At 38.3% G+C, this 72,089-nt stretch overlaps 2 protein-coding genes across 3 annotated transcripts; one reads left to right on the top strand and one right to left on the bottom strand.

The window, feature by feature from the left end:
• The first annotated feature begins 26,438 nt into the window (after positions 1 to 26,438).
• LOC140859805 (beta-amylase 3, chloroplastic-like) lies at positions 26,439 to 30,069 on the top strand. The gene is made up of 4 exons (XM_073262367.1): positions 26,439 to 27,117; positions 27,608 to 27,818; positions 28,683 to 28,793; positions 28,881 to 30,069. The coding sequence occupies exons 1-4, from the start codon at positions 26,591 to 26,593 to the stop codon at positions 29,670 to 29,672; spliced, it is 1,641 nt and encodes a 546-aa protein (XP_073118468.1). The 5' UTR covers positions 26,439 to 26,590; the 3' UTR covers positions 29,673 to 30,069.
• Positions 30,070 to 33,660: 3,591 nt separating this feature from the next.
• On the bottom strand, positions 33,661 to 35,081 carry LOC140867330 (uncharacterized). 2 transcript variants are annotated; one of them, XM_073272406.1, is made up of 4 exons: positions 34,964 to 35,081; positions 34,682 to 34,817; positions 34,498 to 34,611; positions 33,661 to 34,037 (listed from the first exon to the last, which is right to left on the bottom strand). In XM_073272406.1, the coding sequence occupies exons 2-3, from the start codon at positions 34,747 to 34,749 to the stop codon at positions 34,503 to 34,505; spliced, it is 177 nt and encodes a 58-aa protein (XP_073128507.1). In that variant the 5' UTR covers positions 34,750 to 34,817; positions 34,964 to 35,081; the 3' UTR covers positions 33,661 to 34,037; positions 34,498 to 34,502. The 2 variants fall into 2 exon arrangements, with proteins under 2 accessions (XP_073128507.1, XP_073128508.1); XM_073272407.1 differs by lacking the exon at positions 33,661 to 34,037 and adding an exon at positions 34,047 to 34,273.
• Positions 35,082 to 72,089: the final 37,008 nt, after the last annotated feature.

Below are 72,089 nucleotides of genomic sequence, written 5' to 3' on the forward strand. Positions count from 1 at the left end.
TTGATAGAGATGGTTTTTCTTGCAATTTTGTGAATGAGATTTGCAATATTTACAAGAATGAATGTTTGATTGAAAATGGACAACTTGAAAATGATCTATATAACTTAAAATTAAAAGACGTTCCAATAAATTATGTTGATAAACCGGTAACAACGAACAAAAGGAAAATCGATAGTCAAAACCCGGCAAACATTTGGCATGCTAGACTAGGTCATATTTCCTCAAGGAGGATGAACAAGCTAGTGGGAGAGGGCATGTTTGATATGTCTGATATTAACTCTCTATCTACTTGTGAATCTTGCCTGAAAGGAAAAATGACTAAATCTCCATTCAAGGGGAAACCTGAGCGTAGTCAAAATCTGTTGGATTTGATCCATACAGATGTTTGTGGTCCATTTAGAATTGGTACTCAATTTGGCCACACCTACTTCATTACCTTTACTGATGATTATTCAAGGTATGGGTATTTATATTTAATGAAATATAAGTCTAAAGCATTTGAAAAGTTCAAAGAATTCAAGGCTGAAGTAGAAAACAAGCTAGGTAAAAGTATTAAAGCACTTCGATCGGATCGAGGTGGAGAATACTTAAGTACCGAGTTTTTGGACTATCTAAAAGAGAATGGGATTCTCTCTCAGTGGACTCCTCCTATGACACCTCAGCTGAATGGTGTATCGGAGCGTCGTAATCGAACTTTGTTGGACATGGTTCGATCCATGATGAGCTTCACTGAGCTTCCACCTTCGTTTTGGGGCTACGCGCTTGAAACGGCGGTGTTGTTGTTGAACAACGTCCACACCAAAGCAGTGGATAAAACACCATACGAGTTATGGAATGGCAAAGCTCCTAAGTATTCGTACTTGAGGATTTGGGGATGTCCTGCTTACGTGAAGCAGACAGTGGGAGATAAGTTGGATAGTCGATCCACCTTATGTTATTTTATAGGGTATCCGAAGAATTCAATCGGATATTATTTCTATCATCCTACTGAAACAAAAGTGTTTGTTTCGAGGAATGCCACCTTCTTGGAGAAGGAGTTCTTATTGGATAAGAAAGGCGAGATGATGGAACTCGAAGAAATTCGAGAAGAACCCAAGATACAAAATAATGATCCTACACCTCAGGAACCATTGATGGACACGCCTATACCTAGAAGATCCGAGAGGACTTCTAGACCTCCTATTCGATATGGTCTTCTTCTTGAAGGGGATCAAGATGAACCCGACGTTGGATGTGATCCAAGAAACTTCAATGAAGCAATTTCTGATGCGGATTCAAATTTATGGCTTGAAGCTATGCAGTCGGAAATAGATTCGATGCATACAAACCAAGTTTGGTCTTTAGTAGATCCTCCCGATGGAATTGTTCCAATAGGGTGTAAATGGATCTACAAGAGAAAGCTTGGGCCTGATGGTAAGGTATTGACCTACAAGGCACGATTGGTGGCGAAAGGTTATACTCAAAGACAAGGAGTTGACTATGATGAAACCTTTTCACCAGTTGCAATGTTCAAGTCCATAAGAATCCTTATTGCCATAGCAGCATGGTATGACTATGAGATATGGCAAATGGATGTAAAGACTGCATTTCTTAATGGAAACATTAAGGAAGAGATCTATATGACGCAGCCTGAGGGATACACATCCATGGGAAGCGAGCATAAGGTATGCAAGCTTCAGAGATCGATATATGGTCTCAAACAAACATCAAGAAGTTGGAACCAGAAATTTGATGAAACAATAAAGGATTTTGGTTTCATCAAGAACCCGGAGGAACCGTGTGTGTACAAGAAAGTAGTTAAGGATGCTGTGACATTCTTAGTACTTTATGTTGATGACATCCTACTCATTGGGAATGACGTAGGGATGTTGCAGTCAACAAAGATATGGTTATCAGGTAGATTCTCGATGAAGGATTTGGGTGAGGCATCCTATATTCTAGGGATACAGATCTATAGAGATAGATCTAAGAGAATGATAGGACTCACTCAATCAACTTACATCGAAACCATATTGAAAAGGTTTTCAATGGATGGGTCCAAGAGAGGACATCTACCTATGTGTCATGGAGTTTCTCTATCCAAGTCCATGTGTCCCAAGACTGATGAAGAGATAGAGAAAATGACACATGTACCATATGCGTCAGCCATTGGTAGTATCATGTATGGGATGATATCTACCAGACCGGATGTAGCATTTGCTCTGAGTGTCACGAGCAGATATCAAGCCAATCTCGGTCAAATGCATTGGAAAGCCGTGAAGGACATTCTTAAGTACTTACGAAGGACTAAGAATATGTTCATGGTATATGGAGGAAGAGAACTGAAACTGGAAGGCTATACCGACTCTAGCTTCCAAAGTGACGTGGATGACTCGAAGTCAACTTCTGGATTTGTGTTCATGCTCAATGGCGGTGCTGTCTCTTGGAAGAGTTCCAAGCAGGACACCACAGCGGATTCCACCACTGAGGCAGAATACATTGCGGCATCAGCTGCTGCTAAAGAGGCCGTTTGGATGAGGAATTTCGTTCAAGAGTTGGGCGTTATTCCTGAAGTTGTTGGTCCAGTCCCGGTGTACTGTGACAACACGGGTGCCATTGCTCAAGCAAAGGAACCAAGGTCTCATCAAAGATCCAAACACGTACTGAGGAAATACCACATCATCCGGGAGATCGTGGAAAGAGGAGACATCACTGTCGAGAGAGTGGCCTCTGCAGACAATATCGCTGATCCACTTACTAAGCCCTTGCCAGGACCATTATTTGACAAACATCGCGAAGCAATGTGACTGCGTAGTATGACTAGTTGGCTTTAAGGCAAGTGGGAGATTGAAAGAGTGGGTGCCCGGTGAGCCAACTTGTGGCTAAGGGCTTTGATGACTCTATGTACAAACAATCTTTTGTTTAATATAATTTACACTTTTATAATGGCTTTTGCTTTATCTTTTATCATATTATTATGTTGTGACATACTATAAGATGTTTAGATGAAGACCTTGAATATACTATAGTATATGTAAGATGTGGTGGCACATGGGGATGGCTATCATGAAACACATCTTATAGTCACTGTATATATTCTAAACAGTTCCTAGTCGATTGAGCCGTCCGTTAATAAGGATAAGGATCACTCGAGATTGAGACTAGCATTTGCAATGCCGAGTACCACGTTTCATTGGTATGGAACATAGAGATGTTCAAAGCATGCAAATGGATATTCATACGATGAATGATCGAACTACCCTATCCGGACTTTCCAAGTGGTTATCACTTATCGAGTGGATGAAGTCCGCGGTTTTTGTTGTACACCATTAGTCCTTACTACTTGAAACATCATTGAGACTCTATATGCTAGTACTGTACTTTGACTCGTTTACCGACTCTATTGGGGTCATCAGGTGTCGGGATTGGGTACAGTTACGACACATATAGGAGTCGATGCTTTGTTGTCAAGGATTCACCACATACTTACTAGTGTGGATATCCTATGCAATCTGAGGAGTTATTAGTGTGACGAATCTCTGGCCAGAGTACATGATGTGTTTTAAGAAATGGTTTCTTAGTAGCACATGCGATGTCACTATTTGACCTTCAAGATGCATTGCATAGTTATCGAATCTCGAACGACTCTCTATTTACCAATGGTTGTTGATTCGATCGGGATATATGGATGAAGGGACCGTACTGTACGCTAACCAAAATCTATTGGTTCTTGCAGGCACTATCAGTGATACCTAGGGAATCATGGGGCGATGTTTCTAGGCGCTCTTACCATGATTCGATGGGCAAGTCGGAAATTGTTGGTCCGAGTCACAAGGAGTTGTGAGCCCACGGCTAGTTGTATCCCTGAACCATTGAGGGTCACACAAGTAATGGATTTTTAATCCCCGTTGAGATAATTAAATTTAAAGAGTTAAATTTAGTGAATAAAGAAGTGGGACTTCTTATATCAGAGTAGAGGAGTAAGATTTCCTAAAATGACATAGGATGGACATTTTTGGAAATAACTGAATTCGGATTCAGAAAATTTATCTTGACTTTAAAAGATGCAGAAATGGTTTTTGTGCACATTGGTGAAATTGGTTTATCAATCTGAGTCATGATGAATTTTATATTAATTTCTGAACATGCGGGCTTTGCTTGTCAGGCTTGAACTTATGACTAATGGGCCCTAAGCTGTTAGCAGCCCACATTATAAATAAGTTATTGCAGTACAGAAATTACACAACAGAGGTCACAAAATTTTCGAAAACCCTAGCTGTTTTTTATACAGTGGCCGCCGCCCCTCCCTCTGTCTGTCGGAAAATTCCAGCCTGTGAATTTTGAATTTGCAGTCTGGTTTAACGGATCAAATTCGTTAATTCTCTTCGTAGAAACTTCTGATAGATTTTCTAGTGCAATCTATCAGAGGGATTAAACTTCTGTTCATGGACCTGATTGAAGAATTGTTTGTCCATAAGTTCCTGGGATATACAACAAGAGCAGAGTAATCTGTTGGTGTCCATAATCTCGTTTCGAGATTCAAGGTAAAAATTGAATTGTTATTTAATTTTTACACGCACAATTTAATCGTAAAGTTTTGATACCCATGATATGAAATCGTTCCATATGAAATTTTAAACTTCCGCTGCACCGGGTATCAATTCTGATTGATCTGATCACCGTTTTCCAACAAGAACAACGAGGTAAATGTCTCTTCCCTTGAACAACATTAATTGAATTGACGTCTCTTGTGCGTCAGATGGCTGTAGGGAATGGACAAACTACAAAGGAATGTGGGATTTGTGCTGTAGTGGGACATGCTACTGATATGTGTCCCACACTTCAAGAAGAGTCGATAGAACAGGTAAATGCTACTGGAGGATTTCCTGGACCACCACAGCGGAACTATGATCCCTATTCCAAAACATACAATCCTGGTTGGAAGGATCATCCCAATCTGAGATATGGGAATCCTCAAGCACATCAATCGGGGCCTCAAGCACCACCACACAATCAAGCTTATAGGCCACCATACCCTCAACAACAGCAGCGACCTCAAATACCAACACCTGGTGAGTTTCTTGAAAATATCGTTAAGGATCTTGCAACTAATACTGTAGCTTTTCAACAGGAAACAAGAGAATTATCCAAAACTTGAACACCCAGATGGGGCAGCTCGCCACCGCCATCAATAAGCTAGAAACACAGCATTCTAATGCTTTACCATCTCAAACAATCCCAAACCCAAGAGAAAACGCAAGTGCAATCACTCTAAGGAATGGGAAGGAGTTGAAGATCAAGGAGAAAGAAGTGGACACTCTAGCCAAAGAGGAGCTACGAGAAGAGCCGAAATCGACTGATGGCGAAGCATCCAAGTAAGAGACTCCAAGAGGTAAGTTTCCTCCACTTTCTGAGTATAAGCCTGTTGCCCCTTTCCCCTTAGCACTTAAGGAATCTAGAAAATATGAAGGGATAAAAGATCTTTATGAGACTTTTCGTAGATGTAAGGTGAATATTTCGTTGTTAGATGCTATTAAGCAGGTGCCTCGATACGCGAAGTTCTTGAAAGAACTGTGCACAACAAAGAAGAAACAGACACTGAAGGGTTATCAAAAAGTGGAACCTGGTGAGAACGTATCTGCTGTAATCCAACAAAAGTTGCCCGCAAAATGCAAGGATCCAGGTATGTTTTCTATCCCATGCACTATAGGGAACGTTAAACTTGAGAAGGCCATGTTAGATCTTGGAGCATCAATTAATGTTATGTCATATTCTATTTATGCATCCTTGAAACTTGGTCCATTAAACAAAACTGGAATTGTTATTCAGTTAGCGGATAGTTCTAATGCATATCCTAGGGGAATAGTAGAAGATGTGTTGGTGCAAGTGAATGAATTGGTATTTCCTGCAGATTTTTATGTGCTAGACATGGAAAACGGTCATCATAATAGTCCTATTCTGTTAGGCAGACCATTCTTGAAAACTTCCATGACCAAAATTGATGTTCACAATGGCACACTCACTATGGAATTTGATGGAGAAGTTGTGAAATTCAATATCTATGATGCCATGAAATTTCCTGATAGTGATGATTGTGTATTTTCTTTTGATATTGTGGAGTACTTGGCACAAGATTTTTGTGAGTATGCAGGAAAAGATGATCTAGAGGTGGCTATTGTTGCACCCACTCAGCAGGATGATGGAATTGTATTCAGCGAAGAAGTGAAGGAGATTGAGGGGATGTTGAATAATTCGCCTGAGATACCCCAGTCAGGTAATGTCTCCTATTTATCTTTACCAATCTCTAATACTAGGCGCCTTCCATCTGTTTTGCAGGCACCAGTGGTCGAACTAAAGACGCTTCCCAACCATCTTAAGTATATTTTCCTTGGAGAAGGAGAAACATTACCAGTCATCATCTCCAATAGTTTGGAAGCCGATCAAGAGGAACAGATGGTCAAAGTATTGCAAGAGCACAAGACTGCTATTGGATGGACCATAACAGACATCAAGGGAATCAACCCTTCTACATGCATGCACCAAATTTTAATGGAGGAAGGAGCGAACCCCTCGCGTCAGCCACAAAGGAAGCTGAACCCACCCATGATGGAGGTGGTTAAAGATGAAATTCTGAAATTACTTGAAGTTGGGGTCATCTACCCAATCTCTGACAGTCAGTGGGTCAGTCCAGTCCAAGTGGTACATAAGAAAACCGGAATTACTGTGGTAAAGAATAAGGATGACGAGATGGTTCCCACCCGTATTCAAAATGGGTGGAGGGTTTGTATTGATTATAGAAAGCTTAATGCAGGAACCCGAAAGGATCACTTTCCTTTACCATTTATTGATGAAATGATTGAACGTTTAGCATGTCATCCTTATTATTGTTTTTTTTATGGGTATTCTGGTTATTTTCAGATTGCTATTGCGCCAGAGGATCAGGAAAAGACGACATTCACTTGCCTGTTTGGCACCTTTGCTTATCGACGGATGCCCTTTGGACTTTGCAATGCACCAGCCACTTTTCAGCGGTGTATGGTTAGTATTTTTTCTGACTTCATTGAGCATATCTTAAAAGTTTTTATGGATGATTTTACTGTCTATGGTGATTCATTCAAAAACTGTCTGTCTAACCTTGTGCTTGTCCTTAAGAGGTGTGTCGACACCAACTTAGTCTTAAATTCTGAAAAATGTCACTTTATGGTTGGGCAAGGTGTTGTATTGGGACATGTCATTTCATCTAAGGGAATATATGTAGATAAAGCTAAAATTGACATTATTCAGTCTCTCCCTCATCCCACATGTGTGCGGGAAGTGCGTTCTTTTCTTGGCCATGCAGGTTTCTAGTGGAGGTACATTCATGATTTTGCCAAGATCGCATCCCCCATGTGAAAATTGTTACAAAAAGATGTCCCGTTTGAGTTTGATGAACCATGCAAAACATCTTTCGATAAACTCAAAGACTCCTTGATATCTGCACCAATAATCCATCCATCGGATTGGAGCAAGCCATTCGAGATTATGTGTGATGCTAGTGACTATGCAGTTGGCGCTGTTTTAGGACAAAAACTTGGGAAAGCATCGCATGCTATATACTACGCTTCACGTATCCTGAACGATGCCCAACGAAACTACTCCACCACTGAAAAAGAGCTTTTAGCAGTTTTTTTTTGCATTAGAAAAATTTTGCTCTTATTTACTTGGTACTAAAGTTATTGTCTATTCTGATCATGTAGCTCTTCGTTTTCTGATGGCGAAGAAGGAGGCAAAACCAAGGCTGATAAGATGGATACTACTTTTAAGCGAATTTGATGTGGAAATAAAGGACAAAAGAGGGACCGAGAATTGAGTTGCTGACCACTTGAGTCGCCTAGTTCATGTTGATGAGGAGCTGAATTTGCGAGAAGAATTTCCGGACGAGCAACTATTTTCAGCAAGCGCCGAATTACCCTGGTATGCGAATATTGTCAATTATTTAGTGACTAAAGGGTTTCCTTCTGAATTTTCCAAGGTGCAAAGGGACAAAGTGCGGAGCGATGCAAAGGATTATGTGTGGGATGATCCATACTTGTGGAAACACTGCGCTGATCAAGTTATACGCCGATGTGTACCCGCAAGCGAGGTAATCCCCATCCTCACGTTTTTTCATTCATATGCATGTGGTGGTCATTTTGGAGCGAAAAGGACATCAATAAAAGTGTTAGATTGTGGATTTTTCTGGCCATTTTTATTTCGAGATGCTTATGGGTTCTGTAAGTCGTGCGCTCAATGCCAAAAGACAGGTAATATCTCCCAACGTAAGGAGATGCCCCAGCAACCTATTCTAGTTCGTGAAATCTTTGATGTTTGGGGCATCGACTTCATGGGACCTTTTCCTAGTTCATATGGGTATATATATATATTGCTTGCTGTGGATTATGTCTCAAAATGAGTGGAAGCAAAGGCCACCCGTACTGACGATTCTAAAGTTGTTGCAGAATTCATCAAACACAACCTTTTCTCTAGATTTGGGATTCCATGAGCTATCATCAGCGATAGAGGCACACACTTCTGCAACCGAACGGTGGCTAGTTTGCTTAAAAAATACCATGTGATGCATAGGATCTCTACTACATACCATCCACAATCTAACGGTCAAGCTGAGGTATCGAACAGAGAAATTAAATCCATCCTAAAAAAGACAGTGAATCCAACAAGAAAGGATTGGAGCTTGCGTTTGGATGATGCTTTGTGGGTGTATTGAACCGCATTCAAGACGCCGATTGGAATGTCTCCATATTGGCTAATTTTTGGAAAACCGTGCCATATGCCAGTGGAATTGGAGCATAGAGCCTATTGGGCTATCAAAAACTTTAACATGCAGATGGATGAGAGCGGCGCGCACCGAAAGCTGCAGTTGCAAGAGTTGGAAGAGATCCGAAATAATGCTTATGCCAGCTCAAAGATCTACAAAGACAAAACAAAGGCATTCCACAACAAGATGATCTCTAGACGGGCCTTTGAAGTCGGTCAGAAAGTTTTTCTCTATCATTCACGACTTCGGTTGTTTCCAGGTAAGTTACGTTCACGTTGGAATGGACCATTTGTTGTAACTAATGTATTTCCTCATGGTGCAGTCGAAATTCAAAGCTTGGACACATCCAAAACATTTAAGGTGAATGGCCACCGGTTTAAACACTACTATGAAGGAGTCCAAGCGAACGTAGGACTGGACGAGCATGATATCACTCTCGATGCTCCGCCAATTGTCGACTAAATCGCGGCATGGAGTCGAGCTATAGACTGACTGCAACTTTAGCGCTGGCTGGGAGGCAACCCAGTGTTTCTTTCCCTTTTTGTTTTATTTGATTTTTGTTTTGTTTTGTTTTGGTTTATTTTTGCTTTAATTAGTTTTTCGATAATTTTTTGGAAAATGTTACAAATAAAAAGATGTTTTTATGGCGCGCTCGATCCTGCGTACTCATGCGATTGAGCGCCCATTTTTTCCGAATTCTCTGCCCCTGATTTTTTTAGGGCGCGCTCGATCGCCTGTACCCACATGATCGAGCGTGCACCCTTGTGCAGATTTTTTAATTTTCTTCCCTCTCTTTTTCTCCTCATTCTTCCTTACACCTTACCCGATTTCCCTAGAACCCTAAATCCCTAATTTTTGAATTTTGCCAATCTTCACAAATTTCTCTTGATTCATTGCAGGCATCAGTCCAAGGAGCGTAATCATCATCTTACCCCTCCTCTCCACTTCTCCAGCACCTGATTTTGCTCAGAAACACCGGCATTCTTAGTGCACACCAAGTGTTGGATATATTGCCACCGGTCAAGTTTCTTGCTATTCTTACACCATTATGGGCGCCCGAAACGCACTCGCGAGCTCGGCGAATCCTCTCGCCAATGAACAAGGGATGAACCCGGTTCACTCAACCTTTTCGGACGTTTCGTAAGCCAAGCCGCTCGAGAGAGATACGATCATGCAAAAACCCGTCGCTCACCTATTACTGAGAGGGGTTTGCTCTAATGGGGTACAACAGCGATGTGGCTAACCAAGTCATGAACCGAGGGTGGGGGCCATTTTCTCGACAACCATCTACGGCTATTTTCCCTTTTGTGAGGGAATTCTACGCCAATGCTGCGGAGCGCACGGATAGTAAGGCCTTCGTTCGAGGCATTTTAGTTTCATATGCGCCCAAAGATCTGAATAGCCTTTTGGAGACGCCCGACGTCGATGATAGTTTGTACCAAAGCCTAACCTCCGGCCCGGATTTGCACGAGATCATTCAACAAATATGCATGGCAGGGGCTGCCTGGCAGGATCCTGTCAAGGTTCAGTGCTTCAAAGAGAAATATCTACATATGGATCCGGCCACTTGGTACATTTTTGTAGCTCGCCGTCTGATGCCTATTTCTCACACGAGCGAAGTCCATCTTGAGAGAGCCGTGCTACTTTATGCTCTTGATCTCAATCTACCGGTGAATGCGGGGCGAGTAATTCACGCACAGCTGAGGCATTCCATCACTACCAGGACATCGGCTCTTTTCTTTTCGGTGATTATCACGCAACTGTGCTTGCGCGCCGGTGTACCACATCGACCCGATGAGGAATGGTTGCAACCCATGCGCCCAATTGATCACGCCACTGTTGATGCCAAACGTACTTATCGGATGCGCCAGTTCATGGTGGACGATCGATTTGTGCCAGCCCCCGATCCAGTACGCCCTCTGCCGCTCCCCTGCCGAACTACTATTGTCACTGTTCGGGAGTTGGCCGATTTTGCCCAGCACCAAAACATGTTTAATGCAGCGGTGGCCTCGAATTTTCAGGCCTTGGACTTTATTTGCCGAGGCATTTCAGAGCGACTAGGAATCGATCCCACCACGCTGCCACCAGCTGCTCCATTTCCACCATTGCACGAATTTCCAGGTGAAGATCCTGTCCTTCCTCCCGAGCATAAAGAGGAAGACGTCGCCGACCATTGAAGCAGGGGAGTTTCATTTTACATTTTCGCATAGCATTTTGTTTATTTTGTTAGGTTGTGTTTTGTGTTAGCATGCATTGGGGAAAATGCGTAGTTTAAGTGTGTGTGTGTGTGTGGGGGGGGGGGGGGGGGTTTGCATTGCATGCATATTGTTTTATTTGTTTGTATTGCATTCCCATGTTGTGTTACTGCATCGTATTTTGTTCTTGCCGTTTGTGTTGTTTGTGTCTTGTAATGCATGAGTTGGGGATGAGATTTTAAGCCTATGATGAGATGGTTAAAAATGATGAATTTTTTTGAAAAAAAAAAATTTCACTCTTGATCAGATTTGAGAAACCGTAGGTTGTTTGTTGAATATTCTTAAGCATGCATGTTTAACCGGTGAAGTGTAGCAATGTATTAGATATCGTGGATGTCTGTTGGACCATTGCACGATAATAGATGTTTGTGGAACATGATAGTCCTCAAGTTTCGATGATCTTGTTGATTTAGCATTTACTCTCTTGGGTATGTTTAGAAAAATAAAAATAAAAACATCAGTTTTTATAGAATATTTATGAAGCAATCAACTCCATCCGGGTTGCGAGCGAGATGTTTGAAATCCTATTCGTCTTGTTTGTGGCTAAGTTTGCGGATAAAATGGGGTTTAGCCTAGAAAAAAAAAGTTAGTAAGACATCAGTTCCATCCGGGCTATAGACGAGGGGATTGAAATTCTAATCCTATCTTAGTTATAGCTAAGTATGCGGGTAATTATTGGGACTGTAAAAGATAAAAAATTTTGGTGCATAATGAGCTTAAGAGATTTTGTGTTTTGTTAATGGATTGTTGGGAGGAGAGTTCTTGATTATGAGGCTTACACTGAATTGTTATAGGTCGACGAAAAGTCTTGAAGCTTTGTTCTTTTGAAGTTACATGTAACTGGGGTAACATGACACACACACAAGTTTGTATTCGACTGAAGGTGTATCATTGATGATTGAGAGTCGCTATGAACTTGTTTTTGATGAAGTGGTTTTCTCTGAGGCTATATTGTGCATACTCATCTTTACTTTTGTGTTTGTTTGTTGCTTCATTTTGTTTTTGCATAACTTGCTCGAGGGAGAGCAAGGATTAAGTGTGGGAGTATTTGATAGTCGTGTTTTGTTTGCATATTTTGATGTTATTTTGTTAGTAATTTGCATGCATTTATTTGCTTTTGTTCTTGTTTTATCTTAGTTTTGTAATTTGCATGCATTTAGCTTCATAACATATTTCCGGGTTTAATGTGTAGGAGGTGTCGAAGTTGAAGAAAAGGAAGGCCGAATATTATTGGGCGCTCGAGCGGATGAACTCGAGCGATCGAGCGCCGCGTCTGGTGAGGAAAAACAGAGAATCACATATTTTCGAGCGCTCGAGCGGGAGAACTAGAGCGATCGAGCGGCCAAGAAGTTTGAAAAATAGAGAATTGCATATTATTGAGCGATCGAGCGGCCGTACTCCTGCGCTTGAGCGCGCGAGGCTGTTCGGGAAGATTTTTATAATTTTAGAAACTTTTTTATTTTGGACTCCAGGCTTTATTAAGTTGTTAATTCCATTTTTGAGGGATTATTATCAGATTTTGGAGACCCTCAAAGGCGGCTAGGTTTTATTCTTTCAATTTTCTCTCTAGTTTTCTTCTCTTCTTTGAATTTTTATGGATTTGGTGATGAATCGTTGTAGCTAAACCTTTTTACTTGGTTGAGGGAGACGAAACCTTGATATAATTTATTCATGAGATTCGAATTGCAGTGTTTAATTCTTGTTAAGTATCAATATTTGATCTGGTTTATTTCATGCTTGAATGCGAGATTTTAGGATTGGCCATCTTAGAATTTTGTTTTGCAAACTATAGCTAAATTAGAATTCAAATCCATAATTGTTTGAATTAACTAATTTGCGAAGCAACTACATTTGATATTTTCTGCTGTTGAATTTATTGAATCGTAGGGTCAAGTATTGACTAGGCTAAATACAACCGCTGGTGTTTGTGTTGTCTAGGTTTGTCAGTTTTACTAGTTTGAATGCTATCGTAAATTTAAATCTAGATCGCTTGAATCCGGGTTAATTTATTGGTAAGGGCTAATCTAGAATGCTGTTTTCTGATCAATTAAACTTAAGGTGAAACAGGAATTTGGTTTCCAATGATGAATATTTGATAGGATTAATTATTTTTAAGGAATCGATGATTGAATGAATGAATATCAAGGGTGTAGTTGACCGATACCAAGTCTCGTCTCTTATTGATTTTTCCAGTTTAATTTTCGTTATTGCATGCTAGTGGTTTTAGTAATTTTTAATTGCTTAAATTTTCAGTAGTTAATCTAGAACTAAAAAACCCCCTTCAGTTTGGTTAGAGCACATTAAATTTACCTTTCCTCGTGGGAACGATCCCTATTCACACTACTAAATTTTTAGTGATTATCTGATTGAGTTGGGTAATTTGGGCGTGACACGATTAAGCGTTTCCACCATACTTGTGGATGAATATGATCTGGTATTATTCACAGATGTCAGCGACGATTGGTGGGCAGAAGTTTTTACTAAGCTCATTCCATATGGGGAATTACCATGCAGATACTGTAGCGGTCTTTTTACAGAATCTATCAGATGACATATCAACGAAAAGGAATTTTATGCAGTTAAAAAGGCTTTTAAAAAATGACCATTATTTTTAATTGCTAAAAAATTCACCTTAAAAGTTGATAACACCAGGTAAAATCTTTCTTAAATAATAAAATTGAATCTAAACCTGAGAAAGCTAGATTATTAAGATGACAAGCATTATGTCAAAATTATATTTTTGATATTTTTATTATTAAATCTCATGAAAATATTCTTGCAGATTTTTTAACAGGATATAGAAAGCAGTGACGTAGATTCCATCATGAAAATGCAGAGGCACCTCAGGGAACACCTTGGGTTGCTTTAAACTGAGTTCAACCAGCTAGTCATAAATGTTGATATGACCGACAGGTTAGAACAAGCTGATCAGAGCAAAGTCTCCAATCGAATCACATGATGTATGCAAGCTCAAACTCAATTATGGGCTACTATTCAAGGGCCGATTCTTCGTGCCATAGAGAAACCAGTGGTTTCTCAGATATAATAAATGATAAAACCATTGGTTTTACAAGAACAAAAATTCAAACACTGGTTGTAGAACAAGCTATTGGAGATTCTAACACCCAAGAAACAAGTGCTAATCCATCGTCAGCTTTTGATGAATTGGAAGAAGCAACAATTTATGAGAATAATTCATCAAGTCAACCCTCCGCGTCTGGGGTAAAAGAGGAAGAGATCAATCTTAGGTCTAACATGGACAACGGCAAATCTAATATTGATACTAATCAAGCTGTCATTTCTCCATTTCAAGTTTATCAACAAATATGGGAGAAATTAAGTACAATGCGAGAAATTAACCTGAATACTTGCAGGGTTGATGTTGCAGAAAAATATCCAAGGGTTTGACTAAAAAAACAATGTCAATCCTAAGAATGTAAAGCTATGGTATGATTTCGGGGTTTTGGCCTCAGTTTTTACGACTTTACCAAGCTTTTCAGAGATATCCAGTTACCAAAGTGGATTCACAAAGCAGTCCAAGAAACATGGGAAAATAGTGATCATTTGTCCAAAGGAGATGTGCTGGAATTATATTTCTTTAATGCAGCTCCAGAACCGACAGGGCAAGGATCACACGAGTCCTTTTATTTCATCAAGCTTATGAGACCTGATATGAATAATCAAAGATTTATCAAGGATCCTATATCTAAAGAAATACCACTGGTGTTTACGTTTGGAGAAGATGAAATCTCCACCCGAAGGGCATGGGGTATTTGGGTCTGTCTCACCGAGATGGACAAAGTTAAGTTTTCGTTCAAGTTTTATCAGAATTCTGTGAATGGATCGTTCCTGTTAAACACAATGACAGCAAAAACTACGGCTTTTACGGAAGAACTCTTCGAAAAGAAGAGAAACCTTTTGTGAAACAACCAGCTGTCGGGGAGTAAAGAAACTTGCCAAAAATTTTGTACATGGCTCATACAGAAAGATGGTCAGAGGTTATCTGCTCATAATGTCCAAACCAAAAGGAACCAGAGTTTGGAAAAACTTTCAGACCCCGAATGGATCGAAAGGATTTTTTAGAAACAAGCATAGGTGGACAGGGACTGCCAAAGATGTATTTTCCCAGGGACAACTGCAAAAGCAAAAGATGCCCCGACAAAAATAAAGCAGGCATGTGAGGAGAATAAAACCAAAATATAAAAAGAAAACATGTGACTCCTCCACTAGAAAAAATATGTCATAAATAATGGAATCAAAAGACAAGAAAGATAGCTGTAAGATTTCCTAAAGTTTCTCGGTGAAACAAGTGGAATCATAACTATAAATACAGACGTTCAAGAAAGCTGAAGACATCGATCATTCCCTTCAGTTTTCTTACCAATAAATTATTTTAATATTTCTCTTTCTAAGTATTGTAATAAGTTTTCTTTGTTATGTATTTCAAGAACAAGGCTACTATGAGTAGCTAAACAAGTTGTATCCTCCTCTTCAAAGGAGTTTATTTATTTAATAATATTATATCTAAATAAATTTTTCTAAAGACTCTTGTTCTTATATGCTCATATTTTATAAATAAGCTTATATATCATACACTTTAAGGTAGAAAATGAATTAAGGTTGTGCTGTGTGTCGTTGAAGGAGCTTTTGCAGAAACCATCTGTTGCGACTGCGTGGTTGGAGTGTGAGGAGAACTTCGTAAAACTTGACATGTATGACCCGACGACATTATGGTCAAAAATTTATTTAAGTTTATTTCATTATTCGGAAGCATGATAGGCCAATCGATTATTTGAAACATGGTATATAGGCTGGAAACCTTGTTCGACTGCATGTCTTAAAGCTTCATGCTTTGAAGAACAAGCTGAATAGGTATAACAATAACACGTACAGAGAATTGGTTAAAAAATGATGTCTTTGAACAACTTTTAAATAATTAGGGAGCTTACACAAAGTTTTTATTGGGTAGGGAGTAAAACCTATTGGAATATATTATATATCTAAAAAATATATTCTATATTATTGTCTGTATATTTTGTAATTATATTTTTCCTTTTATCTTTTAGGGTTTCTAGTTGTATATAAACATTCTTGTATTCATTCTTGGGAATATATCAAAGAAATATTATTCCATCAGTTTCTACATGGTATCAGAAGTCTCAGTCCTATGCCACTAAAATTTTCCTAACCCTACTACACGCAGCCGTCGCCGTCCCTCTTTGCCGTGCCTTCACGGGATTGCAAAGATGCGTCACAGGAGGGCTTGCCATAAGTGAGGGTGATGGTGTTCCAAGCTTCTAAAGATGCGCATCTGGACCCTCTGCTTCACCAGCCACTTACTCGCTTGCTTCACCTTCTCCATCTGACTGGATTCTCGACTCCGGCGCCACTCATCATGTGGCCTCTGATATTGCAATTTTTTCCTTTCATGACCCTTACGTGGGTTCTGATGGTGTCATTGTTGGTGATGTCACTAGTCTTCCTATCACCCACACATGTTGTCTCTCACCAACCTTTAACTCTGCTTCTCTTCACTTTACTCATGCCTTGTGTGTGCCCTCCGTTACGAAGAATCTTTTATTTGTTTCACAACTGTGTAAATCTAATGACTTCTTGGTTGTGTTCTCCTCCTCTGCTTTTTAGGTGAAAGATCATCGCACCGGGGCAATTCTCCATCAGGGTTCGCTTAAGGATGGTGTTTACTCCTGGTCTGAGCCTCCATCGTCATCCCCATTGGCCTTTACTTCCTCTGTCGTGTCCCTCCCTGTCTGGCATCATCATCTAGGTCATCCGTTTGATCGAGTCCTGCGTCAATTAATGTTGTCTAAGTCGTTGTCGTCCTTTAATACTCCGATGAGTCATTTTAATTGTAACTCTTGCAAGTGCAATAAAAGTCATAAATTACCTTTTCATTATTCTTCTTTAACATCCCAATTTCCTCTTGAACTTATATTTTCTGATGTCTGGACATCTCCTGTTATCTCTTGTGATGACTATAAATATTATGTTATTTTGTTGACCACTATACCAAATATATCTGGCTTTATCTTTTAAAACGTAAGTCGGATGTTCTCTCTGTTTTGGTGTTTCAAGTGTGACGCCCGGGGATGAGGAGGCGGGGAGTGATCGCCGGTGCCAAGAGGTTTCACGGACAATGAGCGGCTCCTGAAAGGCTTTTAGGCGGAGGGAGACATGAATGAACCGATTCTGTCGGAATGAGAGGAATTCTGAGACTGTGTAGGTATGGGACTGCATAGTTGAGGAGAGCTTAAAAATTTCATATGTGCTACTCATATCAAGAAGGTGCATCTTCTTTTCGGAAGCTCATCACATAAGAACTCCAAATTTAAGCGTGCTTGACTTGGGAAAATTATAGGATGGGTGACCTCCTGGGAAGTTTCTCAGGATGCGTGTGAGTGAGGACAAAAGCACGCTGAAAAGACCCGTCTTGATACAGTGGGTCTTTACAAATGGTATCAAAGCCGACCTCTCTTAGTACGGTATGGTTCGGGGACGAACCAAGTGGAAGCTGGTGGGCATGTGATGCCCGGGGCTGAGGAGGCGGGGAGTGATCGCCGGTGCCAAGAGGTTGCACGGACAATGAGTGGCTCCTGAAAGACTTCTAGGCGGAGGGAGACATGAATGAACCGATTCTGCCGGAATGAGAGGGATTCTGAGACTGTGTAGGTATGGGACTGCATAGTTGAGGAGAGCTTAAAAGATTTCATATGTGCTACTCATATCAAGAAGGTGCATCTTTTTTTCGGAAGCTCATCACATAGAACTCTAAAGTTAAGCGTGCTTAACTTGGGGAAATTATAGGATGAGTGACCCCCTGGAAAGTTTCTCAGGATGCGTGTGAGTGAGGACAAAAGCACGCTGAAAAGACCCGTCTTGATACAGTGGGTCGTTACATCAAGTCATTTGTTGAAAAACTTTTTGGTCGTCCTATCCTCACCCTCTACAATGATAATGATAGTGAATTCCTCGCTCTCAAAGAATTTCTCAGTCTGCATGGAATTTCTCACCTGACTACTCCTCCCCATACTCCCGAACACAATGGCTACTCTGAACGTCGTCATCGTCATGTTGCTGAGACTGGTCTAGCGCTTCTCCATCATGTGTCTGTCCCCACTAATTTTCGGCCTTTTGCCTTTGCCACCGCGGTTTACCTCATCAATCGAATGCCCAAATGCAACCTGTCTTACAAGTACTCTTTCGAGCGCCTGCTCGGTGTCCCACCCAATATCTCTAAACTTCGTATATTTGGTTGTCTTTGCTACCTCTGGCTTTGCCCATATTCTCCCCACAAACTTACCTCGCGCTCATCCCCTTGTGTCTTTCTTGGTTACTCTCTCACCCAAAGTGCTTATCTGTCTTATGAGCTCTCATCTGGAAAAATCTTCGTCTCGCGTCATGTTGTCTTTGTCGAGTCTGCATTTTCCTTTGCCAGTGGTGGTTCTGATGCTGGCTCATCTCTGAGTGTGCCGTCTGATGTGCCGATGGAGGATTCCTTGGTTGCTGATCCTTCACTAGCCTATCCCCCTCATCCATGCCCTACGCCCCCCATATGCACTCCTGCTACACCAATCCCGACCTCTCCCCGTATCATGCCCGAACCACCATGTCTACCTACCCAAACGGCCGAGCCCCCTATCCATACATCTACCATACATCCTATGGTTACCCGCTCCAAAAAAAAAAATCTTCAAACCAAACCCACACTTTGCCCTCGTTGTCATTCCTGACTCCACTGCCTCTGAACCCACCATACTTCCGCTCTCAAGGACCCGCGCTGGCGCGCCGCCATGTATGAGGAGTTTGATTCTCTTCTTCGTAATCACACATGAGATCTTGTTCCCTCTTACGTCTCTCAATATATGGTTGGTTGTAAATGGGTGTTTCAGATCAAACGAAATCCGGATGGATCTGTTGATTGCTACAAGGCTCGTCTTGTTGCAAGGGGTTTCATTAGCGTCCTGGTCTTGATTACTCGGACACCTTTAATCCTGTAGCTAAACCCACTACTGTTCGCATTCTCTTGTCTCTAGCTGTTTCCAATGGGTGGTCTCTTCGTCAAATGGATGTTAATAATGCTTTTCTGCAGGGTGATCTGGCCGATTGTGTTTATATGGCGCAACCGCCTAGTTTTGTTGATAGTTCGCTCCCCTCCTATGTATGTAAACTGAACAAGGCAATCTATGGTCTCAAACAGGCACCGCGCGCTTGGTACATGGTGCTTCGTCAGTTTTTCCTCAGTGTTGGCTTTACTTGCTCTCTTGCTGACACATATCTATTTGTTTTTCGCTCTGCCGGCATTACTATGTATCTTCTTGTATATGTTGATGATCTCATTCTCACAGAAAATAATTCTGGTGCTCTCCAGGCCTTCATTGATCGCCTATGCAGTCGTTTTTCTATCAAGGATCTGGGTTTCTTATCTTATTTTTTAGGTGTGGAGGTTGCTACCTATGCAGGGGGCCTTTGTCTATCGCGGAAAAAATATCTTCTTGATGTTCTCAGTAGGATGAACATGGCAAACTCCAAACCAGTTTCAACTCTGCTTGCCACGTCGGTGTCTCTGCACCTGCTGGATGGCTCTCCACCTGCTGATGCTACACTGTATCGTCAAACGGTGGGAAGTCTGAAGTATCTCTCTTTTACTCGTCCTGACATTGCCTTTGTTGTCAACAAGTTATCTCACTTCATGCACTCGTCTTCTTCCCTTCATTGGGATGCCGTCAAGCGTCTCTTGCTCTATTTAAATGGTACACGCTCCTATGGTCTTCTTCTTCGAAAAAGTTCTTCTCTGATTTTTCATGCTTACTGTGATGCGGATTGGGATGATGATCTTGATGATCGCACTTCTACTGGCGCATATATTGTGTTCTTGGGCTCGACCCCTATTCCTGGAGATCCAAAAAGTAAGGTATTGTAACTCGCTCATCTACTAAAGCTGAATATCGTGTCATTGCATCTACTGCTGCGGAAATCCAATGGGTTCGATCGCTTGTTCAAGAACTCGGGGTTGCTGTTGGGTCTTCCCCAGTCTCTATCTACTGTGATAACCTTGGAGCTACGTATCTCTGTGCTAATCCAGTTTTTCACTCTCGTATGAAACATATTGCATTGGATTACCACATTATTCGTGAGCTGGTTCAGAGTAAACAAATTCGATGTTCTAATGTCCCTTCCTCTGATCAGCTGGATGATACTCTGACGAAGCCGCTTCCCAGTGCTCGACTGCGTCTACTCTGTTACAAGATTGGAGTCTCTATGAGCTCACCATCTTGAGGGGACTTATTGAAATATATTATATATCTTGGAATATATTTTATATTATCGTCTGTATATTTTGAAATTATATTTTTTCTTTTATCTCTTAGGTTTTCTAGTTGTATATAAACATTCTTGTATTCATTCAAAAAAATATATTAAAAAAATATTATTTCATCAGTTTCTACAAAGCTTAACTTGAAGATGGGCTTGGATGGGAATCTATAATTTACCCTTATTCTAACACTATATACAAGTTATATTTATACACGTCCGAAGTTAGTAAAGTATCCAATTTATTATTAAATAAATATATTCTCAAATTTTATGATTTATCGGATTAAAAAAATGACCATAAGCAAACAATGCATTCTTAAAATAACACATATGCATTACGTGTACTTCCATATCCAATATGTATACAGTACACGTATATGTATACATTCATTCTTGTTGTACAACTCACATGGTGACATGGATAAAGCCAAATTAGATGGAAGATAGTTGTTTATGTTTTTTCTGTTCCATAAAACTCGACAAATGGACGGTGTGAGAGAAGGTTTGGCCAATATTTCAAGATCCGACCCTTTAAGAAGAAAAAAAACAATCGTATACGGATCCAAATCCTATCATCCAATTTCAAAACTTCAGGGGTCTAATCTATGTTTGACTTTCAAACTCATTCAATATGAAAAGTTATAAGAATAATAAGTTGGAAATTTAATACATTAATCAAAATTATATCCCAACATACCACTTTAATGATAATGTAGCAACAAAAGACACAATGTTGTGAATAAATATTAAACGCTATGAAATTTATTTTTAAAGATAATTAAAGTTATTATTAATATATAGGGGGAGAGTCGGCCCGGGCTATGCTACACCGGGTGTGCTTCACCCGGTGCAGCATCTGCTATTTATTTGGCCCGGGACCCACACAATTTGTGTGTGGGACCCAACCCCTGTATATGGGATCCGGGCCATGAACGACCAAGATCCACCTGGTGAATTTCACCCGGTGGAGCATACAAAAAATCGGAGAGAGCCCATTAAAGCGTGTTACATGCCCCATAAACATCCCATGAGTTTAATGTAATTTTGTTAAGAAAAAAATGAGAAATGCTTCCAATAAGCTCTCCCAAACACTACCATAATCTCTTACGTCTAACTGTTGTCCAGAGTTGAGTCTTGAGATTTGACAGCGGACGTAAAAAAACTACCTACTGACGCTTTACGAATAATAATTTCGAATAATGCTTACATCAAAATGAGAGTTTCCTTGTCTATCTATGAATTACATTTTTTTTTTTTTTGACAGAAAAACTTGTAACTTTATTTAATACTAATAAGATCTGAAATTACAAGTTTTACCAATCAACTAGAAAAACTCTCAAACACCCAACAAAAAAGTGTAGGGGATGAAAAAACAAATTTAGCTAAAAAGTGAACTACTTCATTAGCGGATATCTTAAATGCAGTGCTCTAAATCAGGATTTTCAAATAAAATTCCAAATCGAATAGCATTCTTTGATTAGTCGTTCAATTCGTATGATATTTGTAATCACACCAATATATAAACTCCCAACAATAATCATAAAAATAACCATAGTTGTTCGATACATTCTAAAAGTTGCTAGAGTATATTAAAATCTGAAAATACATTTATGGGGCATAGGCCATAGGGCCCATATTATCGATAAACATGCTATAATAACAAGAAAAAGATTCCAAAAGGAAAATATTTTTATTCTCGCCAACTACAAGAAAATATTAAAAGAGTGAGTGCTCTGTTAGCCAATTTGTGGCTAAGGGCCTTTATGACTCTATTTGTAAACAATCTTTGTTTAATATAATTTACACTCTTCATTGGCTTTTGCTTTATCTTTTATCATATTATTATGTTGTGACGTACTATACGATGTTTAGATAAAGACCTTGAATATACTAGAGTGCATGTAAGATATGATAGTAGATTTGAATGACTATCATGAAACAAATCTTATAATCACTGTATATTCTAAACAGTTCCTAGTCAATTGAGTCGTCCGCAAATAAGGATAAGGATCGCTCGATATTGAGACTAGCATTTGCGATGCCAAATACCACGTTTCATTGGTATGGAACATAGAGATGTTCGAAGCATGCAAATGGATATTTATTTGATGGATGATCGAACTACCCTATTCGGACTTTCCAAGTGGTTTTCACTAATTGAGTGGATAAGTCCGCGATTTTGGTTGTACACCATTAGTCCTTACTACTTCAAACATCATGAAGACTATATATGCTAGTACTGTACTTTGACTCATTTACCGACTCTATGAGGGTCAACAGGTGTCGAGATTGGGTACAGTTACGACACATATAGGAGTCTATACTTTGTTGTCAAGGATTCATCACACGCTTGCGAGTGTGGATATCTTATGCGATCTGAGGAGATATTAGTGTGACAAATCTTTGGCCAGAGTACATGATGTGCTTTAGGTTACTTGGTTTCCTAGTTGCACATGAGATGTCACTATTTGATCTTCAAAATGTATTGCATAGCTATCGAATCTCGAACGACTCTCAATATACTAATGGTTGTTGATTCGATCGGGATATATGGATGAAGGGACCGTACTGTACGCTAACCAAAACCTACTGGTTCTTGCAGGCACTATCAGTGATACCTAGGGAATCATGGGGCGATGTTGCTAGGCGCTCTTACCATGATTCGATGGGTAAGTCGAAAATTGTTGTTTCGAGTCACAAAGAGTTGTGGGCCCACGGCTAGCTGTATCCCTGAACCATTGAGGGTTACACAAGTAATAGATTTCTAATCCCCGTTGAGATAATTAAATTTAATGAGTTAAATTTAGCAAATGAGAAGTAGGACTTCTTATTAAAGAGTAGAGGGAGTGAGATTTCCTAAAATGACATAGGGATGCCATTTTTGAAAATAACTGAATTCGGATTCAGAAAATTTATCTTGACTTTAAAATATGCAGAAAAGGTTTCTGTACACATTGGTAAAATTGGTTTATCAATTTGAGTCACGATGAATTTTATATTAATTTCTGAACATGCGGGCTTTGCTTTTCAGGCTTGAACTTATGTATAATGGGTCCTAAGCTGTTAGCAGCCCATATTATAAATAAGTTATTGCAGTACATAAATTAAAGAATTAAGCTCATAATTTTTGAAAAACCTAGAGTGTTCTCTCTAGGGTTGGTCGTCCACCTCCCCTCTCCTGTTCGAAAATATCAGTCTGCAATTTTCGAAATTGCAGTCTGATTTAACAGATCAAATCTGTTCATTCTCTTCGTAGAAACTTTTGATAAACTTTCTAGTGCAGTCTGTCAGAGGGATTAAGAATTCTGTTCGTGGACCTGATTCAGGAGTTGATCGAGCGAGTCATCAGTTCCTGGGATATACAAGAAGAGCATAGTAATCTGTTGGAGTCCATAACCTCAAGTTGAGACTTGAGAGGTAAAATTTAATTCTGTTTTATTTTACTTGTTTGTTTTAATCGTTAGGATTTGATACCCATGATCTGAAATCGTTCCAGATCAGAAAATAAAAATTTTAAACTTCCGCTGCTACGGGTATCACATCTGACTGATCCGAGAACGTGTTCCAACAGATATGCATTACATTTTACAAAGCAGTTTCCAAAAAATACATCTTCTTCTCATTTTCTTTTGAATAAATTTGAAATGAAGATAATGTATTCGAAACATATGAATTTATAAATTATCCAAATAAAGATTGCCCTAAGGGAAGTTGTAATTGAAAACAAAACTTACATAAGTTTAACTTTTTGAATTGTATTTATTAATAAATATTGAAAAGTGATGTTTATTTTATTTTTGAATAGAAATAAAAAACGAAGGAAAAAAACTAAAAATTTTAGTCTATAAAAAAAGCAAATCGAAAACGAAGACAAAAAACAAAAAATTTAAGCTTATGAAAAAGCATTTTTTTTTTAAAAAAAAAAAAATTGTAACCAAACAATTAGGAATGTCAATTCAGATGAATCGGTGGGTTCAAGTCGGGTTGGAGAAAATATTTTTTAAAAATTTCTCGACCCGAACTTGACCCAACCCAAAAATGACCAACCCGTAGCCGAACACGGCTAACCCGAACCAACCCGATTTTTTTTTTATTTTTTAACAAAATAATTAAATAAAACTTCAAAACAAACAATAATAATAATTATAATAATATTTAATTTAATCACATAATAACAAAATCTAATCTTATATATGATTTAAATTTGAAAGTTTAGTGGTAGAAAGTTTAAAATATACTTACTACAAAAAATAAAAAAAATTAAAAAAATAAAAATTGTATAAAATAAACATTAACAGACAAAAATCTATTATATCAATATACAATAAATTTTTTCTAAACATACAATGCATAAAAATGTAGCAAATCTTTCTTAATTTTATATAAAAATAAAAAAAAATTCAGATCATCTCGAGTCAACCTTGGTTGACCCGAACCTAACCCGAACTCGATTAATTTTTTGTATTAACTTTCGGGTCAACGCGATTCGACCCAAACCCAAAGCTCATAATCAATTTTTAAAAGTTTTTTCAAACATTTCATTAAAAAAAAAGTGCATAATCATTTTTTATTTATATAGACTTCTTCAACCAAACACAATCTTATTTATGATCCATAGAGAAGGATTGGATTTGACAAATAATTCGACATCTTGTGTAGACTAAAAAACCACGACAAGTACCATTGGAATTGCTTAAAACGATTATAATGCGTTGAAACTTAAAACGATTATAATGGTTTACTTTGGTTTGCAATTTTAAAACCCATAGTATTGAACCAATCTGTTTGGCTCACCCCTAGTTAAGTTAAGTTAAGTTAAGCATGTGGAGATTTCGGTGTCAAAAAAATGGGTGATCCAATCCAACAACCTTTTACATTCCCATTGTGTATTATTTATACATAAATCCAAGTAAAATCAACTGAAAGCACAAATAACTAGCCATCACAGGACAAACTTTTTTCCCACCAAATACCACACATAAGTTGTGAAATTCAGCTCAAACTTACATCACAAATAACTTCGATGATTAAAATTTTCAACCTCAAAAAAACAAAGTTCCAATTTGATCCAAGAATTTCAACCTCAACCTCAAAGCAGGACCATAAAACTCGCAAGCCAGCTCGACTAACATAGCAATTCTAGTTCGAGCCATGCCGTCTAACATTCGATCTGGAGTCATCGAACCCGTGCATAATCACATGTGCACATGTAATAAAAAAAAAACAGCAAGAAAATGAAAGCATGGACTATTTTAGAGCCACATATCCCAGTTTTAGGCAGATGCTTTATTCCTTCTTATCCCTTAAACCCAAATACAAAGCAAATTCAAATTCAATAAAAACAAGAATTTTCTCACCCACAAGAATTCGGTGTCCTCTTCATCAACAAAGACCAGCGAGAAACAATCAAAAGCTGTGGGGCTTGGCTGAGTCATAACGAAAGAAAGCCACACAAGGAAGATCAAATGGGCAGGCTGACACTCCAATTAATTATATTCACTCCTTTCGGTGGATTAGATTAGATGGATTATATCGAAATTTGAGAGGAAAAAAATAGAACCAACTTTTTATAGTAAGATTATGTTTTGTAAACCAAGAACACAGGATGTAAACTTTGACGCAGTAAATACACAAAATGCTTCCTGTAAATAGTACCGCAGTAATCCAACCTCAAATGGGAGGAAAAAAAATCATGCGTCGTATGAAATCTATAACACAACAATCACTAACTATGATCGAAACAAAAAGGTGCGCGATGAAATAAACGGAACGAACACGGGTGAACTGGTTCAAGAATTTTCATACATGACTGATCAATGACTCTTACTGGTAAATTGAGTTTAGGAGGGACACGCGGTGAAACGATATACACGATGCCAATTTCCAAGGATACACCTACGTTGTTGAGGGCCAAATACGTTTCTGAATTTTCAAAACCGTGTCTATTTTCAAATGCACTTAGGCACACGCTCTTTCTAATGAAAGATTCTTCCCCCTGGTAAGATTTAAAAAAAAAAAAAAAAAAAAAAAAGCATAAAGAGCGTTCAAAAAAGACTTTGAAAAGGTACAGCGACTTGTTTTGATTTCTTGCACTTTTTCTTTCGAAATTAGAGCCCACCACAGTTGTCTTAGCCAAGAACCTAGAGAAGAGATTATCTTCATAAATAAACAGCAGCTGCCTTAGCTTCATCCATTATTATTCCTAGATTTCTTAATTTCCAAAGAAACCATGGCTTTAACACTTCGTTCCTCAACTTCTTTTATCAATCTAAATGATAACAGGAACTCTAAAACCCCTAATGATTTCTCTAGCGTGGTTGGCTTTCCCCAAATCAAGGCATCTTTCCAGCTGCGGGTGAAGAATTCGACAAAAGAAGCGCCCATGGAAAGGACTTACTCCTATTCAGAAGGCAGAAAAGGTGAGCAAAGAGAGAAACTGCATGGAATGGCAGGTCCACACAGCCATAACGGTCCGAGGGTACCTGTTTTCGTGATGCTGCCGCTCGATACAGTGTCTGTTGGAGGGAATTTGAACAAACCACGGGCCATGTTCGCGAGTTTGATGGCTCTCAAGAGCGCCGGAGTCGACGGCGTAATGGTTGACGCCTGGTGGGGATTGGTGGAGAAAGATGGACCTATGAAGTACAATTGGGAAGGCTATGCAGAGCTTATAAATATGGTCGGAAAGCTCGGCTTGAAGCTTCAAGTTGTCATGTCTTTCCATCAGTGCGGAGGAAATGTTGGAGACTCTTGCAGGTAAATTATAACCACCTCTCCTATTTAACTTTCCAAACTGGATATATTTAGATAGGATAATCAAATCCATTCTTGTTCATAGTTTTACCTTTTATTAGTTCTCGTCCGAAGCAAGTTTTTTCAACGCTAAATTCTAATGATATCCAGCTGTTTTTCGGGTTCAAATAGAGCTAGAGTTCCCTCACCACATAATTCAATCACAATATATTAGAGTTCATCTATGTCTCAATTAGAACTTTATATTAATTTCTCATGAAGTTCAAATATAATTTCTTGTGCTTCTGGCATACACATGTATTTTGTTAGTTAAATGGTAGTTGTTGCGGCCGCTGCTGTTCTTACGGTCATATAATTTGCTGCCAGATGTAGATGTAGATTTAGATATAGATATAACTTTCACAATGAGAAACTCAAACTTCTCGCAGCCATTTTGTCCAGAAGAATCAAGGCGAGATCGACACAAATAACCAACCATTCTTCTATTTTGCAGCATTCCTCTACCCCCATGGGTGCTCGAAGAGATTAGCAAGAATCCTAATCTTGTCTATACTGATAGATCAGGTCGGCGCAACCCTGAGTATATATCCTTAGGTTGCGACTCTCTACCGGTTCTTAGAGGGAGGACACCAATTCAGGTCTATTCTGATTATATGCGAAGTTTTAGAGAAAGATTCAAGGACTACCTCGGAGACGTTATTGCGGTACGACTTCTATTTTCTAACATATCATGCATGATGATACAGATTCGAATTCATAAGCTTTCTTTAACAGCAATCTATTTGTTTCAAGGCAAGCAGTGAACTAACACCATCACCATCTTTAAATAAAGTATCTTCCAGATTTAGCACTGATTGTATGCAAAATGAGAACCAACAAAAATAAAGACTCAAACAAAAGAATAGGACTGGGGGAATAAATGAGTAACTTTAATTCCAAGTTTCTTAACATATTTCAACACGATGCATATCCAACCATATTCAACCAGAAAATATTTAAAAGTTAGTGGCAATTCTGCTCAGTCGATGATGATAAAATGTGGAAATTTATGCATCATACTAGCAGTGAAAGTAATCAAGATCAAGCAGATCATCATCGATGATCCTTTCATCGTACTGGGAAATAATAGAGCACAAGACATTAAAGATCACACCACCAAATAATATATTAATCGACCAATTAATTTACTCTTTGAACAGATATAATGTTTGAGCAATCTAACCGATTAATGCAACATAATAGTATTAAAAAAAACAAACTTTTCAATTCCCTCTATTAATCCTATTCTAGCTTGACCCGAATAACCGAGTGATATTAAAAGGTAGTATTATCTATAAGAGGAGACAAGCAGACAAGGTGGAAACAGTTAAACATGAATGATGGAAAGAATTATGCTAATGGCATAATCCTGGAAACATAACTCCAATGTTGGACCACTCTAGTTTCACGCGCATGATAAATATCTCGAGTTTAAGACCCACAATATAGTACTTATTTCATTTTCAGACCGACATATGAGCAAAAAATATCTCACACGTCGAAATTCGAATTTTTTTATCATAATGCAGGAGATACAAGTGGGAATGGGACCGTGTGGAGAGCTAAGATATCCATCTTATCCAGAAAGCAACGGCACCTGGAGATTCCCAGGAATTGGGGAATTCCAATGCTATGACACGGTAACTCACAGAATTAAGTTCAAATAAAAAGAATTAGATTCTTCTTGCTTATGCATCTGCTTATTTGATTTTCTTTCTGTGAAACAGTACATGAAGGCTTCATTAGCAGCAACAGCAAAGGCAATTGGGAAAGACGACTGGGGACAAGGAGGGCCTCATGATGCCGGCCAATATAGCCAGTTCCCAGAAGACACCGGATTTTTTCGAAGTGATGGTACATGGAAAAGTGAATATGGGCAATTTTTCTTAGAATGGTACTCTGGGAAGCTACTTGAGCATGGGGAGAAAATCCTTACAGCAGCAGACAGTATATTTAAAGGAACTGGAGCCAAACTTTCGGGAAAAGTAGCTGGAATCCATTGGCATTACAAAACAAGATCACATGCAGCGGAACTAACAGCAGGATACTATAACACCAGGAATAGAGATGGTTACCTACCGATAGCAAGAATGATGGGTAAGCATGGGGTCGTGCTTAACTTTACATGTATGGAAATGAGAGATGGAGAACAGCCAGGGGAAGCGAGCTGCTCACCAGAAGGTCTAGTTAGACAAGTCAAGGCAGCAACTAAAACAGCTAGAATAGAACTTGCCGGAGAAAATGCACTAGAAAGGTATGATATGGGAGCTTATTTGCAAGTTGTGGCAACAAGTATGCCTGACTCAGGGCATGGACTGAGTGCATTTACATATTTAAGAATGGACAAACACTTATTTGAGGCAGAGAACTGGAGAAATTTCGTCGAATTTGTAAAAAGCCTGTCAGAAGGTGTCCGGAAAACGCGACTTCCAGAGAGTGATACAATTGGAACAGATCTGTATGTTGGATTTATCAAACAGAATACTGAGAGAAAGATAAAGGAAGGTGTCCTAGTGTGAAGAGTACATGTGCAGGTGTATAAACTAGTGCTCCATTCTATCACGTAAAAAGGATATGATGGAGCCACAAAGAAGTATAGAACACAAGACACATAACACCAAAGTCTACTCATGTTCTTTGCTCTAGCCAAAGCCAAAGATACCGGAAATAAATGAAAGGTTATATCTCCAGGGAAGAAAGAAATAGTGTATATGAGGATTAAGGATATTCCCCACTCCGGTAGGAGCTTAGAACCAGAAATTTAGCAACACATATATGATGCAAGGATCAAATACTTATATTCTTTTCCTGTAAAAATTTTCTTTAATATCTTTCGCGCCTATTTGTTGACATACAACATATCATAGTTTCAATTTTTATTTTTGTAATAAATGATACTGAAATATATTTTTGATATATTTGTGATCCTCATGCAACGACTGTATAATCTCTTTGCATTCGGATGTCATATAAAAGGCCAACACACATACTTCAGCTCTGATCTTGCATCGTTAGTTTCGGAAAGAGCCAGCGGCGGTGGCAACATAAATAAGTAAAAATGTAATCATGAGACTGTAACGGGAAAGTACAAGTCATACCACATAATGGATATACTAACAAGGCTCAACTCAAGCACAAAATTGCCAATATAAAATTTCTTCTGCTATTCACAATGCATATATCCATTTATCATACCCTCAGAGGCAATATAAAGAACCTAGGAACTAAAAACATATTTCATAATGGCACTTTCTGTCACCCAAGTATATGATTCAGTATCAAAATAACTGCTTTAGTGCTAAAATGGCAATAGCCAGGTACCCAAAGATATGTTCAAGAAGAGAGGATAAATCAATTGCAAAGAAGTATTGAAGAGTCGAGAATTTGTCAAAGACTCTTAATATCATTAGAAGACATTAATTCAAGGTTAAATGCGATGCACCAATTCCGTAGATCTTTGACAATATTATCAATGAGGATCTAATGAATAATGTTTCGTATACTGTTGCATTAGTTAAAAACAAATGACAACAACTTTGGCATTATTGGTTCCTAAAGCCATGAAATATGCTTCAATAACTTAATTCTCAGTCCCCCTAGGACACTTCAATGAAAGAGAAGGAAAAAAAAAGGGGTGTGGGGATGTTGTGGACAGTCAGGTCACATGCTGCATATAAAGGTCTTTGCAGTTCATTTTCACAGCACATCAAAAGGAAAGATACTAACGCTATTCATAAGGCTGCAATATGAAGTGATCCAATTAGCATTCAAAATTTTCGATCATGTAGAAGTTCAAAAGCTATGAACTGCAATATAACGGTTCTTCACATAACAGAGAGAAATAGTAAGAGAGGGAGAGCTGCAATGAGAAATAATGCAAGTATCAATGACGAATGGTGCTCCGAGGAAAAGAAACTTGAGTTTTTCTTCTGTTGTACTGGAGTTTCTTTTGTGTTGTTAAATTATATTAACTTACGCATGGGTACAAGATCCTGTTGTACAGTCTATAGAGAGTTGTTCAATCTCGAAACGACACAAAAACGTAAATGATTATAACAGAGAATGCAGACACATTTTTTTCCAACGAAATTTTACTACTGCACAAATTTAGTATAGCACAACGGCACGAAATTCATAGGAGACAGAAATGTGTAGATGAAATGCCGATAGGCATCACAACATAATCTCTGATCCAATCGACCAATCCTGAGTAATTTCAGTCGCTGAATTGGAATGAACTCCCTCACAATAAGCTAAGTTGAATCCCTTAAATATCTTTGTATAGTTGTTTCATGAAAAAACTCAACACTTGAGAATCTCGTACAAATGAATCTCATATATTTGTGCACCATAGAAAATCCAATTATTCCTCTCTCCACATCGTGAAAATGCTTGTTAGCAACAATGGCTGCTATAGTTTCCTACATGGCTACACTACTTCTCACTTCCAAACATATAATCTATCTTCCTCTATTGTGATGTTTCTTTTTCTATCAAGCCTAGGGAGGATTAAATTCCTCAAAATCTTGTCATAAAACAACCGTTATCTAAGACGATCAATTAGGTTTTTTCACCAATTTACAATCTTTTGTCATGTGGGTACTTAGAATTTAAGGAGCGTTTGTTGATCTGAAATGTAAACTATAAAATACTTCTTACGTACATAACTGGAACACTACATAACACTAAATTAAACAGTCAAAAACTACATATGTCCTATTGTATTCCAGAGCCATGGACACCCAACAAGGGCTCTACACAATAGGTTCCTCGAGGAACAACTTTGACCACAACACGGATCAGAGAGAATATAAATTGATATATCGGAAATAGTGTATTAAAAAAATGTCTCATGATTATAGTGACTCAAAACTACAAGAACCACAATAATTGAGTGAGACACCCAGTCAAGGATCAAAACCTTTGCAAGAAGAAGTCACTCTCTCTGCTTTCCCTAGCACAAAACTAGCAGAAAAAAAATCTGCATGATGTCTTTCCTATAACTCTAGCCTTATATATTTGTCCTCTCACCCTTAATAAAGCTACGGATTAAAAAGAATAGTCCTTATTTTCTAGGCCTAAATCCTAATATCCTTGGGCCCGTGACAAATGCTTATTTTTGTGACACTGTCATGTCAACAGAATCATGCTCAAAAGGCACAAAACTGAAAGATTCACACACAAAAGATCAAATTATGAGGTGAAAAATGGAATTCATTCTCTAACTGGAGCCCCAGATTATTTTCCAAACATCAATGAGCATTTTGAATTTGCAAGACCGTTGAGTTTTTAACAATCGAATATACAATCAATCTGTACCTGACACAGAAACGAAGTCCAGAAGGGTCAAGAACAATTACTGTGGTCATATAATGGTAAACTGAGTTTATTCTCATCAAAAAGTTCTTTTCAGCGCTCGAACAAATCCTCATCAAGTACCCACATTTGCAAAATAGTTTATCTAATCAAGCAAGAAAGTCATCTATTAGAGCGAGAGATACAAAATCAACAGATTAACTAGACAAGTAGTCACTCCTCTAGTCCACTTCTAAGCCATTAGCTATACTTACACTCACAAACGTCTAAAACATGACTTTATCCACTATTCAATCCTGTACAATATTTTAAATTTATCCAATTCCCCATCTTTTACAAGACCAATATGCATATTGTTACAGTATATTTTTTTTTCAAAACACAGATATTCCTTTAAATGGAAGAAAGGATTCGCCGTGCTATATTTCCTTCTTTCCAATTGATATTCAACTTACAATAATTTACATAAACCTAATATTTTTAAAATACAAATCATCTCTAGTACAACAATTTATAAAAACATTAAAAAAAAAACATAACTTGTAAATACCTCCTCCACCATAGAAAGTAAAAAATAAAAATAAAATGCTTGCAGTTGGACAATGATTAGTCCAAACATGGGGTTTTAACCCTTTCATTTCAATCCTTTTATGACTTATGAGATTGACTTTTAGCTGATCTGGCATACACTAGCGGAAGTATTGCAGATATAATAATGGCAATCGGCAATCCCACAAGGGATTCAATGATTACGAATATGGGAGTTGAGAATTTGAGTCTAAACAAACTTACAATTTTCTTGGCCATTTTCCAAGCACATAATTGTGCAAAACCATCCTCAAAAAATAATTGTGAAAAACCCACAGTTGTAGGCAAGGTTTCTAGATCCAGATTCTAGAGCCAATTCATAATTTAGCTATCGTGTTATGTCTGTGGCTAAGATTTTTTTTTATCAAGAAGGAAAACCCAATGATGTTAATGCGAAAAGCAGTAGTAGGATCGAAAACGGTAAGGAAACTGTCAAAAAGAATGGTAAATAGATTGTTTCAAAACTTTGCGAAATTCGACCGCTTAAGAATTAAAAGTACAATTTAAAAGGGAGTTGCAATAACTCATTGTTCCTGATCAATCCTGTTAAAGACAAGTGCAAAAATATAATGCAAAATTATAGAAACACTAAAGAAACAATAGTTAATAGCACTTAACGGTGTTGCACATCAGTTTCCATCGTTAAATAGCCAAACATCAGTTCAAACTTCAAAGCACTGAATAGTCTCTCACACCAATTTATTTAAAATACTAAATACCTCACAAGAGCAGTTTAATGCCACTACATAACCTTTATAACAATATATTATGAAGTGAAAGATATTCTAGTCTACACGGTTCTAAAGAGTGCCAAGTTCTTAATGGCTTGGTTGGATAAATGTTGCTCGAGTCATCTTCAAAATTTTCAATGCTCTGACTTCTATAGTCTGTAAATCAAACTTTCTGATTTACGATCTGCATAAATGATCTCAACACTGGGACAGACATGGAATCTGATGTAGCTTTGACCTCTCGGAATACTGCAACATTTCCCAAAATGGAACTATCATTCCAACAGTCAACTTAGCATTCAATGCACAATAAATACAGTATAAATTTTGTCTGATATTTTTTTGAGGTTACTGTTGGACAACCAAGATCAAGCTTGAAAACTTATGTGGTACAAAAGTTTGTCTTCAAAATTTTCTTAATTTCGGCCTTCCAAGTTCTTCAACATGACCAACCAAAAAGTCCTCCAGTAGCTAGATGTAGATTTCTACAATAGATGCATCCAAAATTGGATAAAATTTGTTAACTTGCTGATCATGGCACTCACATATCTCTAGGAGACTCTATACTCGAACACTTGCAGAAGTAACTCTCATTGATTTGATGAAAAACAGAGTATTCGATAGCAATCATATCCGCAGTCAATATAAAAATTAAACAAAAAAAAGCAAAATTGGATTAAAAAAAAAGAATTGTAAAAGTGATGGGTACATGATTTATGAGTGCTGCGAGGGAGGTTGGGGATCAGAATTGGAGCGGCGAAGGGATTCAATCAAGTCACCAAGCTCCCTGCGGGCGGACTCTCTGCCGAACATAAATCCATACCTGAAATAGACAGATTAGTATTAGAATGAATCAACATGAAACATTTGAGAGAAAGAGAGAGAAAGAGAACCAGGTAGCCACAGCAGAGAAGACACCGGCAATGCCCACTGTCTGTAGCAAAGTGAAGCTCTTCTGCATTTTATGACTTCGCTACTCAAAATTAAAGGGAACGGCCGGTGTTTCAACCAAAAAGAAGCGAAGCCCTCCTTCGAGAGAAAAATAAATATATAAAGGAATTGTTTTGGAGGTTAATTACAGATTTCGGAAATTTAAGCTTTTAAAACAGATCATACATACATGTTGCAACAGAACTTAAAAGATAATACCAGTTTTAAAACCGAAAGCCACTTACCGTAGATTGCTAAGCAAAAATTTTGGTTCTACTTGCAAAATTCTGCCCTTGCTCAACTGACTGTCCACTGAATGCTCAACTGGTTGATCTCACTCAACTCTAATTTTGTGTGTTTGCAAAATTTTGACGGTTAAGGTCCCCATTTAGTATAATTATTTGCAATGATTTCGACTTAATGCCTCAGTTACAAATCTGAAATAGCCTGCTAATTTAACTCAACTGAATTTGGTCCTCAAAATTTCAAAATTTTGAACTCAACTAAAATTTGGGTTCTTACAACATTAATAATCTTTGACATCCATACTAAAAGTTGCTTCTGCATATTTTACTTTGCTATAATGTAACAAAAACCTTATCCAGAGGCTGTGGGTTTCAACTGATTTTTTTTCTTGACTGATCTCTTGATAACGGCCTTGAAAGTCTTCAGTCGAGCTCACTTCAGTTTTCTTTACTGGTTCGGTTCAGTCTTGTTTATTCAATTCAGTTGAGCTTATGGCCCATTGATTCAGTTTCGCTCTCCTCACTTAAATCAGTTAGGCTTCAATTGTCCAGTCGTGGTTTCATCCAGTTCAGCTTATGAACTATTTAGGGCTTCTCCAATCAAACACTATGTTGGAGTTTTACGCCAACCTAACGTTATTTTCAACGTTAGGTTGGTGCAATGCGTGGTGCAGCACTGTAGCTATGTTAACCTTATTTTATGTGTAATGTATTTTAATAGTAATTTTAATTCTTTAAATTATGTAACTCTAATTTAATTAATTAATATTTAATAGAAAAATACAACTTTGAAAAAAAAATTAAGATTACAAACACTAATTTTTTTGAAAATTAAAGAAAATGATACAAAAGGAAATAAACAAACATAACAAAACACTAAATGATTGAAAATCATAATACAATACAACATAAAATAAAATAAAATAAAATAAGCTGACAAATACTTAAAATCAAATATAACGATACAACATAAACATAAACAAGATAATAAAAAACAAATTATTAAAAATCACACCGCAATACAACAAAATAAACAAGGATGACAAGCACCGAAACTTTAAAAAGGTGATAAGCTGGATCCGGATCGTCAATGTCTCCAAAATATTTGCCATAATCGAGACTATCACGTGCATGTTCCTTTCTTCACTCTCATTCAAAATTCTTGATTGTTCGGCTCGAAAGCTTGTACGCAAAGATGGATCTTGAATAGAGTTGAGATATATTTCTAAAATTTTGTTTTCTTCTTGAAACCTAGTCAGATCCAACAGTTATCGATTTTGTTCTATTTTTGTTTGGTTTAGTTCCAATTTTCATTCAGTTGCTACATACGTTTCATATGTGATTCATTATGTTCACAATAAGCATTTCCATGTTGGATAATTTCAAGAATTTTTTCTTGTCCTAATTTCATTGATTCAATTGTATGTGACATATATTCATTTTTTTTCTTTTTCAATTTTTGATTTTTTCACTCCAAGTGGTCGTTGTGACGAAGTGCCACCAATATTTTCATCAATTAATTTAATCTCAAATTGTGATAATCCAGGGGACGCTGATTTTGGAGAATCTGTTGTTTGTGTGCCTGATTGTGGAGAATCGAAAAATTCAATACCTCTTTGAATTGGTGTCCGTGGGTTTGATAAAGCAGCAAATTTCTCCATATCTTTCATAATATGTCATATATGATCAAACTTAAAACATTTTTTGAAATTAGCATCATATTTCATTAACTCTTTTGCATGAATTATCTGTATATAATTAAAGTAAAGTTAAATGAAATAAAATAATTATAGTAATATATACGCGTAGAAACTCCATAAAACAAAACTCACAATATCCATTTCTGGAGCACCGCTTGGATGAAGTAGTTCAACTTCTTGGATGCATGCTTTTAATTTACTAATTGCCGCCAAAATTAATCCCATACGAGATTGCACAGATATATTGTTACGAACTTCTGTCATGTCTTGAATTTCGAGGACGAAATTTCATTTAAGGGTGAAAAGAATTGTAGCACCTAAAATCTAATCTACTAAATCGCATGCATTAAATTTAATAAATATTAGGATTATTATTTTTAAGTTTAATTGATTAAATTCTTTATGTGAATTATGTGTTAATAAAATATTTTTATTATTTATTCAAATAATTTTATTGTACTAACTATTTAATTAATGTTTTTAATTGTTTAAGTTTATTTGTCAAAATGATTTTTATTTTGCAACTTAATTGTTTTAATATTTTAAAAGTTTAAGTTTGCATATTTAAATGATTTTAATTGTTTAGTTTATTTTTTCAAATGATTTTAACTGTTTAACTTATTTGTTTAAATATTTTCGAGTGCCCAACTTATTTATTTTAAATAACCTAAGTTTAGCGGCTATTTATTTTAAATGCCTAAATTATTTATTTAAATCATTTTTAATTGTCCAAATTATTTTAAAGGCTTTATTTTAGCTTGTGTATTTATTTAAATTTCTTTTAAACGTTCGTCTAGTTTGTTTAAAATTATTTTAGTCGCTCTGCTTGCTATTTAAATATTTTACTCGTTGCCGTTACATCAAAATATTTAAAATGTTTAATTCTTGAATTTTTTTTTGAAATTAAGTATTTGCAGAATTTGGGTCTAACACTTATAAATACTACATATTATATTTTTATGTATTATGTTCCTTATCCACTTAAAACGTGTTGACCCGGCCCAAAGAAAACTCTCCCACCAAAGATCTCGGCCCATTTCATTTCTTATTCCTTTCTTCAAGAGCATCAGACGAGGGTCCTTTTTCCTTCTTCCCTCCCATCTCATTCTCACGATCGGCACTTCCATTTCTCCCATTCCAGCCTTCGGCCGCCGCAGCAGGGCTTTGTCCCGGTGAAGTTTCCCCTCCAAGCGAGCTAAGCAAGCTTCATTCCCCTTCCTTCGCTCGGTTTCCAGCTGTTCGAGCTTTCTTCCCTCCCCCATTTCTGATTTTGAGCGTGAGGCAAGAATATAGGTTTTCCTTGGCCACCAAGTAGATTATTACATTGTGTGCTTGTTTTTCTGCGTGATTACGAATTTTGTTTGATTTTATGGGTTGTTAGCATATTGTGTGCGTTTCTCAGATAGCCGTCGAGTTCCCTGTTTCCCTTGCTTTAGCCGTTCGAATCACTGATTCCCTTGATGTGTTTTCCTTGCTTGCATTTTGGATTTTTGGAATTATAGGAGGCTGTTCGATTTTTCCTTGTTGATGGCAGTTCGAGTTTCTGCCTTCAATTATTTATTTATTTTTTTTCTTTTGCTGCTCGAGTTCTGTTCAGATTTCTCTTGGTGTTATATACGTGCTTATGATCGATATGTGATGCTTATGGTGTTTCATGGTTATCGAGTTGGGGGTCTCAGTTATTGTTCGTATCTGCCCCTGTTTTGAGATTCTTTTTTTATTGTGTTTGGGTATTGTTGATTCGAGTTTGTTGCTTCTTGTTTGGATGGTGAATTAGGGGCTACCATGGGTGAGAACGTAGCTCACATGGTAGTGCTTAGGATGGGTGAAAATGGCTAGAAATTTGGGAGTGAATGGTTGGTGATTTGGTTGCTGAGTGATCGGTTTTGAGGGGCAGGGCAGGGGCTGTTCTTTGGAGGCACACTAGGCTTGGGGGAAAGCTGTTCTAATGGTTTAAAAAGATGATTATGATTCAGTACAGTTAATTCAGTTACAATTCAAGGATCTAAGTTCACAGTTTTAGTTCAGCCATGATCATGATCGAAATCACAGAGTCACAATTCAAGGATCTAAGTTCACATTTTTAGTTCAAATCATTTATGATTATGATTCAGTACAGTTAATTCAGTTACATTGCTCATGTTCGACTTAGCCATGCATATGTTATATTGGTTTAGTACATGCCACCTGCAGGGCACTACCCTACGAGTGATGTGTAATCCCATTATTTGTCAAAATTAGTGGGTCTCACGTGGGGCCCACTGATTTTAACCAATCATGAGCCGCCATTTAACCCGCAGGGCACTACCCTGCGGGTAACATCTACTCAACCGTTATATTTAAGTTGTCCCTTTTGGGAAGTCTATTTTGTTTAAAGAAAGGGCACAAAGTATCATTCAGTTTAGTTTATTCAGTTCAGTTTAGTTTATTCTGTTTCAGTTATGCATGAGGTTCAGATTAAGTTTAAGAAAGTTCCAAATTTAAAAGTGCGAGTTATGTGTGAGTGCATTGCATGCAGTAAGTCTCATTCGCTTTTATCATTCAACTTGTCTGAGTAAGTTCCAAAGTATTATAAGTATAGTATTTTAAGTATTTCCGCAAGTATTTTAAACCCTTGTTACTTCATCATATTCTTGCTGAGTCTTTAGGCTCACTACATCTACTTGGTGCAGGTTAGTTCATTTTTGAGATCGAGGGGCAGGACTATCGAGTGGACTGCGATGCGGGCACGTCACACCCCTCCGACCTATGCTTGTCTTCCGCAGAGATTGATATAAGTTAAATGTTTAGAAGTAGTTATTGTTATTTTTGAGTAAATGTAATTGTATAAACTTGTAGATTTTAAATCATGGCATGTAAATCCGTTAACCCTTTTTCACTGCTGTCTGGGGTTGGTTCTATTAGGTAAGCTTGTGTTGTTCGTGTTATGATTTTATGTCTGGTGTTTATTTCTTTTTAGTTTGCTATCTGTGACAGGTGGGTTTGAACATAAACAGATAGGTCATGCCGAAATTATTTTAAAAATCCGTATTTTATTTAATTATTAATTTAAAGTAGAGGTTAGAGTTGTTTCAGGCTTTTTCCTGCACTCGAGCCTCCCGGGCTTGCTCCGCGTCTGTAGGTTGGCCCGACTAGGGGATAACGTGCATGGTAGTGAGTATTTCGTCTCGCGGGGTTCTTATACCAGCCACCCTGCCTATAGATAAAGTACATATCAGTCATCGCGTGTGCAGTGAGCATGTGCTTCGACGCGGGTAAAAGAGAGGAATCGTCACTGAAATCCACACCAAAGTCTGCCAAAATCCGAGAAAATGTAATGGCAAACAAAGCGTGTTGTTTTGCATTCGAGGCACAGGCTAAGTGGACGACATTGCGCATGTACGCAATCAAGATGGTCGCCAATGGAATTGCAGGAATATCGCCTAACCTAGTCAACATCTTATCAAGAAAATACATATCCAAATTACGCACCTCATTGTTCCCAGACTTCCAAGGAATGATGTTGGCACTGACAAAGTAGCAAATGAGGCGATCAACCAAGAGGAGATAGTTTGGGAGGATGCTAAACCGAGATCCAGTGGGAACCCTATGGTAAGTCAGGCGCATGGTAGCACGGTGGAAACTATAATCGGGATTAGAGGTGATAACGTCGTATTGGTTATAAACCACAGAAGGCCATCATTAGGTACATGTAGAAGTTGGACCAAAAAATCGCTAGTTACCTCTATTCGGACGCCCTTCACAAAGGTACGAATCATCTGCATCCCAGTTATCTCCTTGTCCTCAAATTTTGCATAAAACTGCCACATTAACTTAGGATAGTAATCACCCTTGATGTCTAAGATAAAACTCCACCCAAACTTATCAAAGTCCACTCGAATTGGCACTTGGGCATAAATCGTTGGGTGGATAGACTTTTCGACGATCATGTTAAGATAATCAACACGTCCAACAACACAAACTGTGAGATGAGGAAGCGTCGCCCCTCGCACGTCGGGTCGTCTCGACGGCATGATAAGATAATCAACACGTCCAACAACACAAACTGCAAAGCCTCCAACACAAACCACACAAATAACTTAATAGAACCAACCGAGCAATCACCACAACAACACAACAACCAAATACGAATCAACTCCTTCACAACTTCACCAATAATCAACTCCAAGCAATAAACTCAACACAATCCCAAAAATTGCACTAACAAATTTTCAATGGTAACCACAAAATCGATAAAGCTTATAAATAAAATATATATCCATCAATATCGATGAGTGAAGCCACGCTTACCAAAGTAGAACCAAAAATAAACTCGGAGCAAGAACATGAAGCGGAGGAGTAGGGACGGCGCAGTGTTTTGGCGGTGGCACGGAGATGTAAAGGCAGCGGAGAGGTAGAACGACGATGACACAGAGGGGGGAACGACGGCGGCACAGAGGTGAGTGACGGAGGCTGGGGATTCGAATGCACGGGGTCCGGTTGAAACGAATAATATATATATATATATGTTGTAAATAATCGAAGGAGCACTAAGAACTATATATAGAGTGAAACAACAACAGAGGATCTATATTAGCAGAAAATCTCATGTGTTATGCTGCCTTACTTTTGTTTTATTAGTATCGTTCTTTGTCATTTTATTGGTTGTTTATGAATTTTTTTCAAAATGTTGTAAATATTATTTTTGAATGTTGTAAAATTGTTTAATTTTATTTTTGAATTTGTTTTATTTTAAATGATTTATAATACTGAAAAATTGAGTGTTAAATTTTAATTTTTTTATTTTTTATCTGAAAAAAGACAACGGTTAATACTTGTGAAACTCGGTTCTCAAAACTCGACTCGAAGACTAAATAAAGAAATCCGAAATAAAATAATAAAATTAATTCAACACATTTGACGACGCAAGATCGTACATTTGGCGACGCAAAATCAAGGGGCGCGCATATGCGCCCCTCCCTAGCGCATATGCGCTAGGGATTCTTCAAAGTAACTCCAAAACTCTGCCATTTTGCGCTTCTGCGGGGAAGAATAGGCGCATCTGCGTCCTCTCATTTCTCAAATCTCTGTAAAATCACGCATATGCTAAAAAATCAAACGCATCTGCTCAAATAAAATTTCCAGTCGGATCTCAAATCTCGAAAATAATCGACAACTCCAAAAATTCCGAAAATCTCAAAATCTCAAAATAGTCGATAACATACAATCAAAAGGAGTTTACAAATATTAAAAACGAGATTTTAATACATCGTTTTAACCAAAACATAAAATCAAGTTTTACAAATCACACTCGATAAAACTCCAACATAAAATCCTGAAATCAACTTCTACAACAAGATCAAACTAGCCAAGCTTTCCCTGACTCGATCCTGCCCCACCTGTTGCCAAATACACATACAAAACAAGACAACATCCGGATATTTCGGTGAGAATAATATTTCCAGTAAAAGTAACATAACATGCAATATCAGATAATATATCAATTTCATGATATATAAAACAACATATTCAAAAATGAATAGAATGAAATGCATGTCTTTCAAATCGTGATTATCTAAATCGGATAATCAATTCGTTTCGTAATTTCTTCGTTTCGTCGGTTGGGATCCCAAGGTCAAGATATCACAACAACTCACCTACTCTCCCATTCTAAGTGAAAGATTGTATATTTCGATTCTCTAGACTTTGGAGCAACTATAAGGAGCATTCTAGCTCTTGGAAAAACTCAAAATCCAAGACCACTCGATTATAGTTCCCAAATCTTCTAATTCGATATGCAATCATATCATTTAATTCGGTATGAATGCATATGTAAATCTAAAGGCATTTAAGACACATAGTTCAAGTAATCATATAACATGCAAGTATGTGATTTCAGGGAACTCGAAAATCAACTCAGATTCGAGTATTCATCCCTATTCGATTCGATGTCAACTTATACCTTTTCTCGATTCGTTTGATGCTCCAAATATGGAAATCAACATCAAATATTCAATCAAATTCTATTTCAATCTCAAAACAAATATTCAAGGTAAAACTCATTACCAACTAGATCAAATCGCTTCGAATTCTGATAACTCCGATTTCAAAAGTCTTCAATCAAATCTGTACGGAGATAATTCATTCTCAATATCAATCAAATAAACTCAATCGAATACGGCTCAATCAAACCAAACCAATCGATATTCCAAAACTTGAAGCGACGACATAACAACTAGAAATCGGCTAACCGAAAAACAACAACAATTCCATAATCTTCAAACTCAACTCATATCAATACCAATTCCATCTAATCAATTCAATATTGTGAGACCTCGGTTCTAAAAAACTAATCTCGGCTTAAACAACAATCAAGCATACAAGATCCAAGACCAAAGTAAGAAAGAAAAAAAAAATTTTAAAAGGGGGGTGCGCTCGGGCGGGCAAAAACTGCCGCTCGAGCGCGCCCTAAACTCCAGCGCTGCTGGATTTCTCGAACTGGGGTGCGCTCGGGCTGCTAAAAATTGCAGCTCGGGCGCCCCCCCTCTGCAGCAGAAACAGAACAGAGCAGAAAAAGCTTGGCATCTCAAGCTATAAGTTATTCCATACATCAAACTCAAATTCATGCATTAAAAACATAACTTCTCCAGTCATTACATGAAATGCTAACGTTGATCAACTACGAACCAGTCTATAACATGCAACATAAGACTCGCATAATCGATACAACATAAACAACGAAGTTCGAGATCTAAACATGTTCCAAAACAACTAGGTAGACATGCTGACACGACTTCTAAACCGAGTCTCACTACTAGCTCTCCCTCTTGTTGCTAACCAGGCCTTCGCTGACTTGGTCCTGCCCCACCTGTTGCCAAGTACACATACAAAACAAAGCAACAACCGGATAACCGGTGAGAATAATAATCCCAGTAAAAAAACAACATATCAAGTAATAAAACAATAAACATGCTTTCAAGACAACAACGAAATCAATAACGATGTAATGAAATGCATGTCTTTAAACCGGATATCAAATCTGATAACGAGGGATTGCTGCTGTGCTTTTGGGATCCCGAGGGTGAGATTACGTAACGACTCACCGACTCACCCAATCGAGGTGGTGCCACGTATCCCACTCCTCTAGACTTTGAGCAACTATAATGAGTATGCTAGCACTAGGTAAAACGACTACGACCTAGGCCACTCAATCATAGTTCCCAAACGTCTAAACAAAAAGGGCGGTTCTGCCCGCTGAAAACAAGATTGGCTCAAGATGAATGCATAACAGAAACATAAAATATAGCCATATAACAAACGCTCAATCAAAACAACAAAACACAAGTTCCTCATGCTAGAACAAGTGTAGATGCAAGTATGTGATTTTAAGGGAAACTCGAGAACCAACTGTTCCGAGTATGCTATCCCGCTATCGTTTTCTGCTTTTACCTTTCAATGCAGTAGTTCCAACTCTGGATAAGCTATAACAAAAGGTTTAATCAACAACTGAACAATCCAACAACAAAGGCAACGGTTCAAGGTAATCTCTTTACCGTTCTTCGTCCAACTCTTAACGAACAATGCTGCTAACACGGGCTTGACAAACTCCAAACAAATGGTATAATGGAGCTCTCGCTGCAGTGATCGATAATCTGCCTTCAGAAATAAATTCCAACGGCCGGATCGAGCTCGGAATGAAATCACAAAGCTTGGAAAATCATTGGGTCGGTTTCAATGGAGATGGCGTGCAAGAAGGAAGAAGGAAAAGACTATTCTCAATCCAATCAAGTTGTAGATAATATATAAAAATCAATATTTGCATTATAGTCCCTGAAAAATCCAATTTTTTCAAAAAGGACCCTGATCAAAATCAAGTCGGCTCGTGAACTCTGTAATCTCCGATTAACTCAAATAAACTCATTTAATATAAAAACGGGGCGTTACAATTCTCCCCCACTAAGAAGAGATTTCGTCCTCGAAATCAACAAGAACCACAACTCATAAGATAGAATAAAGAACAAAAGACAGTAAGAAGAACTCACGTCATCCGAATAACTCCAGAAATCGCTGCCTCATGTCAGATTCTGTCTCCCAAGTCGCTTCCTCGACGCCGTGACGGCTCCACTGCACTTTCACTAACGGGATCGACTTGGTTCTGAGTTGTTTCTCCTTTCGATCAAGGATCTGAATCGGTCGCTCAAAGTAGCTCAGAGTCTCGTCTAACTCGGCTTCGTCAGGCTGAAGAACATGAGAAGGATCTGGATGATACTTTCGCAGCATAGAGACGTGAAAAACGTCGTGAATACCAGATAAAGACGGAGGAAGTGCAAGTCTGTAGGAAAGATCGCCTATCTTCTCGAGAATCTCGTACGGCCCGATGAATCTCGGAGATAACTTCCCTCTCTTACCGAATCTGACAGTGCCTCTAAAAGGTGAAATCTTCAGAAAGACTCGGTCTCCCTGATCAAAACTCAGAGGTCTACGCCTGACATTCGCATACTTCGCCTGTCTATCTTGAGCTGACTTCATTCTGGTCTGAATGATCTTAACCTGCTCTGCCATATCTCTAAGCATCTCCGGTCCCAAACCTGGTGACTCGGACAAGTCATCCCAAAACAACGGAGATCGACACTTCTTACCATACAAAGCCTCAAAAGGCGCCATACCGATACTCGCTTGGAAGCTGTTGTTGTAAGAAAACTCGACAAGAGGCAAAGAATCCTGCCAGTCAGTGCCAAAGTCTAGCACTACCGCTCGCAGCATATCCTCTAACGTCTGGATAGTCCGCTCTGACTGTCCATCGGTTTGAGGATGATAAGCTGTACTCAGATGCAATCGAGTACCAAGTGCCCCCTGAACACTGTGCCAAAAGTGAGAAGTGAATCTAGGATCTCTGTCTGAAACGATCGACTTCGGCACACCATGCAATCTCACAACATTGCTAACATACAACTCAGCCATCTGATCATGACGATACGTCATCCTGTACGGAATAAAACACGCAGACTTCGTCAATCGGTCGATCACTACCCAAATGGCATCGCATCCTCGAACGGATCGTGGTAGCTTCGTGACGAAATCCATGGAAATGTGATCCCACTTCCATTCAGGAACAGATAAACTGTGCAACAGACCTCCTGGTCGCTTCCGTTCTACTTTTACTTGCTGACAGTTCAAACACCGAGATACAAACCTCGCAACATCGCTCTTCATTCTCTTCCACCAAAACTGAATCTTCAGATCGTTGTACATCTTACGACCTCCAGGATGAATGCTGAACCGACTGCAATGAGCCTCTCGGAGAATACGCTGTCTCAACTCCGGAACATCAGGCACAATAAGACGGTTATTCACAAACAAGACTTCATCTCTAACCTGGAATTCAGACTGATGCCCAGATCTGAATTTCTCTACTGAAACCTGAATGCTCGGCTCAGACTTCTGTGCTTCTCTGATTGCAACAAACAACTCCGGTTCGGCTTGAATAGCAAACACTCTGATAGTCTCCCTATCTGTTTCAAACTCTAAACCAAAAGTGCAACAATCATCGATCAACTGAGAAACACCAATAGTAGAAAGAGATAAAGAACAAAGCTTTCGGCTCAAGGCATCTGCAACTGCATTCGACTTTCCCGAATAATACTTGATTTCACAGTCGAAATCCTTCAACAGATCTAACCATCTTCTCTGTCTCATATTCAGCTCTGCCTGAGAAAACAAGTACTTGAGACTCTTATGATCAGAAAAGATCTCGAAGGACTCACCATAAAGATAGTGACGCCAGATCTTCAAAGCAAAGACGATCGCAGCTAGTTCAAGATCATGAACCGGATAACGAGTCTCGTGCGGTTTCAGCTGCCTCGATGCATACGCCACCACATGCTTATGCTGCATAAGAACACAACCCAAGCCTCGGTTAGAAGCATAACAATAGACTGTGAAACCTCCAGTACCCTTCGGAATAGAAAGAATTGGAGCACTGGTCAGTCTCCTCTTCAGATCAACAAAGCTAGCATCACAATCTGGAGTCCAAACAAAAGGCGCATTCTTCTGAGTCAGCTGGGTAATTGTCTTGGCAATAGACGAGAAACCCTCGATGAAACGACGGTAATAACCAGCTAAACCCATGAAGCTTCGGATCTCCGGCACTGAAGTAGGTCTAGGCCAATTCATAACCGCTTCAATCTTGCTGGGATCGACAGAAATCCCATCTTCAGAAATAATATGATCGAGAAAGACAACTCGATCTAACCAGAATTCACACTTAGACAGCTTGGCAAACAACTGCTCAACTCGCAAAATCTGCAGTACGGTCCTCAAGTGCTCTGCATGGTCAGTACGGTTCTTCGAGTAGATAAGAATATCATCGATAAAGATAATGACAAACTCATCTAAATAACGCTGAAAGATACGGTTCATCAATCTCATAAAAACTGCTGGAGCGTTAGTCAAACCAAATGGCATGACTATAAACTCAAAGTGACCATACCTCGTTCTGAATGCGGTCTTAGGAACATCTTTCTCTCGCACTCTCAACTGGTGATAACCTAACCTTAAATAAATCTTAGAATAGATAGAAGAACCCTGCATCTGATCAAAAAGGTCATCTATTCGGGGTAAAGGATACCTGTTCTTAACTGTAGCCTGATTCAATTGGCGGTAGTCGATACAGAGCCGCATAGAACCATCCTTCTTCCGAACAAAAAGCACAGGAGCACCCCAAGGCGATATACTAGGTCTGATGTATCCCTTGGCAATCAAATCCTCAAGCTGCTCCTTCAACTCTCTCAATTCAACAAGTGCCATACGATAAGGAGCTTTTGAAATAGGTTGAGTACATGGCACTAAGTCAATGCTGAATTCAACCTCTCGAATGGGTGGCAATCCTGGAACATCTTCCGGAAACACATCCGCAAATTCTCTAACCACCGGTAAATCCACCAAAGCTGGGCTAGATTTCAGTACATCAACTGCATACACCAAAAATCCTTCTATACCTTTATGTAGCAAACGAGTCATAGATAACACTGAAATCAAAGGAATTTTAGATCGAGAACCCTTACCAAAGAATTTCCACTCGTCGGCCATTTTAGGTCTGAACCTGACAACCTCCAGAAAACAATCAACTGTTGCCCTGTACTTGGTCAAAGCATCTATACCGACAATACAATCAAAATCTGACAACCCAAGCACAATACAGTCGAATTCTAACAAATTCCCCTCAAAACAAAGTTCACAGTTCCTGACTAGTCTGACAGAAACAATTCCTCCACCCAAAGGTGAAGTAACAGCTACTACTGTAGGCAACAATTCAGTTGGCAAAGCATGCAATAACACAAATTTCTCAGAGATAAAGGAATGGGAAGCACCCGTATCTATCAAGACATGAGCAGAATAACCAAAAATTGAACAGTTACCTGCTATAACATCGTCAGGTGCTGCCTGAGCCTGATCCTTTGTCAAAGCAAAGACTCGTGCTTGCTGTCTCAGAGGCTGGTTCGCACTAAAATTACCTCCCTGTCTGTTCTGCTGCTGAGGCTGGAAAGAGTGCACTGCAGACGACTGCCTCTCCGGCTGAACTGCAGGTCTAGACGAACTCCCACTCTGAGCTCTATCTCTATTACGCTGAGGGCACACCTTAGAGAAGTGTCCCGGTTGCTGACAGGTGTTACAATTACCAAAGACTCCCACACACTGATCCGGTGAGTGTCTTCCTCCACACTTGCTGTAGTACAAGGATGATGACCCAAAACTCGGTCCTGAACCGAATTTCTTCGAACCACTGGAACTGGACGAACTGTTTCCTTGCCTCTTAAACTGCTTACCTCTTGCCTTGTACTGATCCTTTCTGTTTCCCCCAATGTTTCCACCTTCGTACCTTTGCTGCTGGTTCTGATGCTGCGGTGGATGATTCTGATACTGAGATGGTGGGTTCTGATACTGCCTCTGTTGCTGAGGTGCTACCTGGTTACCTCTTTGCCTCCACAAGTCTGCTTCTGCTCCCTTTGCGTGATTCATGGCATCCGCAAAGTTGTTAGGCCTGTTGGTATTTACCAACATGAAGACGTCGGGGTTCAAACCATTGATGAACTGATCTGCCTTAGCTTCTTCATCCCCGGTAATTAGCGGCGCAAAACGCAACAGACTATCAAACTTAGCCACGTACTCTTCAATGTTCAGATTCCCTTGCTTCAGATTTGCAAACTCTGCTCCCTTATCCTTACGATACGAGATAAGGAAAAATCGCTTATAAAACTCAGATTTAAAAAGAGTCCAAGTAACCTCTGTACCTCTACTTTCAAATGCTTTCTTTGTCATGATCCACCAGCTCTTAGCACCACCACGCAGCTGATGAATTACTAACCTGATTCGGCGGTCATCTGTGTAGTCAATGGAATCAAACAACTGATCCATATCATCCAACCAACTCTCACAGTCAACTGGATTTTTTGAACCCATCAACAACGGCGGATTGAACGACTGAAACCTCTTCAGCAAGGTTTCCATAGGAGTTGCTAAAGCATCCAACTGATCAACTTCAGTGCTAGCTTGCTCAGTTGCAGGGATAACTGGTGGTGTGTTTCTGTTTATCACTCGACGAGGACCCATCTGATAATCAAAGGTTAGGACACGAGATATCTCAATCACTACAATCAATGCCCTTACAACCGCTTGGAATACCGGATACCAGTCGATAACAGAAATAGTTATATCTCAAGTAGATCATGCTTTATAAATTAAATCATAAAACCATGTAATTCAATAACTCTCAATAATAAAGCATGCTCGCATGGAATTAAATACACAGTTAAAATAATTCAAATACATGCGAGGAGCCAATACACGCAGACTCGATCTACCCGCTCACTCTAGTTCGACCAAGAATCTTAATGCTCTGATACCACTTAATGTGAGACCTCGGTTCTAAACAACTAATCTCGGCTTAAACAACAATCAAACATACAAGATCCAAGACCAAAGTAAGAAAGAAAATTTTTTTTTTAAAAAGGGGGTGCGCTCGGGCGGGCAAAAACTGCCGCTCGAGCGCGCCCTAAACTCCAGCGCTGCTGGATTACTCGAACTGGGGTGCGCTCGGGCTGCTAAAAACTGCAGCTCGGGCGCCCCCCCCCCCCCCCCCCTGCAGCAGAAACAGAACAGAGCAGAAAAAGCTTGGCATCTCAAGCTATAAGTTATTCCATACATCAAACTCAAATTCATGCATTAAAAACATAACTTCTCCAGTCATTACATGAAATGCTAACGTTGATCAACTACGAACCAGTCTATAACATGCAACATAAGACTCACATAATTGATACAACATAAACAACGAAGTTCGAGATCTAAACATGTTCCAAAACAACTAGGTAGACATGCTGACATGACTTCTAAACCGAGTCTCACTACTAGCTCTCCCTCTTGTTGCTAACCAGGCCTTCGCTGACTTGGTCCTGCCCCACCTGTTGTCAAGTACACATACAAAACAAAGCAACAACCGGATAATCGGTGAGAATAATAATCCCAGTAAAAAAACAACATATCAAGTAATACAACAATAAACATGCTTTCAAGACAACAACGAAATCAATAACGATGTAATGAAATGCATGTCTTTAAACCGGGATATCAAATCTGATAACGAGGGATTGCTGCTGTGCTTTTGGGATCCCTAGGGTGAGATTACGTAACGACTCACCGACTCACCCAATCGAGGTGGTGCCACGTATCCCACTCCTCTAGACTTTGAGCAACTATAATGAGTATGCTAGCACTAGGTGAAATGACTACGACCTAGGCCACTCAATCATAGTTCCCAAACGTCTAAACAAAAAGGGCGGTTCTGCTCGCTGAAAACAAGATTGGCTCAAGATGAATGCATAACAGAAACATAAAACATAGCCATATAACAAACGCTCAATCAAAACAACAAAACACAAGTTCCTCATGCTAGAACGAGTGTAGATGCAAGTATGTGATTTTAAGGGAAACTCGAGAACCAACTGTTCCGAGTATGCTATCCCGCTATCGTTGTCTGCTTTTACCTTTCAATGCAGTAGTTCCAACTCTGGATAAGCTACAACAAAAGGTTTAATCAACAACTGAACAATCCAACAACAAAGGCAACAGTTCAAGGTAATCTCTTTACCGTTCTTCGTCCAACTCTTGACGAACAATGCTGCTAACACGGGCTTGACAAACTCCAAACAAATGGTATAATGGAGCTCTCGCTGCAGTGATCGATAATCTGCCTTCAGAAATAAATTCCAACGGCCGGATCGAGCTCGGAATGAAATCACAAAGCTTGGAAACTCATTGGGTCGGCTTCAATGGAGATGGCGTGCAAGAAGGAAGAAGGAGAAGACTATTCTCAATCCACTCAAGTTGTAGATAATATATAAAAATCAATATTTGCATTATAGTCCCTGAAAAATCCAATTTTTGCAAAAAGGACCCTGATCAAAATCAAGTCGCCTCGTGAACTCTGTAATCTCCGATTAACTCAAATAAACTCATTTAAGATAAAAACGGGGCATTACACATATCAACCATATTCCAACAGCCCCTATTTTGAAATTTAATCAGAAATTCATAACAAATCCGTAAGTCGTTATTTTTCCGATACGACTTCGAATAAACGATACATGCTATCTAAAGCACGTTATATCCAAAGATAATCAAAATCCATCAACATCCAAAAAATGAAATATAACCGATCGAAGAAATAATTACGGTAAAACGAAGCCCTCGTCGTCGTGATCATGAATATATATTCAAATCAAATTTTTATCGGCCGGATCGTGCAGATCGAAGGAAATTAGAAGCTCAATGATGCGGCCATGGAGGATTTCTCGTTGAAGAAGAAGAGAGATGATTGAATAAGCCACCTACAAGCCCACTCATCATACAATAAATAAGACTAAGTCAAAAGTCATCAAATTTGCACTTTAGTCCCGGAATTCCTCCAAAAATTTCAAATCAATCCCTGATCAAATATCAATTTAGCCCTCGGACTTCATAATCTCAAAATATCAATAATAATCTCAATAAGATAATTTTCGGGGCATTACAATTCTCCCCCTCTAAGAATTGATTTCGTCCTCAAAATCGAATACAAATCGATCACATAGGATAGAAAATAGAATCAAAGACAGAATAGAACTCACATCATAGAAATAAATTTGGAAATCGCTGTCTCATATCGGATTATGTTTCCCAAGTGGCTTCTTCAACTCCGTGTCGGTTCCACTGCACTTTCACTAACTGAATCGATTTGTTTCTGAGATGTTTCTCTTTACGGTCTAAAATCTGAATCGGTCGTTTGAAATAACTCAAGGTCTCATCAAGTTCTGCCTCGTCTGGCTGAAGAACATGAGAAGGATCTGTGTGATACTTTCGCAACATCGAAACATGAAAAACATCATGAATTCTATAAAGAGATGGAGGAAGTGCAAGTCGGTAGGCAAGATCACCTATCTTTTCAAGAATTTCATACGGCCCGATAAATCTCGGAGACAACTTCCATCTCTTTTCAAATCTGACTGTGTCTCTGAAAGGAGAAATATTCAGAAATACTCGGTCTTCCTTTTCAAAACTCAAAGGTCTACGTCGGATATTTGCGTACTTAGCCTGTCTGTCTTGGGCTGTCTTCATTCTCAATCGAATAATCTTTACCTGTTCAGCCATGTCTCGAATCATATCTGGTCCCAACTCAGGCGACTCAGAAATTTCATCCCAGTACAAAGGAGATATGAATTTCTTTCTGTACAACGCTTCAAAAGGTGCCATACCAATACTCGTCTGATAGCTATTGTTATATGAAAACTCAACAAGAGGTAACGAATCTTGCCAACTAGTGCCAAAATCCAGCACCACGGCTTGGAGCATATCCTTTAAAGTTTGAATCGTTCGCTCTGACTACCCATCGGTCTGAGGATGATATGCTATACTCAGATGTAATCTAGTACCAAGTGCCTCTTGCAGACTATGCCAAAAGTGTGAAGTAAATCGAGGATCTCTGTCTGAAACAATCGACTTCGGCACACCATGCAATCTAACAACATCTCTGACATAAATATCGGCCATCTGATCATGTCTGTATGTCATTCTGTACGGGATAAAACAAGCAGACTTTGTCAATCGATCAATCACTACTCAGATAGTATCACAACCTCGAATTGATTGTGGTAACTTCGTAACAAAATCCATCGAAATATGATCTCATTTCCATTCAGGAATAGATAAACTGTGTAACAGACCTCCCGGTCTTTTCATTTCTGCTTTCACATGTTGACAGTTCATACATTGGGATACAAACCTCGTAACATTATTCTTCATTCTCTTCCACCAGAACTGATTTCTCAAATCGTTATACATTTTTTGGCCCCCTGGATGAACACTGAATCAACTGCAATGTACCTCTCGCAAAATACGTTGTCTCAACTCAGAAACATCTGGCACAACAATACGATTATTCACAAACAATGTATCATAACTGACCTGAAACTCAGACTGGTGTCCCGTTCTGACTTTTTCTATCGAACTCTGAATACTCAGATCAGATTTTTGTGCTTCTTTAATCGATATAAATTATTCTGGCTCGGCTTGAATAGCAAAAACTCGGGTAGGTCTTCTATCTGTTTCAAACTCCAAACCAGAAGTACAAAAATCATTAATCAAACGAGAAACACTTATAGTCGATAAAGATAAAGAACAAATATTTCGGCTCAAAGCATCAGCTGCTGCATTCGATTTCCCCGGGTAATATTTGATTTCACAATCAAAATCTTTCAACAAATCTAACCATATTCTCTGTCTCATATTCAATTCCAACTGCGAAAACAAATACTTAAAACTTTTGTGATCAGAAAATATTTCGAATGTCTCACCGCAAAGATAGTGACGCCAGATTTTCAAAGAAAAAACAATTGCTGCAAGCTCGAGATCATGAATCGGATAACGAGTCTCGTGCGGTTTTAACTGCCTCGATGCATAAGCTATAACATGCTTCCTCTGCATTAGAACACATCCCAAACCTCTGTTAGAAGCATCACAATAAATTGTAAAATCACCAGTACCTGAAGGAATCGACAACACTGGATCACTGGTCAATCTTTTCTTCAACTCGATAAAACTAGCTTCAAAAGTATCAGTCCAGATAAAAGGTGCATTTTTCTGAGTTAGGTGAGTAATCGGCTTCGCAATGGATGAAAATCCCTCGATAAATCTGCGATAATAACCAGCTAAACCCATAAAACTTCAAATTTCAGGCACAGACTTCGGTCTAGGCCAATTCATAACTGCTTCTATCTTACTAGGGTCAACAGAAATACCATCTCTTGATATAATGTGACCGAGAAAAATCACTCGATCTAACCAGAACTCACACTTTGACAATTTAGCAAACAACTGTTCAGTCCGCAAAATCTGCAAAACTGTTCTCAAATGCTCTGCGTGATCAGTACGACTCTTCGAATAAATAAGAATATCATCGATAAATATAATCACAAACTCATCCAGATATTTATGAAAAATTCGGTTCATCAAACCCATAGATACTGCCGGAGCATTCGTCAATCCAAACGGCATAACAATAAATTCAAAATGACCATACCTCGTTCTGAACGCAGTCTTAGGAACATCTTCCTCTCGAACTCTCAACTGATGATACCCCGACCTCAAATCAATCTTCGAATAAATAGACGAACCCTGCAATTGATCAAAAGGTCATCTATTCGAGGCAATGGGTATTTATTCTTACCGTAGATTAATTCAGTTGACGGTAATCGATACAGAGTCGCATAGATCCATCTTTCTTTCGCACGAAAACAACTGGAGCACCCCAAGGTGAAACACTAGGTCTAATGTATCCCTTGGCAATCAAATCCTCAAGTTGTTCTTTCAATTATTTCAATTCAACTAGTGTCATTCTATACGGAGCTTTCGAAATTGGTTGAGTACCTGTCATCAATTCAATGCTAAATTCGACTTCACGAATAGGAGGCAATCCAGGAATCTCATCTGGAAAGACATCAGCAAATTCTCTAACCACTGGTATATCAACCAATTCTGGGCTAGATTTCAGTACATCAACGACATAAATCAAGAATCCCTCTGCTCCGTTCTGTAACAAACGAGTCATCGACAAAACAGATATCAAAGGAATCTTGGATCGAGAACACTTACCGAAAACTTTCCACTCGTCTGCCATTTCTGGTCGGAATCTGACTACTTTCTGAAAACAGTCGACAGTATCCATGTACTTGTTTAAAGCATCTATACCAATGATACAGTCAAAATCTGATAATTCCAGTACAATAGAGTCCATTTCAATCATATCCCCTTCAAATCGAATTTCACAATTTCGAACCAAATTCACAGAAACTATTCCTCCACCCAAAGGTGAAGTAACAACAACGACAGTAGACAAAGGCTCAAAAGGCAAAGCATGCATCGTAACAAATTTCTCAGATATGAAAGTATGTGATGCACCCATATCTATCAATACAATATCAGAATAACCAAAAATCGAACAGTTACCTGCTATGACATCATCATGTGCTGCCTGAGCCTGATCCTCAGTAAGTGCAAAGGCTCGTGCTTGTTGTCTCGGAGGTTGATTTGTGTTTTGATTACCTCCATGTCTATTCTGTTGCGGTGGCTGAAAAGAGTGAACTGCATAAGCTTGCCTCTCAGGCTGAGCTGACTGTCTAAAAGAACTTCCACTCTGTGATCGCTCAGGACCACGCTAAAGACAAACTCTAGCAAAGTGTCCTGGTTGCTGGCAGATATTACAGACTCCAAAAACTCCACGACACTGATCACTAGGGTGTCAACCTCCACATTTGTTACAATTCATACCTGAAGAGCCAAAACTCTGTCATGTACTAAAATGTCTCGAGCCATAAGAATTAGAACCACTGTTTCCAGACCTCTTGAACTGTTTCCCTTTCGATCGAAAATTATCTCTTCTATTGTTGTTACTGTTTCCTCCCTCATACCTATGTGACTGATTTTGAAATTGAGATGTTTGATTATGAAATTGTCTTGATTGTTGTGGTACAAACTGATTTCCTCTCTGTCTCATCAGACCTGCTTCGGCTCCCTTAGCTTGATTCATTGCATCTGCAAAATTATCAGGCCTACCAGTATTCGCCAAAAAAAAAATATCGGAATTCAAACCATTTATGAACTGGTCAGCTTTGGCTTATTCGTTATCGGCAATATGCGGTGCAAACCTCAACAGACTATCAAATTTAGCAACATATTCCTCAATATTCAGATTCCCTTGTTTCAAGGTAGCAAACTCAGCCCCTTTATCCTTTCTGTATGAAACTGGGAAAAACCGCTTATAAAATTCAGTCTTAAAAAGATTTCAGGTGATAACCGTACCTCGATTCTCAATCGCTTTGTTCGTCGTGATCCACCAATTTTTTGCAACACCATGAAGTTGATGAACAACTAACCTGATTCTGTGATCATCTGTATAATCCAGAGAATCAAATAACTGATCGATGTCTTCCAACCAACTCTCACAGTCGACTGCATTTTCGGTACCCTTCAAGGTAGGTGGTTTAAAAGACTGAAACCTCTACAACAAGGTTTCCATCGGTGTCGCAGTGGCATCTATCACATCAGTATCGATACTAGCCTGCTCATTCGGAGGAGTTATGACCGGTGGTGGATTTCTATTCAAAACTCTTCGAGTTGCCATATCTGATATTCAAAAGATTAGTACACATAGATCTCATAATCTCAAATCGTAATTCGGTGTCCACAAAACCCTGTTCGGATTTCTCATTCACCTCGAGAGAATTCGGATTAAAATCGAAAATCATTCGCAATTCGTATCTCACGTACTTCATGCTTTACAATTTAAATCACAAAATCATGCAATTTAAACAATTATCGAATAATAAATCATGTTCGCATGGAATTCACAATTTAATAAAATAACGAATTCATTCTCATGGGAGGAAAAAATAAAATCAAACGGACTCGATCTACCCAGCTCACTTCTAATTCAATCCAAGATCTTATCTCTCTGATACCACTTAATGTGAGACTCGGTTATCAAAACTCGACTCGAAGACTAAATAAAGAAATCCGGAATAAAATAATAAAATTAATTCAACACATTTGGCGACGCAAGATCGTACATTTGGCGATGCAAAATCACGTCGCGAAATGAATAAATTTTTTTTTATTTTAAAAACTAGCGCGTCTGCGCTAGAAACTAGCGCAGAATGCACAGCTCACTAGCGCAAACGCGCTAGTAAGGGATTTTCAAGGGCGCATATGCGCCCCTCCCTAGCGCATATGCGCTAGGTATTCTTCAAAGTAACTCCAAAACTCTACCATTTTGCGCTTCTGCGGGGATGAATAGGCGCATCTGCGGCCTCTAATTTCTCAAATCTCTGTAAAATCACGCATATGCTCAAAAATCAAACGCATTTGCTCAAATAAAATTTCCAGTCGGATCTCAAATCTTGAAAATAATCGACAGCTCCAAAAATTCCGGAAATCTAAAAATCTCAAAATAGTCGATAACATAAAATCAAAAGGAGTTTACAAATATCAAAAATGAGATTCTAATACATCGTTTTAACATAAATATAAAATCAAGTTTTACAAATCACACTCGATAAAACTCCAACATAAAATCCTGAAATCAACTTCTACAACAAGATCAAACTAGCCAAGCTTTCTCTGACTCGATCCTGCCCCACCTGTTGCCAAGTACACATACAAAAAAAGACAACAGCCGGATATTCCGGTGAGAATAATATTCCCTGTAAAAGTAACATAACATGCAATATCAGATAATATATCAATTTCATGATATATAAAACAACATATTCAAAAATGAATATAATGAAATGCATGTCTTTCAAATCGTGATTATCTAAATCGGATAATCAATTCGTTTTGTAATTTCTTCGTTTCGTCGGTTGGGATCCCGATGTCAAGATATCAAAACAACTCACCTACTCTCCCATTCGAGGTGGAAGATTGTATATTTCGATCCTCTAGACTTTGGAGCAACTATAAGGAGCATTCTAGCTCTTGGAAAAACTCAAAATCCAAGGCCACTCAATTATAGTTCCCAAATCGTCTAATTCGATATGCAATCAAATCATTTAATTCGATATGAATGCATATGTAAATCTAAAGGCATTTAAGACACATAGTTCTTGTAATCATATAACATGCAAATATGTGATTTCAGGGAACTCGAAAATTGACTCAGATTTGAGTATTCATCCCTATTCGATTCGATGTCAACTTATACCTTTTCTTGATTCGTTTGATGCTCCAAATCTAGAAATCAACATCAAATATTCAATCAAAATCTATTTCAATCTCAAAACAAATATTCAAGGTAAAACTCATTACCAACTCGATCAACTCGTCTATCGCTTCGAATTCTGATAACTCCGATTTCAAAAGTCTTCAATCAAATCTGTACGGAGATAATTCATTCTCAATATCAATCAAATAAACTCAATCGAATACGGCTCAATCAAACCAAACCAAACCAACCGATATTCCAAAACTTGAAGCGACGGCATAACGGCTAGAAATCGGCTAACCGAAAAACAACAACCATTCCATAATCTTCAAACTCAACTCATATCAATACCAATTCCATCTAATCAATTAAATATCAACCATATTCCAACAGCCCCTATTTCGAAATTTACTCAAAAATTCATAACAAATCCGTACGTCGTTATTTTTTCGATACGACTTCGAATAAACGATACATGCTATCTCAAGCACGTTATATCCAAAGATAATCAAAATCCATCGACATCCAAAAAATGAAATATAACCGATCGAAGAAATACTTACGGTAAAACAAAGCCCTCGTCGTCGTGATCATGAATATATATTCAAATCAAATTTCTACCGGTCGGATCGTGCAGATCGAATGAAATTAGAAGCTCAATGATGCGGCCATGGAGGATTTCTCGTTGAAGAAGAAGAGAGAATGATTGAATAAGCCACCTACAAGCCCACTCATCATACAATAACTAAGACTACGTCAAAAATCATCAAATTTGCACTTTAGTCCCTGAATTCCTCCAAAAATTTCAAATCAGTCCCTGATCAAATATTAGCCCTCGGACTTCATAATCTCAAAATATCAATAATAATCTCAATAAGAAAATTTTCGGGGCATTAAAATACTATTAGACTAAATATCAGGCAAATTCATCTCACTTGACGAGACTTGTTTTTCAGGTATGCATTTCTTATAAGTTAGAACCTAGAACTAATGTACAAACACGAGCTTGTTTCATTAGACTCGAAATGAATATCAACTATATTGAAGCAATTAAGGTTTTGGTATTAACAAATTTTATAAGCAAAAATGATATAAGAATTGAAATGGACATCAAAACTGAAATGATTAAATTGAAGGACAGTCCATGAGCTCAACTAAGTATCAACTGGACAAATCGAACTAAGAAACTAACATCCATAAGCTAAACTGAATTTATCCGAAATGGAAAAGTTACCTTAACTGAAGTTACTCGAAATGAAAAAGATGACCAAACTGGACTAGCCAGTCTAACTGAATTTGAAATTCAACTGAATTATTTAAAGGTCACCAGTCAGAGTCCAACAGATATTCTGAAAGGACAATCAGTTTACATCAGAGGTTAAACTATTATTGGATAACTTTTTCTGTACACAAACGGTTACCTAGGAGTTCATGTGCACTACATTTGTACGGATGTCAGGGAATAATGTCGTGGACAACAAGACAAAAGCAACAACTATTATATTTGGAAAGAGTAATTTTTTTTAAAAATGTGAACGTTTCAGTGTTTTCTATAAATAGACATCGAAATCATTTGTGAAAAGCTATCCATAATCTTTCAAATCATTGTACATTCTAAGCTTTCAAGATCTCAAGTAATCAAACTTATCAAAGCACACTTTACATAGTATTTGATCATTTGAGGATCGCTTTGTGCTATAATTTCGAGTTTTAAATTTTTGTATTAGAATCACTTTCTATATTGTATCATTCAGTTGAGTGTACTAAGAGTTAGTTTGACAGTATTTAGGTCCAAATTGAACCAAAGTTTTGCAAATGGTTGTAAAATTCAAAGTCTTCTAGTGATATCCTTAATGGGTTATTACCCAATTTGATTTTTTCCCCGGCCCAAGACCAGTGACTCAATTCATTCGGGTCTCATATTATTTAGTTATTTATTTGGACATTTTATCAAGTCCCATAAACTCTTAAAAGTCTATAAGAGGCTCAAGCCCATGAAACTCTCCGACTATCTATAAATATCTCAAGTTCTCTCATTCTTAAGGTACACACTTTATAGTCACATGCTCTAGTTCTCTAGAACTTTTATTGAGCAAATAATGACTTGAGCGTTGGAATGTTTTCGCTGGACAACCCCCGGCGCCACTCATTTTGCTTTGTGATGCAGGTGACAACCCACGAAGTTCGATCTTTGGAATGGTTCGAGTATTAATCCGGCTATTCGGATCTCCACAAGTTACCCAGATTTTCTCCAATAGGGTAATATCAATTTTTTGCTACATCAGCTTGACGCCGTCTGTGGGAAATTTTTCACTTCATCATTGAGAATGCATACTCCATCACAAACATCTCAAGGAAATAATCGCAATGGAGACCCACCTCCAATCTCCAAACCACCGCCTGGATTTAGTTTCACACAGGAAATGTTGATAGCCTTAATAGAAGGAATAGCCGCACGCGCAGCGAATGAAGCGGTCGCTCAGTTCGTGGAATCCCATCAACTCCGAAGCACCGACAAGAGAGCTCATAGAAGAGGGCTCTCATCTCATGACCCCGGTAAAAAAAGTACCAAATAAAACTAAGTCTAAAGTGAATGGAAAAAATCCTAAGGGGAGCGAGAAAAATACTACTCCTAAAGAGGGGGAAACAAGTGCTCACACAGTCCACGATGTCTCTGACAAAAACAAAACCAATAATCCAACCCGTGTAGATGGATCTCACACATATGTAACTAGAGAAAATTCGTCAGCAATCTTGCCTGCACGTCGGAGCCCGTTCACTAACGCCATTCTATCTGAAGCATTTCCTAAGGGAGTCAAAATCCTCAGCCTGCCTGAGTTCGATGGAACTATTGATCCTCAAGATCATATTGACAAGTTCTACGCAAAAGCAGATTTGTATGACATCACAAATGCTGCTTAGTGCAAGATATCATAACAACATTATCAGGACGAGCACTCACATGGTTCAATAAGCTACCGTCCGGATCCATCGCCAACCTAGAGCAGCTCATCCAGTGTTTCATCCAACAATTCTCGATTAACAAAAAATACCAAAAAACAACAGCATACATATTCACAATCATTCAAAAAGAAAGAGAAAACTTGAGAGAATATGTTCGACTATTTACCCATTGATAAGTGCATTTTGTATGCATTATTTCATGTTATTTTTATGTCTATTTTGTGTGCATTCATATTATTTTTATGTGTTTTTATGTGTTTTAGTTCATGTGTGTATTTCACTCTTTGGGTTAATTTTGTAGGAAAATGGATTTTTGAAAAGTTAATTACGGAGCAGACTTGATCTAAAAATCATATTTAATTTTAGAGAGATCCAAATCCGAGCTTTACCGTTCAGAATGAAGTTCAGGATGTTTTGAAGCTACAGTCCAAATTTCAGGTCGATCCGACGGCTAGATCTTAAAATATGAATTTTTCAAAATCATCGCTCGGAGCAGTTGGAATGTTGCGCTGATGGTGAGCGTTGTAGCGCGTTAGCTCTTGATTTTGGCGTAGAAAGAGTGCTAACGCGCTTAAAACAAGGTGATTGGCGCATGAGGGAGTGCTAACGCGCAAGAGAAGATGGGAATAGCTAAAACTAGCGCTAACAAGGAGGAATGAAGCGCGATAGCGCGTAGAGTTGTGCTGAAGAGAAGAGATCAAGCGCGATAGCGCTGAGGAGAAAGCTATCGCGCATGTTCAGAAAATAAATAACGCGCGCGTGCGAGGGAATTATCTCGCGCGCGCGCAGAAGAAAATTCCAGAGATTCGTGAGTGGAGCGCGCGCGAGCGGGACTATTTCTCGCGTGTGCGCGAGAGAGGAAGTTTGGGCCACTGTTTTATATAATGGCGCGCGCGCAAGGAAGCTTATGCGCGCGCGTGTCGACGGGCCAGAAAATTCCGAAAATTATATTTCAACTAGGAAATTAATTTTTAAGGCTTTCCAAAACACTATAAATAGGAGTTTTTATTATTTTACAAGGGTTCCACAAGGTTTCGAAGTTCCAGAGGGCGCACAACACAAAGGAGGCGGCTACAAGGCTTGGGAGAGAAGATTTCTTCTTTCTTTTCTTCTTTTTATTTTTATTTTTGAATTATTATTTTTAATTATTGAGTAGTTTATTTTCAACCAAGACGGCGTGATTGGGCCGAACAAAATTTATGTAGAAAACTTGGATGTTTGTTTGGGATTTTTCAGAGTTAATTTAATTTTATTGATTGTCAGATTTATAATTGTCTTGTGAATAGTCTGATCAACTGTTTGCTTGCATGTTAATCAATTCCAAATCGACAGAGGAGGTTTTGATTTTGATCACTCTGATAATTAACATATTGTAAAACCGACTAGAAATAAAATTTGGTTTCAGTATGCGGTTTAGGTGTAAAATGAATTTTCAAAAATATTTAATGCATTCAAATTTGATTAGAATTACGAAAGATTAGTTCATCAATATTTGAATAGGTTTGATTGTTCTAGAAATAGACCTTTGAACAAATTAGGAGAATTCCCATGAATTAAGATTAAATCTGAGTCCTGAATCGACTACATGTTACGTGATTTGTTCTGTACCTACGTGTGTCTTGGTTGTCTTTGTCTTAATTATTTTTATCTTCAGTTATTTTTATTCTTATTTCTTAATCAGTTTTTATTTTATATTCTAATTTTATTTAATTCAAAATCCTTCTATTATTTTGTCTAGATTAAGTAAAATAATTAATTCTTGAGAATTGACTGCAGTCCCTGTGGGATCGATACTTGGACTCTCTGTCCACTTTACTATTACTTGACCTGGTGCGCTTGCCACTAGATTTTTATCAAACCGATTTAGCCGGTCACCCATGCAGTTCACGAAGTCCTAAACATGAACCACGATTTGCTGTCTGGAATAATGCAGCAAAACTTGTGTCCTGGAAGGTTCAAGGAATCTATAACAGGAAAATCCCCGAACACCTTGGAGGAGCTGTTGTCTAGAGCCGAAAAATACATATGCATCGAGGAAACTGATGAGTTGCACTTCTCAGTAAAAAAACGAGAAAAAAATACGACGAAATATAATGCAAGACAGAGAGTCATGCCAATCTACAGAAACTCTACACTCATAGGGCAAACACCTGCAAGCCAAAATAGATTGCTTACTGCTACTTTATTTGCCCTACAGATAATTTTTTTCTTATTTATTTTATGTTTAATAATAAAATTACGTTTATTTTTTTAATTTTCTATTTAATTATATAGGAAGGAACCCAGCTCCATCAACAAATGCTTAACTTATACGTCACGACCCATACAATCTTTCAGGCTACCCAGGGGCGGATCCAAGACTCCATGTTCGGGGAGCCGCGTTTGCATAATAATTGACAAAAATAATTATTATATGTTTGTATAACTTTCAATAACATGAATACAATTTTTTATATATATTACCTAAAGTTAATATTAATTTTTTTCTCAAAAGAGGAAATCCAAATGTTCCTTAAAAGATATTATCGATTATATATCAAAATATACGTTATATATATCAGAGTTTGTTGTCTTTTTATATTTTATAATTATTTTTTTCATCTATAACCAATAAAAACATGTTAAGCGAGACTGAAAATGGTAGGGTAGGTCCCGGGGGTCCAAAAATGAGTTCAGAAGGACCAAAATAGTTCGGAGCATACGGACCAATTCGGGCCTCCGAACCACTTCGGGCCATTCGAACTCAGCAGAGCCCAGGTGTCAAAATGGCTCGGACAAGTGGTAGTTCGGACCGTCCAAACCCAGTTCGGACCGTCCGAACACCGCCTATAAATAGGCCATCCGAGGGCCTCATTTCTCACACAATTTCACTCTTTCTCTCTCGGTTCCAGCTTGGTTTTAGGGGTTTAGGGGTGATTCCAGCCTTCCTAGGCTTGGTTCGGAGGTTGGCCAGGTGCTCCGGGGTTGCGGCGGAGCGGTGCCCAAGTTCTGGGGCAGTCGTCATCAGCGGGCTGACGACGGACGCAGGTATAGCTCTGGCTCCTTATAGTAAATAGGGAGTATGCTATAGTCTAGTTAAGGCTTTTAGAATAAGATTATAATGCATGAGTACTTTGCATTGTAGTGCGGATTATAGGCTTGGACATAGTGCTGGTCTAGCTTGCCTAGTTTATGAGGTACGGAAGTATTATTCGAGATATCCAGATTGAGTATGCATGTATTATGTGTTTTCATGGATTATGTGATTGCATGTTTTATATGCCTTTATATATACAGCATGTCACGACTGTATGTTGTATACATGAGCATATTGAGCTTGTATCCTTGCGATATCCGATATTGAGATATTTATCCTGTCAGTAGATGGTTGGACACAGAGACACGTGTTAGGTCACCAAAATCAGTTGGACACGGATCTCGTGTTAGGTCACTGATATTTGGTTGGACACGTGTACTTGTGTTAGGTCACCATCAGGGCTTCTGAGTATGTTGGTCACCTCCTGTAGCGACGGCTCAGCGTGTCACATACCAGGACCCAAGTTTGTTCTTGATCAGATATTCTTGACCTCGTGTCTTGGTACATAGTTCACTTGCATACATGCACATATAATACCGTATACTCATACTCTCGTACTGAGCTTTTCATGCTCACGTCCTGTACTTTATTGTATTTGGACACCCTATTCCATGGGGCAGGTTTGCAGCTGGATGAGGCGGGTGGTTCCAGGAGAGCTTAGGCGATTGATGACCAGCAAGGATATCTGTCTACGCTTTTGTATCTGATACATTTGGGCATTAGATTTGGTTGTATCTTTATTTAGGGGTTTATTTATGCTTTTCCGCTGTTATTTCTGATGATTTATTATTTAGGTTAAATGCATGCTTAAGTTCTGATTAGTAGGTGATCACGGCGCGGGTCACTACATTTATGGTATCAGAGCATGCATAAAAATCTTGGGATATAGATTTGTACGTCTTCGGATTAACCTTTGTGTCACCTGTAGATGGAAAATCAAAGTGATCAGAATAATCGTGTTATCGATAATATCTCTGTTGGTGACGGAGGATCACAACAAGATCAAGTTAGAGTCAATATTATTGAATTTTCCAAGATAGGTCCTCAACCCCTCAAAAGAGGAGAAACTGCGGATGAAGTTATGCTTTGGGTGAATCAAATGGAACAATGCTTTGTCATACTCGATTTTGAAGATAAAGAGAAATTGTTAATTACTGACTTGAATTTACAGGAGAAAACTCGAGGATGGTGGCAATCAATTTCTGTGGTTTTGCAGCAACATTTTGGTCAACTCAGATGGGAACATTTCAAAGAAGCCCTCTTAAACAAACACGGTCCTGCAAGTGTAAAACAAAGAGAGTTAGGCAAAAGTATCAAGGGCTCTAATTCGTTGGGACCGAAGGACCAAAAATTTAAAAGATCAATTACAATGTCTTCTTCTACCGGGTCAGGAGAATTTAATCACGTTAATAAGAAGGAATTGCAGTGTGTACATTGCAAAAGAAATCATCCAACTGACAAATGCCGCAAAGACTTAGGGGATTGTTTATTTGTGGTAGTTTAAGTTACTTGAAAAAAGATTGTCCACGTTCAAGTAAGAATAAATAAGAGAGGATTTTGTGGTTGTTTGTACTTGCTGAGTTATTTCAAAATTTTCGGAACTAATCTGTTGGTTAGCTGTCACCAGAGGTTCGGATTTTGTGACCGATGAAGATTATCTAGATTTTAGATTAGTTGAATTGATATTCAACAGGATTTAATTATCAGATGCTTGCAGACTCGAGATTTGAGTTGTGCCTCTACAGAGAATTTTCCTTGACCAATGATTTTGGTCCATATAGGAAAATTTCATAATATCAGAGACTCAAGGTTGAGTTATGCCAGGGTGCTCTTGACTGTCGGGTTCCAAGATGGTATAGTAAGTGCGACCTTATGCCTGTGTATTCTGGAAGAATTCTTTTGTTTCAGTTTGGCATTATAGGAAGACTTACCTCAGTCTCGTTGTATGTACAGTCATAGCAATGGGTATAAATATCAGGAAAATATTCAGGATTTATTTGAGTTTTCTGGAATTATACTTGGTACTGGATTAGTTCCAAGGGATTTGAGTTATCGTCTGACTTCATCAGAGATACAGACTTTGGTTTCCGTGGACAGAATAGTCTTGGAAAGGATTCCTTGACAAGTGAATATTTTGGACGGGTAGTTCTCGCACGTGATACTGGGGGAGAACCAGGAAATTCGATCAGTATTGTCTGGCCTTATCGGAGTTACAGATAGTGATCGGGGACATGATAAGTATGATGATTTGGATTTCTTATTAAGTGATTGTAAGACTTATTTGGGTGGTTTCCATTATTACTCTGGAAGTCTTTTGTACTTTAGACAGGTTATTGGAAAGTTACCCCAATCTGGAGACCATGATGTTACTAGTGATTATTTGGATTCAGTGAGGTCTTGTAAAATGATATGAGAGAATAAAGAACTTGTTGTTCTAATTCAAGTCCATATCGGTACTTAAGATGTATTTCGAGGACGAAATTATTTTAAGTGGGGGAGAATGTAGTAGCCCGGTTCCATTTTACAAGATTAAGTAATTTTAAACATGTTAGAAAATGACATATAATTTTAAAAGTGTCAAAACATGTTTAATGAGTCCTTATTTGGTTAAAATAAGTGGAAAATCAGATCCGGAACGTCCGAAAATGGTAGGGTAGGTCTCGGGGGTCCAAAAATAAGTTCAGAAGGACCAAAACAGTTCGGAGCATACGGACCAGTTCGGGACCTCCGAACCACTTTGGGCCGTCCGAACTCAGCAGAGCCCAGATGTCAAAATGACTCGGACAAGTGGCAGTTCGGACCGTCCGAACTCCGCCTATAAATAGGCCATCCGAGGGCCTCATTTCTCACACAATTTCACTCTCTCTCTCTCGGTTCCAGCTTGGTTTTAGGGGTTTAGGGGTGATTCCAGCCTTCCTAGGCTTGGTCCGGAGGTTGGCCAGGTGCTCCGGGGTTGCGGCGGAGCGGTGCCCAAGTTCTGGGACAGTCGTCATCAGCGGGCTGACGACGGACGCAGGTATAGCTCTGGCTCCTTATAGTAAATAGGGAGTATGCTATAGTCTAGTTAAGGCTTTTAGATTAAGATTATAATGCATGAGTACTTTGCATTGTAGTGTGGATTATAGGCTTGGACATAGTGCTGGTCTAGCTTGCCTAGTTTATGAGGTACGAAAGTATTATTCGAGATATCCAGATTGAGTATGCATGTATTATGTGTTTGCATGGATTATGTGATTGCATGTTTTATATGTCTTTATATATACAGCATGTCACGACTGTATGTTGCATACATGAGCATATTGAGCTTGTATCCTTGCGATATCCGGTATTGGGATATTTATCCTGTCAGTAGATGGTTGGACACAGAGACACGTGTTAGGTCACCAAAATCAGTTGGACACGGATCTCGTGTTAGGTCACTGATATTTGGTTGGACACGTGCACTTGTGCTAGGTCATCATCAGAGCTTCTGAGTATGTTGGTCACCTCCTGTAGCGATGGCTCAGCGTGGCACATACCAGGACCCAAGTTTGTTCTTGATCAGATATTCTTGACCTCGTGTCTTGGTACACAGTTCACTTGCATACATGCACATATAATACCGTATACTCATACTCTCGTACTGAGCTTTTCATGATCACGTCCCGTACTTTGTTGTATCTGGACACCCTATTCCATGGGGTAGGTTTGCGGCTGGATGAGGCGGGTGGTTCCAGGAGATCTTAGGCGATTGATGACCAGCAAGGATATCTGTCTAGGCTTTTGTCTCTGATACATTTGGGCATTCGATTTGGTTGTATCTTTATTTAGGGGTTTATTTATGATTTTTCGCTGTTATTTCTGATGATTTATTATTTAGGTTAAATGCATGCTTAAGTTCTGATTAGTAGGTGATCACGGCGCGGGTCACTACAGAGAGCAACAATCTCAATTCACAGAGATGTTTCGTTATATATTTAGCAAAATAATAACAATAAAAAATTAATATGTAATCATTCATTCAATGAATTAAGCTTTTATTTTTATATGATATATATTTTTTGATTTTGCAGGCACAAGTGGACATGACTTTGTTTTTAGCCCAAAACGATGAGTAAGTTTTTCAATTAGAAAAAAAAACTATCGCAACTTGCAAGTAATTTCATAAGATTCAAAATCAAGACGGAATAAGGAAATAAAATACATCATAGAACAAAACAAAAACATAACGAAATATATTAAAGAACTTACGAAACCAAATAAAAAAACATAACCAAATTTTGATGTTAATAAAAACCAAAAATTTACTAAATTTGGTTTAAAAACAATGAGATCATCAGCTACCAAAAATTCAAAATCTCAAACCTTAAAATCACTTCAAATATGTGAACAAATCGAGCAAGATGTGTATTGAAGCTGAATAAAATAAGAAATTTAAAAAATTTAAAAAAACAATCATATTTTATTGTTTTAAATAAATGATGGTAACTTTTTAAATAACAAAAAATAAAAAAGTTGTAAGATAGTTTAAAATATAAGGTTCTAAGTTTTCAAATTAAAAAAATGGTAAAAGAGTTTTATATTAAATGTGCTAAAGTGAAAACATATAATAAAAATAAAAAGTGAAAAAGGCTTTGGAAGGAATCGAACATAGAACCACATGATTATGCATGAAAGGTAGAGCTGTCAATTTGGGTTATGCCCGTTGGGTCGGCTCGGCCCGCCACACAATTTAAGTTGGTTGGGTTGAAATTTTTTCAACCCAACAAAAAGTGGGCCTAGATAGGCCAACCTGCCTAGGCCCGTGACCCGCGCGGGTTGGCCCGCCACGGGCCTGGCGAATTAATAATTCATTTTTATTTTTATTGTGATATATGTATTTTTTAATAAAAGTTATGAATTTTTTTGTATTAAGTACTTTATATAAAATTTACACACATTAAATCAATAATTAAAATTTTTATTAATATGTTTTTATTAATATTTATTTATGAAATGATATTTATAATTAATTATAATTTTATTTTTTTATTTTTATTTATCGTGAGCCAACCCGCGGGCCGGCCTGCCTAACCCGCAACCCACCTTGGGTTGGGTTGGGCTCAGGATTTCCAGCCCGTCAGGATGGTGGGTCGGTCCGCCATCGACCCGCCAAAAGGTAGGTTTTTGGTGAGCCGGCCCGCTCCGCTATGGGTTGGCCCGTTTGACAGCTATAATAAAAGGCCAACCATTGGACTAAATGTCAACATCTTGTTTTTATTGGGCCAAATAATATATATACCAAAATAAATAAAAAAAACTATATACTAATAAAATTTTCTAACATTTTTTTTGGGGAGGGGGGGTGGGGGGGCAGCGGCGGCGAATCCACCCCTGTGGCTACCCATCCAATAGTGGCTTGGCCAAAGCCACGATTCTATAAGAGGTCAAGACGATAAAAATAAAATCTCGGGATACCTCACCACCTAATCGAGTGGGTTTAGGACTTCCCCATGAGATAAAATCTTGAGAATTTGATCCATTCCTAAGTACTTGTTACGCCTTAAACGCATACAAATCTCGTGTGATGAGATTAATATTTTTAATATATTAACAAGTCTCATAATATTATGTTTTAATGATTACAAAACTCGATTAATTGTTACTAACCATTTAAAGTGAGATTTTGCAGATTATATTTATTGACAAATAAATTATTGGAAGTTATTTTGAAGCTATCAATGTATTTATGAAGTCTCATATAGCTCATATAATGAACACAATGTTATGTAGATGCCATGAAACATTGTTATGAGCATATAAAGAAAAGGACAAGAAGAAGCCAAAGTATGGAGCAGCAACTTCCAAAAACTACTGGGAATTTTATATGCATTGAAATCCGATCTCCACCAGTCATAATCCAGATGAGGAAGTTTTAAATCTTCTGTCCAAATTTGAGAGAAATCCAATGGCTATATTGAGAGATATGATTTTTTTTCAAATATGCTGCACAATACCTACTCCTGCAAGGAATGAAACCATGAAGATTCAAATTCAAAAAATAACTGAGAATGATTGAGACATTCAAAACTAATCTCCACCAATCGGATTCAATTTTAGGATGTTTTACAACTTCTGTCCAACTTTCAGATCAATTCAACGGATGGATTGGGAGTTATGAATTTTTCAAATGTGTCACGCAGAACAAGATGCGAAAACATAATGTAGCTACTTCCTAAGATTACTGGAAATTTTTGACTCATTAAAATCAAATCTTTACCGTTCAGAATGAATATCAAGATGTTTTAAAGCTTCAGTTTCAATTTCAGGTCAATCCAACGGTTAGATTGTGAGATATGATTTTTTCACAACATCCGCACAGTGCTTTTTTGAAGGGGACAGCGGCGCCAAACACTTTTTGTCTCTCCTTGACTTTCTAACACACGCTTCATGCACTCAAATCAGATTTAAATCCTTACCAACTATAAATAGAGGCCTTCCAAAGTCATTTGGAGACATCCCAACTCATCTCTTCTCTACTTTGCAAGCAATCTTCTCTCTATCAAAGTGTGTGTGTGATATATTCAAGTATTTGAGAGTGTTTGTAAAAATAGTTTGTGAGTTGGTTGTGCTATTGTTGTAAACACTTGAGTGTGAAGCCAAGTATGTTGTGCTATCATTGTAAGCACTTGAGTGTGAAGCCAAGTGTGTTGTGTTGAGGCTATCCATGGAGCCCTTAAGGCCAAGTATTCGAGTTGTATCGGCGCGGTGATCGTGTTGAGTTGTACGGCTATCCTTGGAGCCATCAAGGCCAAGACGTTGAAGTGCTAGTGGATCCTTGGTTAATCGATCTTAACTAAGAAGGGGAGACGTAGACGTTTTATCTTTGAACTTCCATAAACATCTCTTATCTCTTTTACTGCTTTATTTACATTACGCATTTATTTACCGCACTTATATTTGATTGTTTTAAGTCTTCCGCTTGCGTACTAGCATAATTGCTTTAAATTGCTAAAGTTGCCAATTGAACCTAAATCCCCCCCCTCAATTAGGTTCTAACAAGTAGTATCAGAGCCATACTTTTGAAAAATATTTCAAAAAGTTTCTATGGCAAATCTAGCGAGCGATTATGCTCAAGGACAATCAATCAATCGTCCTCCTCTTTTCAACGGCATAAACTACGGATATTGGAAAAATTGAATGTCCCTATATATTTAATCCGTAGATTATGATCTTTGGAAAGTTACGGTAAAAGGTCCCTACAAACCTATGAAAGAGGTTGAAGGGATTAAAATTCCTAAGGGAATGGATGACTTTACCAAGGAGGATATGCGATTAATTTCTCAAAATGCTAAAGCTATGAATATTTTGCATTGTTTTTTAGATATGAACGAGTACAACCAAATATCAATGTGCTCCTCCGCTAAAGAAATATGGGATAAATTGGAGATATACAACGAGGGAACCAACCAGGTCAAGGAAACAAATATTGACCTCCTAGAGCTCAAACATGAGATATTTGAGATGGAAGCCTATGAAGATAACGATGAGGAGGAAGCCAACATATGTCTCATGGCCAAGGATGATGACATCGCCTCCGACGATGATGATGAGGTACCATCTTACGATGAATTACTACAAGCTTATAAGCTTATGTTTGACATGGCTAAATCACTTAGAAAAGAAAATAGAAACCTCAAAAATGAATTAGAATCTAAGGAGCATGAAAACTTAATATTAAAGGATGACATAGCTACCTTAGAAAAATCATTTTATAAATTCAATGTTAGTAGTAACAAGTTGAATAATTTACTAAGCATGCAAAAATGTAGATTTGATAAGGGTGGAATAGGGTATGGTAAGAAATCAATAGATTTTACTAGCCTTATTGCTAAAGCCAAAATGAGATCACCCCCTACATACTCTTATTGTTGTAAAATTGGTCATGCTAGATATAAATGTAGATCTTTAAGATTTCAATATGATCAAAAGAGCTATATGAAATGGAGGCCTAAGAGTACTTAACAACTCATCAGTCGGCATTATGAGATCATGATCTAAGGGAGTTCATTATAGACCGGTTTAAACTGCCTTGACTTGCGACTGGTCTTCCTGATGAACGCTGCTCTGTCCAAGGAAATAGGTTTTTAAAGAGGCCAT

Source organism: Henckelia pumila, chromosome 4, assembly GCF_033568475.1.
Source record: "Henckelia pumila isolate YLH828 chromosome 4, ASM3356847v2, whole genome shotgun sequence".
NCBI lineage: Eukaryota > Viridiplantae > Streptophyta > Magnoliopsida > Lamiales > Gesneriaceae > Henckelia > Henckelia pumila.

Coding starts and splice junctions, on each gene's coding strand:
- LOC140859805 (XM_073262367.1), top strand. CDS start 26,591: ATGGCTTTAACACTTCGTTCCTCAACTTCTTTTATCAATCTAAATGAT. Junction 27,118..27,607: donor AATGTTGGAGACTCTTGCAG/GTAAATTATAAC, acceptor TCTATTTTGCAG/CATTCCTCTACCCCCATGGG. Junction 27,819..28,682: donor ACCTCGGAGACGTTATTGCG/GTACGACTTCTA, acceptor ATCATAATGCAG/GAGATACAAGTGGGAATGGG.
- LOC140867330 (XM_073272406.1), bottom strand. CDS start 34,749: ATGCAGAAGAGCTTCACTTTGCTACAGACAGTGGGCATTGCCGGTGTC. Junction 34,612..34,681: donor TTCTCTGCTGTGGCTACCTG/GTTCTCTTTCTC, acceptor TGTCTATTTCAG/GTATGGATTTATGTTCGGCA.